Consider the following 61,330-nt stretch of genomic DNA (forward strand, 5'->3'; position numbering starts at 1 on the left):
CTCGACTCCTCTTGTGTTAGACTGTGCAGAGTTTGGTGTCGTGTCGCCTTGATAATTTGTTCTGGGGTCTGGGCACCTGCCGCTTAAGGTGAGCTCAGAAAGCTGCGGATCGCCGGAAATAAGGCTGCACGGTCGGTATGGGGCTGCTCTGCTCCATCTAATATTAACAACAATGATCAGCTGGAAGTGCCTCGCCCCACAACAAATGCCTTATCACGTTCTTTTATGTACAGAGCAATGCGTCAATGGAACAATCTGCCTCATGATCTCTTGTTCATTGAAAATACACAGGTATTTAAAAAGAAACCGAAATCTCATTTTAAATTATTAATGTGGACTTGGCTGTATGTCAAAATCAATTTCTTAGATTTATGGAAACTATTAAATGTTTATTTTAACATTATAATTGTATCTGTAAATGTGATATATTGTGCGATTGACTGTACTTTTGTTGTCTTTTCTTGGACCTCAGGAAGACTAGCTGGTAACTATGGTACCAGCTAATGGGGATCCTCAATAAATAAATAAATAAATAAATAAAAGTAATGTGAATACCTGAGGTAAATCTCTGGTACAAAATTTGCATCACACTGAGCTGAATGCTGAGTAGCAGCTTTTGTCAGTCAGGACTTTCTAGCAATTGTTTAAACAACAGTATTTTTTAATTACTTCTCACGGTCACAACAATCAATCAAAGGAAGAAATAACCGAATTAAATTGAACCTTGTAAGATCTATGACTCTTGCTCATGGAATTTCAGAGTATAAAGTGAGATCACTGACAATCACAGATCACACCCTTTAACTGCTGATGGAATGATACCGTCCGGCCTGGCTCAAACCATACCTCATATGCTTTGCTACTTTCTGGTTTGGGATGTTTATCTCACGGCTCTTGGCTTGCTGCCTTGTTTCTCTTCATGTCAACCGGCTCTGTGGTGTTCATTCTTCCTGTTGTCACAGTCACAAGGACCTCAGTGTCCTCAGCAAATGCCTGCAGCATGAGAGCATTCGCTGCCAGTCATGAATGCTGATCAACAGCCGAGGAAAACGGGGGACAAAGACGAGACACAAAACACTTCCGACGAAAGAGAGAGATTTACATTTCACCAGATGTCATGATCTTCGTGAAATGTTGATGTTGTGGCCAAAAAAATGTTTCCTAGAAAGATGGAGGTCGGACTGGACCACAACCACCACAACCAAAAGAAAAAAATATCAAATACATTTGAATAACATGTCCTAACTGGAGAAAATTAAATATTCTTTAGGGTTTCTTTATCTTTTGTTACCAGATCATTCCACTGTAAGTACACCAATCTGACATAACATTATGACCACCTTCCTAATATTGTGTAGGTCTCCCTTATGCCTCCAAAACAGTTGTGACCCACCAGATAATGGACATAGTCCCTCTGAGGGCGTCCTGTGGTGTCTGGTAACACAATGTTGTGAGTGAGTGTCTTTGGGTCCTATGGGTTGAGGGGAGGGGCCTCTGTGGATCAGGTTGGGATCTATTAAATTTGGAGGCCAGGTCAACACCTTGTGCTGTTTTTCATGTTTTTTTAGTTGTTCCTAAACCATTTTTTTTGTGTGTGTGTCTGTGTCAGGTTGCATCCTGCTGGGGGTGGCTGCTGCCATCAAGGAGTGTCATTGCTATGGGGTGGAGGTGTCTGGTCTGGTCTATGGTGGGACCTACATGTCTAAGTAACACAAATGAATGCCAGGCCCGAAAGTTTCACAGCAGAACTTTGAATTGTCACAAGATGGTCAAGGCGATTAACTTCTCCTGTCAGTGGTCATGACGTTCTAACCGATCGGTGTGTGCTGTTAAGTGGTTTAGATAGCTCACATTTGGCGTCATACACAAACGTGAAGCTGCAAAAAGAGAGATAGAGAGATAGCAAAACCAGAAAACAGAGACATATTTTAGACAAAAGTGGACGGAGTGAGAGTGGCAGATTTCTTTCACGGAATATGCTGGAAGGCAGAGCAGCTCATCCAGATTTGCTGGTCAGACAGGTAAAGCCAGAGGAGGTGTCGGCTGCCACTTTAAGCCCGAGAGGTGTGGTGCGAGACGAACAGAAAACAGCAACAGGAGCAGAGAAGAGAAGGAGGAGAAGCGTGAAATAACACAGGTGCTCCCACATCCTGACTGGTAATATCAGTGTGACTCCTCAGCTGTGAGAGCGTGTGAGCGACACAAGTTGACACTTCACAATTACAGCCTTGCCTTTTTTTTTTTTTTTTTTTTTTTGCATCACCCGTGACAGAAACAGCCTAGTTCTTGGATCCAGTTGAGATTGGTGGACATTACTAGAGGGAGAGAGAAAGAAAGATGGCCGAGGCCCCGAAGATTGAACTCTTCGTTAAGGTAAGAGCTAGAATAATTGTAAAAATCTTGATTAAAAACCTCTATTCAGGTCTGTATAAAAGCCCCATCTATGTGACATGTCAAAAAATCAGGGAGGAAAATAGATTAAAAAAAAACCCTGTGTCAAAGTCAGATTGATACAGTTTCTGTTGTCACCTATGAGGTTAAGCTTATGTTTCCTGCTAAACGTCTATAACTGTATTCCTGTAAAGTGTATTTTAAGGCGACACTGCTGCATATGTGCGGTCGAGAAATGAGACAGATATGACTTCTGCTTCATGCGGATGATTTTCACTTCATCCCTTGCTCTTTGGGCGCAGTTTCAGACCAAAAGCAAATGGTAGAAACTGCAAACAAACCAGTTTAAAAATCTGGGTCATGCCCTTTCAAAGTGTCTTTGCTTCCTTCCACACATGAATGTGAACAGTATTACCAGACTGCAGTGTAATAAGCGTATATATGTATTAAAGAGTATGAAATAGTCGAAACACCGGACACCGTTTATGCACTGGAATGCATTATCTCGGTGTCAACCACCCTTCAATTAAAATTCCTCAGCGGTTGTCCTCAACTGTCAGAGCAGAGCAGGCTTGACTGGAATTCCTGCGCAGGTATTCAAAGTTCGGACAGATGCATTACATTATTGATTATGCCGCCACCACCACCACCACCACCACCATGTTAAAAACAACAAAAAAAGCTGTTTTCATCTGCAGTGTCTTTCCTTTTCAGGCCAGTATAGATGCTGAAAGTGTGGGGAACTGCCCTTTCAGTCAGAGGCTCTTCATGATTCTTTGGTTAAAAGGTGTCAACTTTACCCTCACCACCGTAGACATGAAGAGGTGAGACTACACAATGAACACAACACAAGAGAACAACAACGTACTCCCTTTCTGATAACAATACACATTTAAAAAAAACTCATAACCTGCTTCACATTTCACAGGCGCTCGTTTTCCTGTTACGTGCTTCAAGGTTACAAAGACAGTTAACGTAGGCCACGAAACTCACATGACCTCACAAAACCTCTTCAGCTGAGAGGAAAGAAAATGCGGTTTAGGTATTAATAAGTTATCGCACCTTCAATATTACATTCGTCCGTGCAACATCCGACTACAGGCAAGGGTGACAACAAAAAGGTGCTCAGAAATAACTAGAAGTACACGCAAACCAATGCAACACAGATGCAAAATAAACACATCTTAGGTGCAAAACAACTGCAGAATCTAAAAGTGGCACAATCTAAAAGACTGAGCAGAAAGAGATCTACCTGACTCAAAAGTCACACGAAACAAACCCAAATAGGCTCAGGTGTGATTCAGGAAATACCAGAGACGCCAGTTTTGATTTCACGCTGCCCCCAAGTTGCACAAACTGGTTATTGCAGGCTTAAGAATACAAGCGAGTGGTTAAAAGATGAGTTAAGATGACAAATTGAAGACGTGCTTCAAATCAATGGAACGATATATTTAATATACTGAAGGAGGAGACGTCAGTGCCTCTTCACTGTTACTGTTTCATAATTACAATGCAAACCAAATACAGTAGCAACTACAAAGTTTTAAAGCTTTGTTTGCTTATGTTTGTTCAGCCTTTTATGTTCTCGGTCTTCCTATTCATTGTTCTTGGAACTATGTGTCAGTACTCTGAGAGCCATTAAAAACAGGATTAAAGTTCCTTCTGCGCATACAAAAAAAATATACAAGGACATTAAAGCTCGTTCCTTTTGTGGAGAGAATACCAAAGCACTTTGTTCTGATCTCAGCACAGATTGAGTTAATATATTCAGAGGAAATTTGAAGAATCGGTAATGGAAGGTTTAAGTGATCCACGTATTTCCACCGCATTTGTTTGTTGCGGAAGTTGATTTGGTAAAGGACGGCTAAATATAAACCTTGTTTGTTGATTGTTGTTCTGTCTCAGGGCACCAGATGTGCTAAAAGCTTTGGCTCCGGGCTCTCAGCCTCCTTTCCTCATCTTCAATGATGAAGTCAAAACTGACACAAACAAGATTGAGGAGTTCCTGGAGGAGAACCTAGCCCCACCGCAGTGAGTAGAGTGCGGTCATTCGAACACGCACACAGAACCATTGTTAAATATACTTTCTACGCATCAACACATACAGTGTTAACAATGTTGCTTTTATTTATTTATTTTTTTAATTTTACCATCGGAAGGTACCCAAAATTGTGCTGTCGATACAAAGAGTCCAACGGTGCTGGAGAAGACATCTTCCGAAAATTCTCGGCCTACATTAAGAATCCCAATCCTGGATTAAATGACAGTAAGGGAAAATTCTACATTTGCCAGTCACATTGTGGAAAATGCCATCTTAGATTTACAGGAGACCTGCTCTACCCTTTTTCATTTCAGTGCTTGAGAAAAAATTTCTTTCCACTCTGGTGAAGCTGAACATGTACCTAGAGACACCTCTTACCCACGAACTAGACCAGAAACCAGACATGACTGAGTCTTCCCGCCTCTACTTGGACGGAGACTCGCTCACCCTGGCAGACTGCAACCTGCTTCCCAAACTCAACATTGTTAAGGTGAGTTCAGTCCTCTGAATGCACAAGCTTTTCTGTTTGAGATCTTGTTGCCGTTCTTATAAGATCCCTCCTTCTTCAGGTGGTATGTAAGGAGTACCGTAACTTCAGCATCCCTACAGAGCTGAAAGGACTGACACGTTACTTGAAAAATGCCTACAAACAGGACGAGTTTCGCTACACCTGCCCGAATGACTCTGAGATTCTCCTCAGCTACCGGTCCGCAGCCAAGTACCTGAACAAATAGACCAAGAGGCAATGATGGGGCAGCATAAGTAAAAGCAAAGTGTGACTATGAAAAAGAAATGCAGGAAACATACAAAATGTCTGAAAGCTATAATACATTTACATATGAGCTATAATATAATACATTTGCATCAAAATGATATGACTCCGCTTCATTCAGATTTGAAGTTCTCAACGATCTGTCTTCTATAAAAATGAATTAGAAAGTGTTTTGTATATACTTGTATGTACTATTGTCTGTACTGATGTGGATTTCTTATACAGCCCCTGAAAGAGGAAAAAAAGCACTGTAAATCCCACAGACCGCCAATGCTGTGTTTCACTGTGTGTGTGTGTATGTATTGTATCATATTGTTAGTTAAACCTGAGGTGAATTCAGCTTTTAAACCAGATGTTATTTTCACATGTTCCAAAAAACACTACCTTCAAGACCACTCAAAACCAAAAAGTCACGGCTTTGTGAATCACATCATGTACCTCAGTAGTGACATAATTATTTTTAACTTAAGCATTTATTTAACAGAATAAAGATGGTTAAGGGAAACAAAGATATTTTGATGCATTATGGAAGATAAATAAAATAAAAACTGTCACTGGTATATGAGGATTGTGTGAGCGTGTAATGATGATGAAGTAAATGTCATTAAAAAAAATTATACTGTGCAGCTTTGAAGTTCATTTTGTAATTCTGCGCTTTTTCACTCAAGCTTATGTTGGTCATCGGTGAATATTACTATTTTTAATGATGATTACAGCCATAGACATACAACAGAACTGAACAGAACTGAGCATGACACCACATGACACATTAAGACCTAAGGCCGACCACTGCTATTAATGCTGATATTGTTTATTATTATTATTGTTCACTGGTTTTAACACAAAAATTAGATCATTAGTAACCAATTATTGAAGTTTTACCACATGTTGTGTTTTTGAAGGCATGTAAAAGTACCAGCTGTTAAATCACACGGGAGGGAAAATCTGAATAAAACATTAATTATGTGGAGCTGCCTGGAGTAAGCAGAGATAAATGGTTCATGCTCATGAAATGCTGGGACCACGTTAATCACGAATCAACCAAGAATCAAGAGGCTTTATGAGAACATAATGAAATTTTGCAGAGACTCCCAGCTTAAAAGGCACAGGTAATACACAGACATTTAAATAAAACACTTGTGAAAAATATGACCACCCTTAAAATATGTACACAGAAAATGTAATAATGTTATAAAGTACACGAAGTGCAGCTTAGTGCAAGTCTCAGTTGTGTTGTAAGTGTGTGATTGTCTTCCTCCAGAGGACTGATGATCTGCTTGGTTGTCAGCAGGGGACTGTATGTGTGTGAGAAGGCGAGTGTACTAGCTGGAGTTAGGTTTATGTTTTGGTTCAGGCTAAGGTGCGGGTAAACGCATATCCACAGGAAAACAGACTACAATTCATCAACGTTTCAAAGAATCTAACGTTTGATGTCATTGATGTAAACAGGAAGACCAGTTCCGGGTCCGTTTCTGATTGGTTAAGAGCCTTGAGCGTTACCAGGCAACAGCAGACCAGGGCGGGGTTAAGCAAGTGACAGCAAATAGAAAACTTTGTTAGCTACGAGCTAACTTTACCCCATTGTCGGTTCTACGATGTTACTAGTTTAAAATAACACCCAAGGAAGCCCTTAAAGGTAAGTTGTGTGTTTTCAAAAGAAATTCAGAACGCTTTAATATGAGGTTGCCCTCAGTTACCTCTTATCACTGGTGAGACGGCTAACCTCACTCAGACAGCTGTTAGCTGATGCTATATTAGCTAACGTACCAGTATAAGGCGATACCTCTGAGAAAGTACCGAGTTAACAACTTCAAATCAAGACTAACTACTAATTTCGTTGTTACTGGCCAGTTATACTAGCGTTGAGTTTAATCGTTATGTCATGAACGTGTATTTTAAAATGGAGACGAAGCAATACGACGAGAACGGCTCGCTATTTGCAGCTAACGCACAGTTCCTTTTTTGCATACATTCTCCTTTTTCTAGCAACTCGTGATCCCTTCAGGAAACTTGACCTCCTTTTAGATAACGCCGTTGTTTTCCACACAAACCACTCTTTTATGTTTCGGCTCCTAGAAGTGTCGTTTTATAGAGATTCTTGTTGTTTGTTACAGGATGGCGTGTCCGGACGATGGAACAGATGAAATGTGCAGATGGACTAGTTCAGTAAGCAGAACAGGTTCTTTTAAAACATACGTGAACCGATATTCACTAGCAAGTGGTGGTTTGTTCTGAACTGGGAGAATTTCACATGCACAGGTTTCAGTGTTATACTTGTATCGGTCGTATGTGTTTACGTCTGTGAACCTAACTTTTGTTTAGGTGCTGATGAACAGCAAAAATGAATTCAGCGCAAGAGTGCAAAAGTTCATGGAGGAGAGGATGCAGACCACTATGGTAAGAAATAAATAAGACAGTGATCTCAGTGCACTGTTATCAGATGTGGGCTTTTGACCAGGGAAGCTGTTTTTAATGTAATTTGGAGATTCTCAAAACTGCTGAGAATAAGGATTACTATTTAACCGGTAGATATTCTGTAATAAGTATGATGTTAATAAACCAGCAGCAGATCTGCCAACCTTAGCAAAATATTTTGAGAACTACTTGTGTCGTGCTGCTTGTCTTTTTTTTTCACTAGCTGGAAATCGGTTATATATATGTATAAAAAAACAATAAAATGACATTTTTGATTTAAATATCTTCATTAAACTAAATATGGACATTTTAACCATTTTTTTCATATAAAATGTTCTTCTAAGCCATGTACATTCTGTACTGTATCAGTGACGGCCTTTCAATGGAACACAAAAACACGTTCAAAACATATAAAAATCAAAGTATTTTATTTCAATACTTTTTAAAATTTTGTTGATGCTCTTTTTAACTTCTTTTAACGACAGCTTTTGCATCAGTCATCACTCCTTCTTGGAGTGGAACTTGCTCTCGACTGGGATAGGTTGCTGACTTGGCCTTCTTTAGGAGAGCATCACTGAAGCCCTCCATGTGACAGATAGTCCTCTTTGCATCCATGCTCACCTTTATTGTCACCAAAGCACTGATCATGTCAGCGCTCAGGCTAGCCCTGTACTGGGTCTTGTTTTTGGTGACGAGGCTGAAAATCCTCTCACAATCAGCATTGCTGTAGAAGATAACCAGTAACCCATGCATGACTGCTGAAAGGTTGGGGAAGATCTTCTGACCTCCTCTCTTCAAACGGCCAATATCAACCCAGGCTGTCCTCAAAGCTGCTGGTTTGATATGTTTGAAACTCGTCTTCCGCTTGATCCACAGTGACCTCTTTAGGCAGAATAGAAGGAAAGCGGTTGAAAAACAACCGGAGAGAAGAAAATTTCACTGACCTCCTCTTGGTAACCACAACAGCATGTATCAGCAGTTTGTCCCCAAATGAAAATTTGTAAACCATGTAGTCAGCTGCAGATGAAAAGAACTTCTTCACATCTCTGAAGATGTGTTCACTGGCTTAAGATCTAGGTTACCGTGGCTTTGGATAAAGCTCAGGGTGTCCTGGTCAACACAGAGTTCCTCATCAGGTAGCTAATTTCCCCTAGTGCTGTACAGTGTTGGTTTAATACCTCTACCAACTTCATCCATCATGGTGATCACATGCTGAGGCTTACAGGTGGAAAGCAATACCTTTTGCAGTTGTAGCTCCAAAGTTGGAAGCAGGATCTGTAAACTCCTCTTTTTGGAGTATTTGGTTGCTAATGTCAAAAAAAGGTATGGCTCTTTTCAAAAAGAGTGCATACACCTTGGACATTGGATTGGTGAGGAAAATACTATACTATACTTTCTTTCTTTTCTTTGGTTTTGTCATATCTGTTCCTTCTTCTTTCTTGTTCCTTTCTGTTTTTTTTTTTCATTATCAGCTCTCTTTCCAATTTCATTTTGTTTGAAGAGGAATCTGGTTAAATCAAATTCAGCAGCGAGGTGTGCTTGTGTGTGTTTTTGATGTACTGGTAAGTGTAGCTTCAGGCTTCTGTGTAGGAACAGGTAGAGGTGTGGGCAGCTTTGGTGGGATAGAGGAGGAGATCTCAGGCTGCACTGTAGACATGCTGGAGGTGGGTTTACCTACAGGCTTCTGTGTTGGTCCAGATGGACGTGTGGGCAGCTCTGGTGGTATAGAGGAGAACTTGGGCTGCATTGTAGGTCTGCTGGTGGAAGGGAGTGTTGCTTTAGATTCATGAGTAAGACCAGATTGAGCCTTGAGCAACTTGGAGGAGGGTTCTCTCTTCTTTTTCTTGAATGCCACCTCATTTTGAAAGAAAAGAGTGAGATTAGCTGCCACACCTTTCTCCAAGCCTTGCATGACTCTTCCACAGTTCAAATATTGCTTTCCCAGTAGACTCCCTTGACTCACAAATCTCGAGCAACATCACAGTGACCTTCCCAAGACTGGGATCAAAACTCTTTACCATTATGGGGTACATTTTTATGTCCTCCATATCTGTGCTCCCATCTGTAGCAAAGCTGTATGGGGACCACTTCAATATTTCTGTAATGCACTGAGCATCATTCTTGGCCAGTGTTTTTACAACGGCGCCTGTCTTTGTTCTGGCGCAGCCATATTGTTTGGCTATATCACTGTCCGGAAACATCTTCCTGAACAGTGGTCCGGCATGGGCTGCAGCAGATAATGGCAAGTTATGTTCCACAATGGATGTGGTGAACATAGTTTCAACATGAATAGGTCTTAGATCACTCGCTTGATGAAAAAAAGTTAGAATTTTTGGAACAGCATCTATACTGGCCACAATCTTTGAGTGTTTTTGCCTTCTGCATGGTGTCAACAGTCTGTAAAAACACACACACACACACACACACACACACACACACACACACACACACACACACACACACACACACACACACACACACACACACACACACACAAACTTGTTCACAGTTCTTATTTTGACCAGTTTAGAAAACTAATAATTTGATCTGATATCAAAATATAGCGTGCAATGCACTGTCTGGGCAACATGAACACTGAACAGTAAAATTCAAAAGTTTATAATGCTTAGATTATATGTGTGCTTATAAGAGCTCATAGCCACAAGTTAACAGCGTCAAATTATTTAATTAAAATCGTAATAATTTATTTTGTATAATGGAATAGATATTTTTTATTTTCAAGAATGTGATAATTAAATTGGCTTACAGCACAGACACACATCACAGGCCTAATTTACATGTTACCTGCAGCTTCCTGGTGGCTTATGTCCACATCATAATTGCACACTGTGCAAAATGCATGATGTTGGATTTTTGATGGTTGCAGACATGGCCACTGATCTTTATATTTTTCCAAATACTTCTGGGGGGCGTGGACCCTCTGCGTTTTGGAAGGCCTGCTGCCCTGTTCCTCCCTGTCATCCTTGTCTGCCATAGTGGCAGGATGGTGGCTGCAAGATTTGTTTTACATGTTCAAACTGTAGAAATAATCCCATCCCCCCTTATGTACAGGCCTACTCTATCTGATTCCTAACCTTAAATTAAGAGAAAAACAGTAAGGAAAGCAATTACCGTAAGTAAATAAGTACATTTACTCATAATCATACAGTACTTGACTACAATCTTGGTACTTTATTCACACACACACACAAACACGCCGCTCGCGCAATTTTTGCTAGAAGAAAAATAAAATAAAACTGCCTGTGCTTATTTCCCTATTGACCCTGATATGACATTGTATTTTCAATGTGAAAGTAACGTTATTAACGGTACACATTTGCCAAAAGACCCCCACACACACACTCTCCCCATCTCACACACACACACACACACACACACACACTAGTTTACCTTTTTAACCGCCAGCTGCTGCGAGTAGGGGCACGGGGAACGGGGAGGGAGGCGGACGGCAGGAGGGGAGCGGGGCTAATGCTATAGGCTCAGCAGACTTGTTATTCTCCACCCTCTACAGTGATTGGTCGAAACTGCTTCACCACCACACTGCTGCATCGTGCTGTCAGACATGAGTATTGCATGTGCACATTTCTAACAGCACTCACAGATGTCAGCAGCTTTTTGAGTAGTTTGAAGGGACGGACTGTACCACTGTATTTTGATGTCAAATTGAGTGACTGCTATGCAAAATGGGTACAGGTTGGCAGGTCTGCAGCAGCCTAAATGTCCTGTGCTGTGTGCAGCCTTTTCGTTTGACCATACCATTGGTGAATTGCTCTTGTTTGTCCTCCAGCTCACAGGTGTCCTGATTGGAGCTGCAGTTGCTGTCTCACTGATTGGGATTGTGGTGCTCTTCGTGTACAGGAGATTCAAACTTGCTCGTGAGTCCTCCAATCCTTTCCCGAGCCCTCATCATATTTATACAGCAATACACATTTTTCTGTGGGATTGTGTACCAAAAATTACCTTCCACTCAGGGGAAACTATATTTTCCTTTAGATTCTCTTCGCAATATCATATTAACGTAAATGTATCTGCATGTAATTTTTTTCATTCTCTGACCAGGTGAACAACAGCCTGGTGTGCCTCATTATCGCTTCAGAAAACGAGATAAAGTGCTCTTCTATGGAAGGAAGATAATGCGAAAGGTTTTCTTTGTTTCTTTTTCTTGTATGCAAACATTTAGTCAGTTGGTCAGATTTATAGCAGTATTATAAATTAAGTGAAGGGTTTTGCTGAAATATTTCATTTTGTTCAAAATGTCATTCTTTTCCCCAAATACATGTTTGAATATATTTTTTCTTCTTCATGAAACATATTGTACTTTACTCGCAACATAAGGCTTCTATCATAACAAAGCACCTTACAACAGGACTAAAAACTACTGATGTAACCTATCTTATGGATGAATACATTATGATACAAAAGCTCGCTGTTCTTTGACCATGACCTTCATGAAGCTAACATTTAGAGTAGGACTGTGATATTAGAGTGTGTTTATACGCAGTAATGTACCTAATGAACTGGCGAGTGGATTCTGCATTGAACATAATCTTAAATATGTTTCTTCTTTCCTAAGGTCCAGACGCTGTCTGCAGTTCCTCCTTCCACATCGACAAACCAGACATCAAAGCAGCCGCAGCGCATTCGCAAAAGAACCAAAGTTTTGAGCATAGCTCGCAAGTATGCACCGCTAACAGCTTCTTAATGATTTTAAAGTTTGCTTGGCGTCTTGCTGTTTATTAATTCAAAATGTGTGACGACAGAATTCTGAGGATCCGTAAAGACCCTCCCACCCTGCAGCCAAAGGAACCCCCTCCGTCCTTGCTGGAGGCCGACCTAACAGAGTTTGACGTGCAGAGCTCAAACCTGCCCTCTGAGGTCCTCTACATGCTGAAAAATGTCAGGTAGACAAATATACAGTTCTTCATTCAGATTTGTCTTCTGCTGTTTTCTTTTATAAGGTTTGTGATCTGCAACTTTTTGTAGGGTCTTGGGTCATTTTGAGAAGCCCCTGTTTCTGGAGCTGTGTCGCCACATGGTGTTTATTGAGCTGCAGGAAGGTGAAAACCTGTTCAGACCAGGAGATGATGATGACAGCATCTATGTGGTGCAGGACGGGCGACTTGAGCTCTGCATTCAAGAGAACGTATGTGAATGCTGTATTTTTGTCATGTTGTACTTTTCATAGTAGGTGGGATCACATTACATGTCAACTGTTGTTTATGTACAAGGGTTTCAATGGTGACACAGGTCATTAATACACTGAAATGCAGTTTTAATGTGTGACAGAAGGGCAGATGCACAGTTTCAGGGCCCTCTATCTTCCAATGTCCATGCAAATAGTAAATGTAATAGTATGAACAGTAGAGGGCAGTCATGCAGCTTATGTTTTTAGAGTGAGTGGAGAATTTTATAGTACACTTACTTAACCTCCCCTTTTTGTTTCCTTTCAAGTCCCCTCATTTGACAGGTCTTCACTAGTTTGCTTCAAATAGTAAGGTTTAGATATCGACTGGTCAAAAATGTAGTTTTCTTGTTTTTTTTTGTTTTTTTTATAGGACGGCACAGAGCCAGTGGTGAAGGACGTGCTGCCAGGAGACAGCGTCCACAGTCTGCTCAGTATTCTGGACATTATCACTGTGAGGTCCTATTTATTCCCCCTCATTTTCCCTGTCACTTCAACATGTTTATTCATTATCGTTTGTCCCTGTGTGGCAATTGGTACATTTGCTTATTTAGTTCCATTTCATTCTGTTTTTTTGTTTTTTTTCCCCATTTCCAGTGTCTAGTCAGGTCAACGTCATTTAATTACAGCTGCATATTTTTATCAGACACTGAGATTCATAACAAATGCATTAATTAAAACAAACAGAAGCCAGGAAATGTAACACTGGAAAGATGTGAGAAATTGAATTTTAAGCCTGTATCACACTTAATTATACACTGTGTTTGTGTTAGGAGTTTATGCAGTTGTTATAATTAAATAGATTTTAGTCCATTTTATTATTTTTGGACCAGTTTGAATTATATGTCTCTCCACACTGAAAACAAAGCTGTAGATGAGTTTTCTGTGACTAAGTCCTCAGTTTTTAACTTGTTTTTTTCCTGCTGTTTTGTCAGGGTTATCCAGCTCCATATAAGACTGTATCAGCACGGGCTGCAACTCGCGCCACTATCTTGCGTTTACCTGCGTCGGCTTTTGAGTCTGTGTTCAGGAAGTACCCAGAGACACTTGTGCGCGTCATTCAGGTAACAGATTGTCCAATGACAAATGCAGCATGTAGCGTTTGTGTTTCCTCCTCCTGGAATTACGTAAAACACAACATTATTCATCTAATTTGGATGTAACTACCACCTAATTTACTCTCCGTTTCCACTCTGTTTACTTCAGTGTTTGATTTTGCGTTGCAGATAATCATGGTGCGCCTTCAAAGAGTCACCTTTTTGGCATTACATAACTATCTGGGCCTAACGACTGAGCTCTTCAATCCGGTAGGAGGGGAATTAATTAGCGTGTTTGTGTGCATACACGATATCACACACAGAGGCTCACACTGAAAACCCAAACACAACTTTTGAGCAAGTTGTACACAAACAAGCGCAGAAAGGCGCACACACACAAACACTCAGCCATGCACGCGCAAGCTAATTTCACACAACATTAAGCACAGCATCATAACTTGGTCCTTCATGAAGCTCAGTGATAATGAATAAAAAATGACTATTGCTTCCACAGAAACAGGGAAGGCAGTAACCTTTAAACCTGGCTGGAATCTGCTTTTGTCATTATCAAAAATGCCTTCATTTTAGCAAAAAGATTTTTTTTTTAGTTTAGTAATTATACAATTATCCAAATAGCATCAAATATAACACTTAATGAGTCTGTATATTGTGTACTTCCTGAAGACAATTGCTACTTCCATCAGGATAATGGACCATGTCACAAAGCAAAACACTTTTGGGATGTAATTTTTTCAACATGAATGTGCAGCTGACACAAATAATAATTATACACTATTAGGAGGGGGCATTCATCAGTGAATGCCAGCAGCCTGTAATGCGTTTCTTCTAACCGCTGAACCAAGGATGAAGAGAAACTATTTCCTCATCAAAAATGAGCCACTGAGATATTAGAAAATATTGTATTTATCTATCAATGTAACTGTCTAGTAGTTTTCATTTTTTTCTCAGAATGTGTATCTTGTACATGTTTACATTTTAATCCAAGTGTGCCTTATACAAAATTAAATGTACTAAATCATATCTTTGCCTTTTTCTTGATTGACAGGAAAGTCAGGCAATACCCTTGACCAATATAAACAGTGTGATGGGAGAGGCCATTTCTGGAAAGATGACTCGTCGTCTCCACTTCCAGGACGAGTTACCCGTCGAGGTCCCTCCAGAGACAGGTCAAACCCTCACACCCACGTGCGCAGATAATCCCAAACGGTTCAGATTTTGCTTTGTGTTGCTTTGAAACTGATCCAGTGCTGGCACCTCACTTTACATTAAACAGATGGCGTAAAGGACAGCCCTTCAAACAGCTACAGGAGGCTGCGATCCATCTCGATGCCCACCGACAGCACAGGTGGGTCACCGTCTTGGACATAAGCGATCACCAAATGGCATGTGCCTGTATTAATTTCCTGCATGGACATATCGCGGTCACTGATCTGAAAACAAGGGCGTGCACAGAGATGCTTAAACTCATAATCCTCATCCTTCTGTCCTGCCTCACAGGTAACGACTTGAACATGGTTTGTGAACGAGCTCGAGTTACTATAGAGGAGGCTCCACCCAGTCCAGTCACTCACAAAGTACGGTTCCATCTGGAAATGTAACACCAAACACCATAATATACAGCATCTTACGTTGCCGCTTATCTGGTCACTCCTCATCAATCGTTCTCTTGTGCTTGTCTCTTCAGTCTAATTTGAAGAAGAGTGTGACAATGCAGCACACACCATCTGAAGTATTTCACTACACGGACAGTGGAGGGCAGTGTGATGCCATCCACCTCAGTAAGAGCAGCACCATCTTCCAGGCTGCTAAGAAGGACCTGCAGGGAATCATCCAGCTGCAGGTGAGAGTTTGATCAGACAAAACAGCCGGTGTGAAAATGTCAGAGGGTCACGTCATTGAGAAATAGATCGATCAGTTTTTAATGCATGTTGTACACTGTGATGATCTAAACAGGAGATGTTATGTTAAGCAGATATCACAGCTTTTTCTTTTCTTGTTTCAGGACCCTAATCTCCTTGAGGGCAGGGTGACCCTTCACCATGTCAAAGCTGGTTCTGTGGTAGCTCGTCAAGGAGACCAGGCTAGTACAACATGTTACATCTTCCTTTCTCCATTTCTTTAAACTTATGTCATCTTTATTTCTGTATTCGACATGCTTTAGTCTCAAAATAATTAGCACGGCTATTGGAGAGTCTAGAGGTGCTGCAAGGGTCTGCACACAACCAAACCAAAAAGTTAAATAAAATGAGGAATATGACTTTATAAATAGACTATTCTGATTCATGACCAAGAGAAGAATAGGTAATCATCAAGGTATTCAACTTGCCTCTTGGTGACTTCTCTCAATAAGAAAACTAATTGGACTAATTTTGTACTATTCTCCCATTTCTCCTCTTTTGGCGTTTCAGGAGGTGAGCGTCCAGTTTGTGATTTCCGGGCTTCTCCATGTTTACCAGCGGATGATTGACCGCGAAGACGAGTCGCGTCTGTTTGTCACGCATCCCGGAGAGCTCGTTGGGCAACTCGCCGTCCTGACCGGAGAACCCCTCATATTCACCGTTCGAGCCCAGAGAGACTGCAGCTTCCTCTCCATCTCCAAAACGCACTTCTACGAGTCAGTCGCACGGACGCATCCACGCGCTCACACATGTGACCTCAACGTCAAAGTATTTTCACTGAACAACAAGAACAGTCTGTAATGTTTTTGTAATGTTTTTTGATTGCGCAGGATAATGCGAGTGGAGCCAAAAGTTGTGCTGAATGTCGCTCACACGGTGGTGAGGAGGATGTCATCTTTTGTCAGGCAAATAGACTTTGCTCTCGACTGGATGGCTGTGGAAGCTGGCAGGGCAGTTTACAGGTATTATTCTCGTTTATATGCTTCAGAAAACAGTGAGAACTCTATAGGTCACAGTGTGTTCAAGAGGGAGAAGTTAAAGTATCAGGTGCAACTAAACTTCTTAAAGGTTTTGGTGCGGAGACATATTTGCAGTAAACTAAGGTTGTCTGTATACTTTCCAGGCAAGGAGAGAAATCAGACAGTACTTTCATAGTGCTCAGTGGTCGACTGCGGTCTGTAATCATGAAAGAAGATGGCAAGAAGGAGCTGATTGGAGAGTACGGGCGAGGTGACCTAATTGGAGTGGTAAGGACAATGGCAGCAAGGGGGGAGGCAGAGAGAGTAGCGGGTGGAAAAAAATATGAATATATACTATGGTTGCAAGATTCTTTTTACTCGTATTCGTAAATAATAATAACTGACGAAAAACTCAAAACGGTTTATCCTGATTTAGAAAGTCCATCAAAACATACGGATTTATATATGCATGAGGAAAAGTATTTATTACTAGTAGTTAATCCTCGCATTCACAGCACATTCAGTGTCCGTGCGAATGGTTGATGAAGAGGCTGCCACTAAATAAAAAGTTACTAAACTCTAGCTGTGAACCAGCAGAAATTGAAATGAAAATACAATTACTTACTGTCCAGACTGTAAATCTGTTAACATGTAGTACTGCAAGAAATATTATCAGTAAATTGCACAAAAAGCTCAGTAAATTGAAAATAAATAAATATACATAAGGACTCTTCCCCACGTGGTATTGTGTAATGGATAATAATCTAAAATACTTAAAGTGCACATAATCTGTTTTTCTTCCTTCAAAATCTAAAATGAATATTTAAAAAAAAAAAAAAAAAAATTCTCACCAACTATGGAAATCAAAGTGACTCGGCTTCACTCACCTACTTTCCCATTGGCTGGTCCCTGCCTCAGTGCTTCTAATAATACCTGGGCTGATGGATGCTATGGTTACTGTTACCTGGAGGAGGAAAGCTGTCACTGCAGCTTCTGTGATAGTGGAAGTAAGATTATTATAGAGGTGGCTAACATTCTGAGACACATTTAGCACCTCTGTGTTGACGTCATCCCTACGTGATGAGATGAGGGACCTTATTTATAGCTTCTTCTTTTTTAACTTGTTAACTCTGAAAATCTAGAAACAAAACAATCCTCAACAGACTTTTAAACTAGATAAACTTAAACGCTTACATACTTTACACATCTGTGTAAGTGAGGTATCTGTTCAAGGATTTTAAATGGGAAGCTTTATTTTACAGTATTTGTAATTGTATAGTTTATATATGTTCAGGAATGATTTGTGTTTCTTAATACTAAATAATAACCTTACTTGATATTTGTCATACAAAATAAACCACGTAATGTGTTACTCATCCCTCTGCAGGTGGAAGCCCTGACTCACCAGAACAGAGCCACCACAGTTCACGCTGTACGAGACTCTGAGCTGGCCAAACTACCAGAAGGAGCCCTCAGCTCTATCAAGAGGAAGTTCCCACAGGTAACGTAAAGTATCAAAGTCATCAATAAATAAACCGCACATATATGAAATAGAACATTTTGTAAGAAGCATTGCTGTGTACATGCTGAGGACACACCGGCTCTGAGTAATGGACCGATTATTAAAAATGTGTGCGCCTCAGGTTGTCACCAGGTTGATCCACTTACTTGGACAGAAGATCCTCCAGCAGGTCAATGGTCCTCTGACAGGTGTGTGTATCTGCATGTTTGGTGTCGTCAATAATGTTTGGTATCGGCTTATCCTGTCACAACACACTGCGTCTGGGATGTTCCACTGGTTTGTTGTTTAACTCCACTGTCACCGTTGTTTACCAACCTGTAACACGTCCACAGCTCGCAGTTTGGCCCTCCACACTCCAGGAAGTAAATGGGATGCGGGAAACCAAGCCTCCAACCTCTCCACTGTGACAGTCCTGCCTGTTTCAGAAGAGACACCTCTGACTGCCTTCACCCTGGAGCTGCAGCATGCACTCCTTGCTATAGGTATGAAGAAAACAAAAAAAAAACTGTAAATGTCTTACAAGAATGTGAAAACATTTGGCTACCACATCGCCGCTGGCTGAGACACAGTCATATCACAGGCATAGAGACACGCTTAGATATGACATGTTTGTCTGGTGATATTATTTCTCCCTGCTGTAATATACTTCTTAATGTGGACTGGTACTGAGCCCTCAGGACAAGTCTGTGCCTGTGACTACAAAGCTGTGAATGTGGTGTTGGCCAAATAAGACACTATCAACTATAAACACCAGTTAATTAAGGAATTGGATTTTTAGTACAAGGTCTGAGGGAAGAGAAAGGCGTTACTTGGTATCATAGTGTTTCAGGTAATATACAAATAGCTAAAAAATTTAACACTTCAATTTGACACCATTTCTATTTTAACATTTATATTTATTTATTTTTTTCCCATTTCTAAACAGTGTTTGGTGCGTATTTGATTTAAAATGGTCTGAAATGCTCCTGAACAGTCAGATTGCTTTGTGATTATTTTGAAGCAACTATCTCAGCTGTCTATGTCACATGGATGTAGCAAACACTCTGAGCGTGCACCAACTATGAGTGTGATCTGGTCACACACAGGTCCCACCCTTCTGCTGACCAGTGACATAATCAAACAGCGCCTTGGAGCTGCAGCTCTAGATAGGTACGTTTTGTCATTAACGTTTTCTGCCAGTAGTTGGTTGCATTTTTGTTCTCATCATCATACTCCAAACACAATGAACTATATCCTATTTGGTGATTGTTTCTAACTTTCTAACGCCCTCATTAAATTTCCTTGAAGCATGTGTTATTGTCACAACAGGACGATGCCTCTACTGTGTGCTGCCAGTTGTATAATGCTGCCTGTCATTAGCAGACTTCTTTCTCTTTAAGTGTCCATGAGTACCGCCTGTCCAGCTGGCTGGGCCAACAAGAAGACATCCATCGCATAGTTCTTTACCAGACTGACTACACACTAACCCCGTGGACACAGCGGTGTATTCGTCAGGCTGACTGCATCATTATTGTGGGACTGGGAGAACAGGAAGCTGTCGTTGGGGAGGTGAGACTATATTTTGAAGTCTAGCATTGGTTAGGATTTGTTTGTGCTGCAACTTATTGTCATTTTCATTAATCAACTATGAGTCAGTTTATTAACTATAATTACAGTTGCAACTGGGTAAACATGGACAACCCCAAAACCTCCAGAACCTTTCTAGCAACGCCTGCTTATTTATGCAATTATCCAGTTTGCCAACGTTGGGAGATAAATGTCAAGAGCTTTAGGTAATGTTCACATCAAACATCACAATAGGGTAAAATGCCATTTCAGTGAGTATTAGGGCTGAGTTAAAGAAAGAATAAATAGATTTTTCAATTCAAGCCGTTCTATATTTTGAAAGGTCTGATTCATGGAATCTTTGGATTGATTTTTTTTTTGTTTAAAATGTATTCCCCTTTGGGCATCCTTTCAGTTTAAATCTTGCCTCGGTCTCGCAAGACTGGCTTTGCATGACTAGTCTCCCGAAGACGTGCAGTGAGATTAGTCTGTATGCGAGGGAGATCCAAAACATGACAGAAGCTACAACTCAGTCAAGGATGTAGGCTGATGGTAGGCAAGATTTTGGATTTAAAAAGTATGACGACAGAGTAGCTGGACAAAAGGGAAGCCAAGTGCATGATGTGCTAACTAGAAATGAAATACTTTGAGGGTTTAAACCTCTGAAACCATTAGTTTAGTAGCGATAGCCCTACAGTCCATAGCATGACCGCTGGTTTTGGGTATTTCTTAGAACTGCATCCAGAAATCTGAGTTTAAGCTACAGTGGGCACAACTCACCAAACCTGGACTGATGAAAACTGTTCTGATGACTCGGTTTCTGCTGAGACATGCAGATGTTGGTCTGAGAATTTAGTGTCAACGGGCTGGTGAGTGGTGCCTTGGGCTCCTTCATATATAATCAATCACGGTGTGAATGGTCTGGAGTATTGTTTCTGACTCTGTGCGTCCCTTTATGAAGACACTTTAGTCAATTGCTGCTTCCATCAGGATAATGAACCATGTCACAAAGCAAAACACTCTCGGGATGTAATTTCTGCAACATGAATGTGCAGCTGACAAATTTTATTATGTGTAGTCATGTCAACAAAGAGCAGAATCTCAAAAGAAAGTCGTGAGCATTTTACTGCCTTGTGGGATGAGTGCTGCAAAGAGCTGAGGTTGTTTTTGAGAACAAAGAGAAGTACCCAGTTCTTATCTTGACGCATGACTGGACACAGAGACTACCTCAGGTCACTGCTGGTGACCTGGAAACCTATCCACGAACAGTCACAACTCCTCAGTTTTTGGACATTTTTAACACCACAGGGGCAACAAAGTAGTTATTGTTCACTAGTGATACTTTTGTCTAGATGACTTTTATTGCATTTTAACGGCATAGCTAACTGGCTGCTGATTGTAGCATCATTTAACCTAGTGACATCAAAGTGGTATTCCTCTTCTCATCTACCTTCAGGGAAGAAAGCAAATACGCAGGTATGATGAGATGCTATATCTTAACATACTTTTTCCGAGCTTTGGTTTAGATTTTTCTCCCTAGAGGAATCAACACCTCTGGTCTGTGTGTATTAGTGTGTCATCAGGTAACGAGCTCTGCAGAGCGGGTCTGTGTCTGATGTGACATTAAGGTCAGTTCTGATCTTTATCTTCTTGAACCATTGTTATACCCTGAGGTTCGGCCAACTTAATGGTCAGATAGGCTGTGAATGATATGTGACCCTCGGCCACACGGGAGAAATGAGCAAAGGGTGGATGGATGTTACGAAAGGGAGCGTGTCCAGCTGAAGAAGGAGAGGCAATTGCAAAGAAAAAAAAAATGTATCCCTGTTTAACAAGAAATGGTGGGAGCAATGGTAAGATGGATCAATATTTGCTCAGGCTCAGAATGAGTCATAGGTTTGATTTTATCTTTCATGGCGTGCACGCGCACACACACACACACACACACACACTAAACCTTTCAACAGAGAGTGCCTGTCTACTATGTTGAGATCTGACCTTCCTCTCTGACTTTTTTCCAATTAGACTACTCATTTACTCAAAAATGCCTCAATTAGGAAGCTCCAAAAGTTTAAAGTAAATACAACTAACCTATGATAAAAAAAAAAAAATCACAGATGAAACAATAATTATATTGTAGTTGTTCAGATGCAGTGATTGATTTCAAAATAAGAGTCATTCTGGAATTGATCATTGACTTCCCCTTGAAAGCAGCTGTTATTATTACCAAACATAAACCTATATAAGTAATAATGTTGTGCTCGTTTCAGCCTAATGGTGTTTCACGAGTGCAAGCACAACACAGGAGCCACTCAGAAGAACGTGAGGTTTATGAAATGTTCTGAAACATCTGTGCTCGCTGCCTTCCCTCTAGCTGGAGCGCATGTTGGAAGGAAGCGCGGTGCGTGCCCAGAAGCAGCTGGTGTTGTTGCACAGAGAAGATGGCCCCCCACCCAAAGGAACCGTGGAGTGGCTGAACATGCGTAGCTGGATCTCCAGACACCTCCACCTCTCCTGTCCCAGAAGGGTCTTCTCTAAGAGGAGCCTGCCCAAACTGGTAGGACTAGAAAATACCACCAGACTGCTGCTGCATTTTCTCTGATGTGACATCTGCAGATCAAAGTGCTCTGTCTGTTCTACTCTCAAACCCTTTCTCTCACATGTCTTTGAAGTTTTCCTACCATCACATGTATTGTATATGTGCACTGAATATTTCTCCCCAATGCTACATGTGTGAAAGGCCACCTTGATGCAACGTCTGGCTCTGACTTGTGTGAAAACACTTGTTTTCTCATATTCTTTTCTGTCTTTTAAGATCTACGTTATCGTTCTCACCATCTCACTATTTCTTACTACTGATATTACAGTTATTGCCCCTTTTTTTTTTTTTTTTTTTTTTTTTGCAGTTGGAGCTGTATGAACGAGTGTTTGAGAAGCCAGCAGACCGCCACTCTGACTTCTCCCGCCTGGCTCGTGTTCTCACAGGCAATGCTATAGCTCTTGTTCTCGGAGGAGGAGGAGCCAGGTAACGTCACCTCAGCTGTTTGTTCTCCAATCTATATTTCTATCCACGGTCATATAATATATTGTAATTCAAGACACGAATGAGTTTTATTGCCTCAGTGATGTCCACATCGTAGTCTTACTGCTTGCTGGGTATGTCTCTATCTTTTCAGTAAAATCTCCATGTTTATTTCCCCACCCTCCTAATCAGGGGTTGTTCACAGGTGGGCATATTGCGGGCGCTCTCTGAGGCTGGCATCCCCGTGGACCTCATTGGTGGGACTTCAATCGGCTCCCTGATGGGGGCACTGTACGCTGAGGACCGCAGCCACAGCCGCATGAGGATAAGAGCCAGGGAATGGGCAATGGTGAGGGTGGTGACAGTAGCAATGACAGTCATCTGGGAGGCTTCAGTTGGTACTCGATCCAAAACGTGTAGAATGATGTAATATTCAAATGTGCTCCGCTTTGTTAAGCTGAAAATGTATCACAAATTGTCTCCCACTCCTCGTCAAAGGCTGTGACAAGAACTACAAGTCTTAATCGTTCCCCGTCCTTTAATTTGACAGGAGACACTATCGAGATGATGAATTTATAAAGAACGTGGGTCATATTCATAAAAGCTCTGTGGATGGTGTTGAACATGAGAGTTTTTGCATGTTTTTTATTTGCTTAACTAGTGATTTCCCACCTAGTGAACTAGTGTTTTCCCACCTTTAATTACCATACAGTAAGTATAAACAACTAACCAGTAATTTAAATGGTTTATTAAGATGAAAATATAAATACTTTTGGTGGAAGAGGAGCTGGGTTACGCAATTGCTACTTTAAGCACTTTTTACTCGTTTTATATTTTCCTAAACAGATTCTTACATAAATAAGGCAAATAATTTAATTCTAATCCAGTTTACACCTCAGTTCTGCTTTTAATATAATAAACCATGCTGTGCAGATTAATCATCAGATGTAATTGGTTGTTGTTGCTGTTCTTACATCTAGCTCTTGAACAGAGAGCTTTTATTTGTGATATGAAATTCATCCTCAGATCTTTAAGGCTGCAACTATTAATGACAGCTAATTTAAGACGCCTGCTGTGTCTTCGGATCTGCAGGCAGAGCATGTGGTAGGATTTGTCTTCATACAATGTATACGGCCCCTCCCTCCTCCTTTGGCTCTGTCCTTGGTCCTGAACCTTCCCTGTAGAAGCAGCTGGCCGGGTTGTTGCTCCTTCGTAACAAATTAAAGGTTTTACTGTGCCATAAGAAGAGTTTGTCCTCAGCAAAGCTAGATGAACAAAGTGAAACATTTATAGGGAATGGATGTACCCATCTAATGGATGGACGCTAACAGTCGAAAGTTTGGACACACCTTCTCATTCAGTTCAATGAGAAGATGTGTCCAAACCTTTGACTGGCAGTGTAACAAGAAACAAACAAAAAAAGGAACTCGCTGTTTTGTGGTTGGTGCAGATTCCACTTGAGAACTATTGTCTTTAACAATTAACACATTGACTTTTCTCTGGCTTTCCTTGTAGGAAATGACTTCGGTGTTTAAGAAGGTCCTGGATTTGACATATCCAGTCACCTCCATGTTTTCCGGGGCAGCCTTCAACTATGGCATCAGCACGGTCTTCAAAAGCAAACAGATCGAGGTGAGCTAAATTAACTGGGGTTAACGGGACCTTAATTAATAGAATCAGGTGTGGAGACTAAAGAAAGAATGACGATTAGCTTTAGAAGATTAACATCCCAAAATATATGTCAGTCCTCTGTAGGACAAAACAAATGTATCACATGGACTTGCATCTGTTTCAGTGTAATCTTTTTAATCTTATGCAGGACCTCTGGATCCCATATTTCAACATCACTACTGACATCACTGCCTCAGCCATGAGAGTTCACACTGATGGTAGGTACAGTTTCTGTATTTATTATCCGGTCTTGTGTAAAGCATCACTTCACAAAAAGAAAAGTTTTCTTTGGGATTCTTGCAGACTTCTTTGCACAGGTTTACTTTTATGCCACCACTGACCTCATTGATGAACTGACCCTTTAATTAGTCCCACTGATGAGTTTAATTTTTGGGCCTGTTCAGGTTGGTCGCTTTGAATTAAACATGTAGAGTGTGAAAGGAATGACGCCCACAGATTTTTCCCGTTTGCCGTTTCAGGGTCTCTGTGGCGCTACGTTCGCGCCAGCATGTCTCTGTCCGGATATCTGCCTCCTCTCTGCGACCCCAAAGATGGACACCTGCTGATGGACGGAGGCTACATCAATAACCTGCCTGGTTTGTTACACTCAATATGTTCAGTTTCAGCTTCTCTTTTCTCTCCGTTGCTCAATGTATTCAGCTCTGTTTATTTATACCCCTTGAACTGTTTTACGCTGTCTGCATTTTAAATGTTTCACAATGCACTTTTTTTTTCTTCCTGTCCCATGGTTTTGGTTCCTTCTAATTCTCTCAGCTGATGTTGCACGCTCCATGGGGGCCAAAGTGGTGATAGCTATTGACGTGGGCAGCCGAGATGAAACCAACCTCACTAATTATGGCGACTCGCTCTCAGGCTGGTGGCTGCTATGGAAACGCCTCAACCCCCTAGCTGAGAAAGTAAAGGTGATGGATCGATTAAGAAGTAAAGACACAACATACTGTGCGAGGACGCTTTAAAAATAAATGAGTCCTGTGAATATCACGGAGGATATTTTTGGAGGTGTTTCTCAGTGATCCATAAGTTCATTTCTGTAGGTGCTGAACATGGCGGAGATTCAGACTCGGCTGGCATACGTGTGCTGTGTGAGGCAGCTGGAGTCCGTGAAGAACAGCGACTACTGCGAGTATATCAGGCCTCCGATCGACAGATACCGCACTCTGGAGTTCGGAAAGTTTGACGAGATTGCTGTAAGTTTGAGACGGAAATACCACCATCTGTTCAATCGGGTTAAAGATGTTTTGTTCATATAAACATAGCCACTGTGTGCTCCCTCGATACGGCTGTTGATGCTTCTGAACTATACTATATACAATAATAGTAAATGTGTATGTTTGCGTGACGTAGGAGGTGGGATACCAGCACGGCAAGACTGTGTTTGATGTGTGGAGTCGCAGTGGCGTGGTGGACAAGATGCTGAAAGACAGACACCAAGAGGAGTTCCACAACACACAAAGCAAGAACAATGTAAGAATGGGGGGAGTGAGCGTGTGTCCTATAGAATATATGATAACAAAAGCCAATAGAGGATATGACTCCAAATCAGTCCATGACTAATTGTAATGCATTAATTTAAATATTTTGTTTTGAGTTAGAATTTAATCGTTAAAGTTGTTTACAGCTGGAGGATTATAATGAATGTGTACAATATTATTTTGATCATATCAGTTCATAGTTACAGTTAAAGACACTTCTTAACCATTCTGTCCTCAGGACCATTGGCCACAACAAATATTATGTGCTGTATTTTTGTCCTAAATCAGAATATGAATAATCACTCTCACAGTGTAAATTTGATTCCATATTAATACGTCTACAGTTAAATGATTGAAATATCAAAACACAGCTTTAGTCTCATCAACAACTGTATTACTTAATCCAGTCTGAAGACACATAATCAACAGGTTATCAGTCGATTCACAAATGTCAACATGACAACAGAATGTATCAGGAAAATGTGTCTGAGGTTGGACACATTGGATTTGTCTTCTCACGGTTTTAAGTACTTAACACAATTTGTGTTATAGTTTTCCATAAACGCCAGACACCTGTTAAATATAACTCCATTTGAAATGTTTTGCCTCACATTCGTGTTTAATTGACCATATTGGGTGTTATACCGGTTATACTTAATCTCGTGGTTTTTTCAATACATCCTTTTCTTCTTCTTCTTATTTTAGGCCTGTAGACTGCTGTTTAAGTAATGAAGTTAAAACAGCAAAATAAATAGTTTTCCCCTGCAGTACAGTGAATAAGCTTTACCGTACACTGGATTAGTTGTCCGGAAACGTCAAAAAAGACAAAGCACCTACTAAACAAAAGACAAGAGAGAGAGATGAAGAAAGATGAGATATTTACCCTCGATCTGAGCAACAACGCGAGGAGGGTGAAGGGAGGAACAGCAGGATTGATACGGAATGGTATCATGACAGGAAGCCCACAGCAAGAAACTAACACGTGCACCTGAACAGCAGGAGGACGGGTGCTGTTGCGGCTGCAGATTGGAAACAGCAACGCTAAAGACTGTCTCATAAATAAACCCTATTCTTTAAAACAATAGCCATCCCACACAGGCGCTTAATGAGTGTCTTTCTATTTTCAGACGCTACTGTGGGGTGCAACTCCCAGGGGAAATAATGCCTCCCTTCCTGTGATAGATTTGACACTATATTTTCAGTAGTGTTGCACAAATTGGGGAACACAAATGGATGCTATAAATTTAACAATGTTTCAAAGACACGAAAGAAAAATAATCTTATCACAGCAGGACCCATAGATTATGTGGTTCCTAAATAATATTTATATCTTCACCTTCATCACAGCAGTTTAAAGAAAGTCCTGGTGCATTGGCTCAGTGTTGCTTGGATGAAGACACAAAGATTACACTGCTGGTTGCCATTTTTGTCTCCGCCAGCGTGCGTGTGGAAGGACACATTTCTAACAGACGAGAGGTGTTGACACCTGGCAGCTGGCTTATTTAGAACGCAGCTGTTTAGTCAGCTTATACCAACGTGAAACCGGATTCAGTCGAATGTGTATGTTTTTTAGGTGGTGACATGTCCCAATGCTTCCTTCACCGACCTGGCAGAAATCGTGTCCCGCATCGAGCCCGTCAAACCTCCTCTGGTGGAAGGTAAGACTGCACACACGCTGCAACACTGTCGCCTCATCAATCACGGTTCTTTTCGCACCGATTCTCCTCCACTTTTGTATTTCTTGTGCCTGTTTTCACATGTTGACTTTTCACTCCGTATGCAGCGTACAGAAAATAGAACCCGTGCAATCTGATGTGTAAGTGAGTGAAACCCAATACAGCTGTTGGGTTTTTCTCATACATGACCTTCCATCTATTTAAAAAACCCATCCGTCCGTTTCTGACTCACTCACCTGCACACCCACTTGGATTTGTCACCTCTTCTACGCTATACATACTCGAACCTGTTCACCCACTACGTGCCTCCTTCCCTCCGCTCTTTCCCCTCACCAGATGAGTCCGACTACCAAACTGACTACGAGGAGGATGCGCTGGAGAGTGCTTTGTCTGACATGGAGATGTACAATCGCTACGGAGAGCACACTGAAGAGGAGGAGACTGCTGACACGGTACAGATCTGCGGTGATACGACTGGACATTTTGGGGTCTCTTCTAAAAATGTTATGCTTTGCACGTGTTTAGTTAGAGCATACTTTCATTTACTTTAGCAAAGTCAAAATGTTTTTTTTTTTTTAATCATTGTACTAAAACACATGGTTGTTCACACGGGCGTCAGGCCAATATATAGTGTAAAATTTAGCAGTTAATACCATAAATGTATATTCTAAAATTAGATCTAGGCCCTGAGAGCATTGAATATATGGATGCTTTTCATATGGTGCATAATATCTATACTAACCATTGGCTATAAAAGCAGATTCCTTGCAGTCCATCAGTTTCTAGTTCAGTTCTCAAATTTGTAAGAGGCTTAAATAGGAACTCAGAGCCTCGAACGTCTTTGAGCAAAGAAAATACTATGAATGCTGCTCGGCGCTCCAAGCCTGTTATCAGCAGGATACATTTGGAGATGGGGACCAAAGTATGGCAGTGGCTTGGGGACATCAATCAATCAAATAGTATCACTCCCATCAGTCACTGATGTTGAAGTTGAGATTAGTGCAACTTGATTACCACCTACTTTGCTTCACCGCTTTGCTTTCTCCCCCTTCTTTTATCACTATAACTTTCATTCCAATTCCACGGTGTCATGTTGCCACAATCCAGCTCGTGTTACATCTGAAAATAAAGAAGGGTAAAACCCTCACTAATGAAAGGGGGAACTTATCTGGACCACTGTGGTCAAAACAAATTAGAAAAGTCCTGTGGGTGACTTCATACAGTGTGATATTGTAATTGGTTTAAAAAAAAAATGATGAGATGAAATGTTAAAGTTAAGAACATGTGTCTACTCCATTTAATCAGCTGATTGGATGTGTCCGCCCTGACACTAATGGAGTAAAGAGATAATTAGAATTGACTAGAAGTGTCCAGTAGTGGCCATTAAGGAAGGCTTAGCGGAGTGAGTCTGTGGTCAATGAACGGGTTTCCATGAAGACCAAATGATTATCTTAATATCAACACAATTAATAATTCACTGTTAAGTGGTCAAACGTTTGCAAACTAAACGTAAGTAATTCTGAGATCTAAGTCTTTTTTTACTTCACATTTATACGTCATTCCTCTACACTTATTGTTGCTAAATGAAAGCATCTACAGTCATAAGGTCACATTTCAGGTAGAGACATTTTTTTCAGCTTCATCACTGTCTACCTCTGGTTCTCAGGACGAGGAGCTGGACGGGAGGCCAGGACGCACCATTACCTCGCTCACCAGCTGCCAGCCTTCATTTTCTGCCGTCCCTGACAGCGCGCTGGACGAGTCATCAAACCAGCAGGTCCATTAAGTGAAGACCGGTCTTATGTACTCTACCTGAACAGGTCATCGCGATGCAACCTGCCAGTCTGTCCCACTAGTGACTACAATTACCACATTGACCTCTGTTATCTGGCATTATTAGGTGTGTGGCTGACTCAACACACACATCCAGCACATATGGTCTGACAGTTTATAGAGCGCCTGCAAGTCTAATCATTTCTCATATTGAGATTATTTCCTGTAGCTTTACATAATCACACCAGTCCAGTGGAAGATAAACAACAGGGCTGGCGAGGAGATGGTATTTCCATGAAATATTCTCACTTGGACCGGGACAAGACTACGAATCTTTGTTGACTGCTTGACTGGTAGTGGAAAAGTCTGTTCATCTAAATTACACAATAATTAATCGATCACCAAGAAACACAGATAGACGATTTTCACGTTTTGACATCTGCCACACACAGGGTTAAGTCATTACTTCAAGGATTAGCACACAAATTTATAATTATGTTTCATGACTTGTCACTAAGGTTGTAGATTGGAAGCCAGCCCGTCTTCCCCACCTACGTCAGAAGAGGTAGTTTTTCTCTGCATTGGTTGGAACAGGCCCCATGATGACTTCCCAGCAGCACTTTACTCATAATTAGACCAAATTTAATAAAAAACACATTTATGTGTATAAGTTGAGTCTATACCATTAGCCAGTTTAATGCAGATTGCTGACCGTGGCATTATTCAGTCCTACACTTTGTCTTCTGGGCTCGAGGGATGGAAGCCTCCAATGTTTGCATCCTTGCCCTCTCGCAAAAGGTTTAGAAGCACAACTTGTGTACACTCCCGTGTATGTTACGATCCAAATAACACTTGTTTAAAAAAAGAAAAAAAAAAGAAAAAAAAAATATGAAAGAGAGCATAAGAAGCAGCTTGCTCTGTGGCCGTGGCTGTCAGCAGTGCTTTGTCGTACCCACTGAGTCTGGGACATAGAGTGAATTAATGATTTCAGTCCACTTCAAAGCACTAGTTTCACTCTCAGCTGGTGAGAGAGTCTCCCCCACCCCCCCCCAACCCCCCCCCCCCCCCCCATCTGTTTTCTGGCTTGAATTTATAAGACAGACTGAGCAGCAGACTGAGCGGATCTGTTGGGTGAACTGTCTCCGTACACTTTAAGCACAGCGGCTCACACAGGAACGTGTTGTAACGCAAATTATTTGGCTCGTCGAGATGTTTGAGGTTTCTGTTTCCCCGTGATTTGGATCGAATATGTTTATTAAATGATCGCATGCCATTGAAATCATCAGATATTTGTTACATACACGCATAGTTAAAAAAAAAAAAAAAAAAGAAGAAGAAGAAAGAAAGAAATATATTTTATATTTAAGAACAATGAATGTGTAGGACTTAGATGATTATATATCTACGAGTTACGAGAGCTGGAAAAAAACATTCCAGGAATGCAATTCAATGCAATATTTAACTAACTGTTATATAGCTTTGATTAACAAGCCTTCCTTCATTACTCAATACCAGTTGATTTAAGCTTAACCATAACTGGAACTGACAGTTACTTTCAATTTTGTTTCATCTATTATATAAATGTTTTGGATTATTAAATAACAGGAAGCATGGATGTCACACAATCCTACAGTCCAATTTACACATGCTGCGTTGACGATGAAACGTTATGTTGGACAAACAGTTCAATGCCAAAAGAGAGCCAGATTTATATGATGCACAGATATGTATAGTCTGTATAAAAACTGGCTGCAACTCAGCACCATCAATAACATTTAATAATACGCCGCAGCGTGTTGTGAGATGGGATTGTGTAGTTGAAGGAAAAAAAAAACAGAAGTATTTCTCTGAAGTCTTTACTGTGTAGTGCAGCTAAAGGTCTAATTAATATATTTGACAATTAAATTCACAAGCAAACTGTTGATCTCTGTTACCGCGTTTGATGAGTACTTTTGTTGCATTCAGAACTGACTGACATATTCTGCAGGTCTCGGTTTCATCTTTAGCGAAGTATTTCCACAAACTTGATGAACCGCTGCAGTGACCCACGGGGCTCCTCCCCCGTCTCCTTGGAAACGTCCATGCTGTCATGATCACGTGATCAGTGACTGTCTCGCGTCTAATACGCTAAAATCATCAGATGCAAACTGTATTAATTGCTTATAAAACAGTTATAATTAATTCTAAAATTGTCTCTCATTAGTTTTGTGTTTGTCTAATTACTAATTTCCTTAGCATCACCACGGTCTGATCTAGTCTGCTTCTAGATGTTAGAAGCAGATACAACATATGTAAAGAATTATTACCAATATGTACTCGAACATGGACCTTTTTCCAGTTGGCTAATGATATTGTCGGCATTCTCTGATGGTGATACTGTTACTATCTCTGACATTTTTATTTCTGTTACTTACTGGCCAAATACTCTTACAGTAAACTAATATCAGCCGCCCGTTTAGGCTCTGATCAGTGCTTCACCAATGCATTTTTTTCCCCTGTTGTTGTTACTTGATATAACACCCTGTGAGCCTCACTGTATGTGTCTTCGTAAACAGCGGCGCTACGGTGCCGGCAGCCTTACGTACATGTGTGGACGGTATGTGAAAACCTGTGATAAACACTATGTGGCTCACATATGGTGTTGGTTCCACATGGAGTCTGGACCGAGAACGTGTGAGCAAAATGGAGACGGGAAAACTGTTTCCCAATGAGGCGACGGTGTTTGCACTGGTGTTTTGTCCGAGTCAATGTTGTCTGCCACAATGAACGTTCCACAGCTTTATCAAACTGGACATGGTGATGGATGATATGCTGATGTAATGTGTGGATCTGTGCCATGACTTTAATGTATCGAAGCCTTAGATGACCCGTGTGGGGAAAACAACCACTCATTTTGATGATTGCAGTGTGCAAGTTTACTAATAAGCCCGTAACGTTTGACACTGAATGTGGACATGTTTTTTGATAATCGATCACTTGTAATAAATTACTATTTGTTGTTGTAGTAGTGTTGTTTTTTTTTTTCCCTAATCATTTTGCAGTCTGCCTGTGGCTAACAATTATTAAACTTAAGTTAATTACTTTTTTGGTTAATCTTTAAAATGATGGAAAACTGAGAAAAGTCCCACAAGTTTCCAAGGCCCAAAAACGATGTCTTCAAACTGCTTGTTTTGACATGATACACAGCCCAAAACCGCATCAGCTAGAGGAAATAAAATATGGATCCCTGACAGAGCACTCTGAAAAATTGGACAGTGAAGACCCTAACTCACTCATATTTAATTTACATACCACCAAATCATAGCAAATCACACAGTCATAGCCTTACAGCTATACCGAGAATCTCCTCTAAAACTACAGGCTAGCGCTTCACACTGAGGGACAACTTTGTTTTAAAGGACCGATGTATGGGATTTAGTGACACCTAGTGGTAAAGTTGAACACTGCGACCAGCCTTTACTTTCCAAAGAACTTGAGCTTCGTTTATCCTCCTGCCAGCCACAGCACTAAAACCACTGACAGGAGACCATCTCTTCACAATTCAGTGTTCTACTGGGAAACTTTTGAACCTGGCATTCATGTGGATGATAGACATGTCCCACCCACCAAGACCAGACCAGCCGCCCTCACCCTATGGCAATGACACTCCTTGAAGGCAGCAGCCATCCCCAGCAGGATGCAGCCTGACACAGACACACACACAAAAGAAACAGTCCAGAGCCAGTTTGTTCCTTCTGGGCTTCATGTCAAAACACTCAGAGAAGCTTAGAGAAGTGAGCAAACGCGTGTAAAAACACAAATTATCATAAATAATAAACTATTTCACTCCCGTGGGACTGTTTACTGCAAATACACACCGGAACGCGGCTCACACATACCAATGTATGATTAATCCCATTTATTGATGTGTCCTATAATGAGCTTTTTCAGTTCCCTCCCCTCCCTGGGGACGACAGGCTGACATCAGCTAATTAATGAGCACACAAGGGGGAATTTAGGTCACCAGAAGGGCTGAGAGAAGAGAGCGAGAGGGGACCAAGCAGCGCTCGCTCCGATCAATACGTCACAGGGAAGAAAGCGGAGAGCCAAAAATCGGGGTGAATGAGTACAGGCTTCCTGGAAATTAGTGTCTTTTGACAGAAGAGACAAGGTTGACGGTCACCAAGAGGAGCCACGGAGCATATGGTGACAGGCTGCAGGAGATTCAGGACCAGTTATGGGGAGAAAAAAAAATGAGACAAGCGGAAGTTTCTGACCTTAAACGGACGGACAATTTGATTCATAGGAGGTCAATAAACCACACACTGTAGATTTATCCCGCCGCACAGCTCCTTTCCCCTCCCTCTCGTTTCACCGCCTCTCATTCTTCTTTCACTTGCCTGAAGGCTTCAGGGGAAAAAACGAGGACAAAAGGGACTTAAACAGGTAAGTGGGTCACACGTTTTGTTGCCGTAGTGAAATCACCTCTGTGACGTGTGAATTCAAAACGAGAGTGTAGTCGCACAGAAAGGTCCCCTGCATACGCAGAAGTGTATCGGCAAAAAACATAATCAACAATCTATAAATGAATTGGTGGCACATTTTATCAGCAGCGTCCAGTAGAACTGTAGCAGCTAACACGTATTACCTGCAAAATTCCTGTCAGTCTCTCTTTTTTTTTTATTATTTCACTTTGCGTTTATTGAAATATTTAGCAATAACCTGCTTAACATCAGCATGTTAGCGGCGCCCTGGTAGGCACATTAGCTCAGCATTTAGTTCAAAGCACCACTGTGCCTCAGAGCCACAATGATGGCTGGTCTCATTAGCATTTTGCAGATGAAAAAAAAAAAGTTATTTGAAAGAAAAATGTACGAATTAATTAACTGTCCAACAACGATTACTCTACGCACAAAAGAGGACATGTATTTATCAGTGATCTCTGTCTTTCTGTTTGATTTTTCTGAATTGGTACCTCGCAGGTAAAACCCTCCTGCTGCAGTCACCTCTCTTCACCACCCTCCACTTCACAGCTCGGTCAGCCCGGCAGCTACCGCTTGTGTACAGCTTTCCGGCTCACGGTGCCTCTATAACTCGAGATCCGTGTTTTGTTCCAGGAGAGAAGCTGCAGGAAATTGCGACACGCTCATTTTTTTTTTTTTTTGGGTAAAAAGCTCTTAATAGCTGTCATCCTCCCACTGCAGCCCCGAGACTTATTTGAGGTAAAATTGTGTCTGTGGCAGCAGAGTATTTTCTCAGGGTGTGACATAATCTGGAGTGTTTGATGTTGCAGTCTGAATTTTAGCACAAATCCACCTGAATGTTTCCAATAATACTTCACATTTGGATGCCATTTATGGAGTTGTGAAACAGTGACACAGAGCTTAGACAGAAACACTTATTTGTCAGTAGTTACGTATATTTCAGAGTTATTAATATAAAGTAATGTGCACAGGTTTTAGATACTCTGATTACATGAAGAGACAGAAGCCACCATATCCACAGAAGAACTGTGGCTGAGTTTCCAAGATGTTCGGGACAACCCGATACCTTGATAAACTGTGTACCTTGCCATTTAAAGGTTGGTCACGCCAGACATTCATTGTGTCGTACCATATTAAATATAACCCACCAAGTCATTTTAGCGCAGAAGAAATTTTAACATTTCCAAACACATCCATTCCCTGGAATAAAGTCGTTTTTAGTTTTGAAAGTCGATGTTCTCTGAATTCTAAACCCCGTTTTACAGGAATTATTCCTACAACCCTCATGGTAACGCCGCCGACATATAATATTTACACAAACACAATTTGTCGTGCTTGAAGCTCGCATGAGGCTATTGAATCCAGGCTGTAAACATGTTTATTTCTGCGGAAAAGTTGGACATTTTGGCCTGAGGCAACCGAGCGGCAATCAAGCCGTTTGGGTACGTGCATGAAAACAAAAAACAACAAAACTGTAAGCCTTCATAATATGCATCCACACAGTGGACGGCAACATCAAGTTCACTGGCGAGAACATTAACAGAAATAGTCGTCTTTGACTCTGGGGTGTCCATTAAGGTAGACAGAGGCGTCAACATTAAAATCTACAGAAACACCCCCGCACAAAGATGAGTGTTTACGACTACATTCTCACTACCCTCGGGACTCGGAGCTCACACAACTACAGGGGGGAATGAAAAGGCGTACATGCATGTCAGATAAATACTTCTGGTTTCCCAAACTGGTCTTTGTCAAAACAACAAAAAAGACAGAAAACAAAGAGAGGAAAAGAACAATCAATGCTGCTGCAGCATTGATTGTTCTTCACATGGCAGGAGAATGTGGAAAATTTAGGAGGCTCTTCAACACTTCAAGCCCAGTAACAGAGTCTACCTGGTGTATCTGTATATCTGAGGACAAAGCACAACCTTTTGAGGACCATAGTGTACCATAGAAGGCTGAAGGTTTAAGAGAGGAATGAAAGAAGCCATCTAAGGCAACCAACACTAAACAGAGGGTTTAGACTGAGACATCACCCATCAACATGTCTGTGGAGGTTCTCAGTCACCCAGGTCATGGTATATCTAGCATCTGGCCGTTATTGGAAATTAGTTGCACTGGTTTCTGGTCAAGCTAGTTTCTGATGGGTTATAACCCACAGAGTTCCCTATTTAAAACTCAAACTTCCTACCAGTCCCTTAGAACTGAAGAAGCTACTTGAATCCTCTCAAAACTGAACAAGTCCAGTTGCTTTTTTTAAAGCACCCATCAACAGATACAGTCCACTAGTATCAAAGAACCTCTTGACTACTACGGCATCAGATTGGGGACTCCAAAAGAAATAGGACTAACTAGGAAGTTGATAGGAGCTGCAAATCGTTGTACAGGACTGGCTTCTCATGATTGATTCTGATCAGTTGGGTCTAGTTTCGTCATTTTGCTTGACACCCATTTACACCTCGACTTTGGTGAAACTAAAGACTCTAGTGAACTGTGCAACTGACAATCCAGAGGGCAACTGATGTTATTCCTGTAGTCAACAATATGTTGAATGACCTCACAACAGTCCCACAAGAAGTCGAAAAACCTGAGAAAACCTCCCACCAGTCTGATTAAAACCGAAGAAGCTACTTGGATGAGTGGCGAATGTTTTCAGGAAACTCTACAAGTCCATTTGTTTCATCTTGTATTTTTTGGCTAGTCCATGACCTAGAACTGAAGAAGCATTTTGAATATGAGGTAAAACGTTTTCAATTAAATGATATTTAAATAGGTGCAGTACACCTAAACCTGCACAAGTCATTCTTCACCGATATGCCCTAAGTGGCATAGTTCCTACACACCTTTTTAAAAAAGTCCACAAATATTCTTCTATCTACTGATATAATATATATACGTTTGTATTATCTAGATGAAGAAATTAAATGCCAAGTAGGTTAGTTTTGTGCAGGAAATACGAGAATCAGCATGAAGGATGAAGTCATTTATTACTAAGACCTTGCACCTAAAAGGTTGCCTCGTCAGCTCCAGGCTCAGTAGGGTCCAGTGATTTAGGGTCATCTGTTATCACTAGATTTTCCCCCTTTTTTTGCCTGGGCTCTGTCTCAGTATGAATCATGTGATCACTGCTGTGGGCTTGTACAGAATGCAGCGATAAGAAGAAAATGAGATCGTTTGTTGTTCAACCACAGACTCCATGCTGCTGTTGCCTCCAGCAGGGTTTAGTTGTTTGGGACCTCTGAGCCATAAATAAGGTACTTAAACAATTACAGTAAATGTGATGTCAACACCCCTCTGCATACTCCACTCAAGCACTCGTGTACATAACAGAACTCGTCTGCACTTCAACGCCTTCGCATCACAGAAAAAAAAAAAAAAAGACACCACATTAGTGAGTGACTCAAACATTGTCAGTTACCACCAACCTGATATCCAATGTCAAAATGCAGAGATATGTGTGGAAAGTGTAGTTCACCTGTGTACATTTCATTGTTCTGTGGGAATAATTCTAATAGTTTTAATGTCTCAGAGGAAATGAGATAATTTGCAACCAGGCAAACAGAACGTGTGAATGAGGGAATAATAAGAAATCATCTGTTCACCTCACAGATTCTGCACTGGCTTTGGTCACATGCAAAGAAAAGTGTTTGAGGGAACACATACACCAATAACATTATAGCTACCATCATGATATTGTGTACGTATCCCTTGTGGATCCCAATGGACATGGTCCTTCTGAGGGTGTCCTGTGGTGTCTTAGCTTCATTCCACAGATACTTGATAAGTTTGGGATGTAGTGAATTTGGATGCATGCTGTTTTTCATGTTTTTTTTTTTTTTTTTTTGTAAACCATATGGGTGCTACCATCAGGGAGTGTCATTGCTATGGGGTGGGGGTGCTGGGTCTGGTCTAGGTAGCTGGTACATGTCCAAGTAACATCCACACAGATGCCAGGTCCAAATGTTTCTCAGCAGAAAATCTCATTGTCACAAGATGTTCAATGTTATTTGCTTCTTTTATTAGTGGTCATAATGTTGTGGCAGATTAGTGTATACTGTCTTTAGAATGTTTTGAATAAACTGATCAAATAATAAAAGCTAATGGTAACAATAATAATCAACTAACCAAAGTCAAAAACTGCAGAATGTCATAAACTGACAGCATAAATAAATGCTGGTTAAACACGCCAAGCCAAGCCAAGCCAAGCCACCGAGCTTGCAGTGAAACATTATTTTTTCTGTCACAGCCTGAAGTTTAATATGAAGAACTTAATTGGTATTTTCTTCCTCTGGTATTCTCATATCACACAATCATGAAAAGTCCAAGGTTGGTACTAATATCACCTCTTATTTCCACAGAAAGGCGTTACGAATTTGAATGTTTGCAATTCATAAAGACATTTCACTTCAGTCATGGCATCAATCAGCAACCACCTGGCCAAAACAATCAGGACAAACAAAGATCCAATTAATTTTTTTTCTGGTGGTCACCAGAATAATTTTTATCAATAATTTCCAAAATGTTCAACTACTGCAAAAAAGTTCTTTAAAGGACAAGTGTGTATGATTTAGTTCCATCTAGTGGTGAAGTTGCAGATTGCAACCATCTGCATGCCGTTTGATGACCTCATCCTTTCCAAGGATATGGCAGAATTTTAGCAGCTTACCACATATGCAGAAAAGCAAAAGGCCCTCTCTGGAGTCAGTGTTTGGTTTGTCTACTCTAGGCTACTGTAGAAACACAGCAGCACAAAATGGTAGAATCACTTCTATGTAGATTAAGACTATATTAAGAGCTAGTTATTTATGTACTAATGAAAACATAATTCTATATTGCTTTTCTTCTAACAGATGCCTCTACACCCAAAACACTAGACCTTTAAATATGGCTTATATCTTTGTCACATATCAAACTAGGGCTGCATGATTCTGGAAAAAAATGTGAATCACAATTTTTTTTTTTGCTTAGAATTGAGATCACGATTCTTCGGCACGATTTTTTTTTGTTTATTGCACTGATAAACTTTAATAAAACAAAACAAAAACAACATTCAAATGGTCATTCAAGTAGAGTATCAAACATTGAGATTTTCTTAGAATGTAGAGTATATGTTTGAACAATAGGCTTGTTAGCTTGTTAGCCATCCATTTAACTCTCTTTACCGCTGACTTCTCTCTGCTTCTCTCCCTCACTGTTTCCACACACTCAACTGCGGGCGGTTTTCCTACACTAACAGAATCACGTGTTGTAAAGATGCTTTGCCATTGGTTGTCGGTGGCAGTGCTTTAGGGGCGTTTGAAAAAATCTGTGAAGAAATGGGAGCATTTTTTTTGTAATGCCGCTCGTGAAATAAAATGCTTAAGAATCGTTGTGTTTCGAAACGAGATCACGTGTATGTGTGAATAGAGATCACAATTTTTTAACAATGTATTGTGCAGCCCTAATTAATATGTCAGCCTGTTAAGTGTTTAAGAGGGGACAACAACATGGAATTTGTGTAGCCACAGAGGCGGATCTGTTACTAGAGTTGGTGGAATAACTTCCATCAATCGTGGTGGGTGTCGTAGCGCAGAGGAAGTGCTCAGCAGCACGGTGCAGCCCGACTGTCGGAAGCAAAAGTGATTCAAAAGCCAGATGGTTTGGAGATGGCCTTTGCCAGAGGCAAGATGAATTTCAGTCAACAAATGTTGGTGCGACACACACAACTGTCTCAACTCCTGTCTGCTGATCCTGTTATCTACAGTAACACAAATTCAAGTGAGTAAAGCAGCTAATCCTCTGTTCTCTAGACACACCACGTCGTCTTTCTGTTGACATGTAGTAATGATCCTTGGACATATGATCTATTATTATTGTTGTCTCAGGTAATTGTTTTCCAGACACTTTTGATCTCATGGTTTAGACAAACACATTCTACACAGGTGTTTATACACTCCCTTTTTCCTAATAGTTCCATCAAACTGCTCCAAGCTCCCATGGTGCTTCCAACAGCTGATTAATTAACATCGAACAACAGCTACCGCTCACCTTTATAACGCTAATCTTTGCGTCAGTTTCCCTGCACTTTAACGATTGACCAAAACTTTTTTCATTTTAGCATTTCGTAGAGTAATATTTAAAGGTGGCGTCACTAATTGAGAAAGACTGAAGCTCACTTCACATAAGCCCATCGTCAAGGCAATGACAACATGGCGTGTAATGTGACTAATGATGCCTTAAGGTCAAACTTTGTGGTTTTGACATGTGAAGTCGTGTTCACAAAATACGAGGCGTTCAAGATGACATGAACCGTGCGTCTTGAGTTTTTTGCTAGGCAGTTGCTTGCATTATTAAAATGCTACAAGAGTGCACCGATAATAAGAAACTGATGTGCAAACATCAACCGCTGGAGCTGGAACTCAGCCTGGACCAAGACACAAGACACACTGAAGAAGACCAAGAAGAGTCTACCAAAAGTGATGTCTCAGACACTTTGGAAGAGAAACCTGCTCCAGTATCTCTGACAAGCAAAATTAAGAGCTTCTTCAAAAAGCCACTTCACAAAGCATCACCTCCTGCACCAACAGAGATGCCCGACGCTACAGAGGTCACCCCTGTGGACGTCTTTGTGCCTCTAGACACAACACCAGAAGAAGTATTTGTGAGCAGCATTGCAGAGGACCTGATTTCCTGGTCCCTTAAAAAGTCCAAGAGGATCTGCGCTGCAGAAACCCCAGACACCATCCACCAGCAGCTGTTCAACAAACTCTGGGCTGAAGTCAAGAGCCAAGGTTTTAACATTAACCTGGACAAGCTGAAGGACGTGCACAAGGCAATTTTGAAAGATATCTGCAAAAGGCTGCACTGTCCCAAATCAGTTTTGTGGACTCCTATGATCTATCGAGGTTCACAAATGGAAGACATCATCATGACATCTTTTAAAAAGCAGTTGAAGAGACAATCGGAGGAACGTGACATCGTCACAGAGTTGTTCGCATCAATAGGGAGAACGTTCAACAACCCTACAGTCGGCCCCACAGTACCGGTGTTTTGAAACTGAACATCATCATTGGTAACTATTTTTTTTCCTTTTTTCCTTCTTTTTTTTCTTAAATATTTTTGCTCTGTTGTTCCCTGTCACTGTAACATCCTCAATTCCACACAGACCAAACTTAAGTCTTTTCTTAAATTATCTTCCTAAACGATTCCAACAGAGAGCTCAAGCAGGACGTTACCTACTAGTGAGGATACCGTCCCCTCCGATGATTGCTGAAAGATCAGTGGAGGAGGGGGTTTACCTAAATGTGGGGACACTTCCTGTTCTTGCCTGTTTTTTGGATTACCTTTTCCTCTTTTCCTCTGCCGCTGTCATCTCGATGTACGGTCATCTCGGTACCTCCTGACAGCTAGAGGGCGAGGGATCGATTTCCCGACTTCCTTGTGTCATCTGTGCTGCTGCTGCTGCTCACTTCTCTTCATCTGCTACTTGTTACTGCAATAAAAAAAAAATCTGTTTGTATTTCTCTTTATGTCAACAACTTAATAATAATGTAACAAACATTTCAAACAATGATAAATATGTACAGTACACAAACTGACATTTGAACTGGGCTTGATACTGAAACGTATCAAGCCCATACTAGCCTCCCTTGGCAAGTGATGTGGGCACACATGAGTCTGCAAGAAGCGAGTAAGGCTCCCAGTATGCGATGTATCGTGTAATATGCTAACAGACAAGCAGCACTGGAGGTCAGAAAGAAAACAAAGATGGAGTCACAGCTGCTGGCAGATCTAGCATAAGGTCTGGGGTAGGGCTGCTGCTGCCGCTTCTCTCAGCTCTACACCAGGCTAATAATAACCTGCTAAAGCTGCTGATTGGGAACACGAGGTGAGAGTACCTCACTGTCCAAGCACGTCACCAAAGTTCACAGCTTCTAAAAGAAGAATAACTTTTACCCCAGACAGAAACATAGCCACAGGGTTTTGAGCATTCTCAGCACAACAGAAGTACTCCCACGTACTTGACAGAGCCTAAAAACTGCAAATACATAATGCAGTGACGTGAATAATGTATTTTTACACCAGCCTTCTGAAGGTTGTATTTCAGGGTTGGTTTAAAATTAAATGAAAAATACAGTTTAAGCAAACCTGATGACCTTTCGTGTAGTTGCTCACAGCAGCAGAGGTGGAAATTGCAACGGTGTGCTTTTGTTTCCTGTACAATGCTTGTACGGAAGCTAAAAGAAACAGATTTCCATTTTATAACTTTACAAAGAAAGATTGCCTGTCTCCAATTTAGAGCTCTGCCATCGTTGCAAATCCTGGTATAATTTCTTTCCTTCATTTTGGAGGTTGAGGCTAGATGATATAATTTATTATCACATGACTGCATGTACCACTATTAAATCATTAAAATATTTTTAGTAGTTTTCCCACAGAATATATATATACATATATATATATATATATATATACATATATATATCTATATATACATATATATATATATACATAATATATATATATATATATATATAATATATATATATATATATATATATATATTATATATATATATATATATATATATATATATACATATATATATATATATATAATATATATGTAAGAGATGTTTCTGACATAAAGTTAGAGAGATCAGGTTGATATGGTTTGGACATGGATGCTGATGTTACAGCTGCCAGACAGGAGGTCTAGAAGAAGACCACGAAGAGGTTTATGGATCTGATGAAATAGGACATGGAGGCAATTGGTGTGAGAGAAGAGGATACAGAGGGTAGATACAGGATGGAAGTAGATTATATGCTGTGGCGAACCCTGAAGGTAACAAGCGCAAGGAAAAGAAATAGAAGAAGTCATCTAGTTGTGACTTGAACTGTACACTGAATCATGGTAAAAGTACCATCAAAGGACCTTCAAGGAAAGGTAGTTAAACGTTTTAAAACAGGAAAGGGAAATAAAAAGGTCTGTTCTGTTGATACCAAGAAGCAGTCGGTTAAAACAATGAAGATTTTGGCCATAGCCATCAGGAAAGTTGGACAGGGTATAAAAAAAAATAAAACAAACCACAATGGACTTGATCTGAAAAAGCCTCGTCTGCAAAAGAGTGGTGCATCTGTTGTAAGGAAGTAAAACCCAAAAATGGACTGCATGGCTGAGTTGCCTTGACAGAAAGTACCCAATCATTAGTGGGAGGACAAAGATGAATTTTTAAGGGTTTAAGGGTGAGGAAGCTACAGCAATACAGTGAATTTAGTCAATGCAGATGGGACACACATGGACTTTCCAACATGACAATTTACCAAAACGCAAAGCCAAGTCCCATTCAGTGACTAAAGTAGAAAAAGTGATGGTTCTGGAGTGGCCATCACAGTCCACTGAGCTCGAAATTGTTGAGTGATATTGAGAAGATCTCAAATGTGCAGGTTACACCCACGGATTTACAGGATCTGGACAGATTTGCCAAGAAGAATAAGCAGCTTTATGAACCGATGCAAATAAAGGCACCTGTCCATAACTAATACAAAAGTCTGCGGGCCTTCATTGACAAATGTGATTTTCCTGATCGCTCATGACACCCATCCTACTAATTCTGCCAGGCTTTGTAAACCTAAAAGCAGAACTGTGCATTTAAACACTGAAAACATCATTGTCCACTCCGTTATTTTTGTAATGCAACCGGGGCGCAGTAAACTAGCTGAGAGCCGTGATATCAACAAATAAATCCTCACCCACAGCGGAGAATGACTGGACGAGGAAGGACTAGGTTAATAAATAGAAAGGAGTATGTCTGAAAAGGAGCCGGAACTGACTAACACAAGAACACCTTCATATCCAGATGACTCGTCGGGTTCTGAAAACAAAAAACGATCAATACCATTAGATAGAAGGTAGAGCAGAAGACAGAAATACCGTCTCACCAGGGTTGCAACCATGTGTTCTTACAGACTCTGCTTCACACGTTTCATTATTAATGAAAGTGGCGACCAGAGCCCTGGTAACGTAGCGTTGTCCTTCTCCCGAAAACTGGCATGTCTATCAGTGTCAGTGTCTAAGACAGTCTGTCAACACCAGGGCCTCCCATAGCTCTAGGACCTAGCTTTTCGATGTTATCATTTATCACTCTCGTCTTTCTCTCTTTGTCCACTTAACCGTTTGACTCTGTCTCCTTCTCGTCTTTCATTCCTGCACATACGTGGCCTTTTAATGGCACTGGGTGTTTAGACACTTTGTTTTAAACATTTAAAACACTTGTGCCTTACACATTGTTATTGGAGCCATTTTGAAATGAAATTGTGCAGCTGTGATGTGCATTTTGAATGACAATAAAATATCTGTCCATTTAGCTGCTCTCCTTCTCCCTAGTGTCCCCTCTTTGCATCAGTGATAACCACCATTCTGTATTTGGCGAAAGTCCAATCTCGTTATTAATTTACTAATCCAGGTTTTGGATTTTGCATTGGTCCACTATGTGAATTACCGTCCCTTCTTTTCATCAGGTCTTCCAGTTCTTATCTGTACCTGTGTGCCTCTCTCCACTTCCAGCTATCTCAAGCCTGCCTCTGTCTTATGTTTTTATTTCAGGAAACCCCTTCTTCCTACAGTAAATTGTCTCTATTCTCGTTGTTTGCCAACTCGCAGAGGTCTGAGGCGTTTTGGCAGGCCGGTCCTCAGAGGTATTAGGGCACAGTGAGCGAGAAACCCGGTCAGAAAAATATGACCTTTTCTCAGCCGAGCACCGGGAAAGCTGTGAAGCAAAAGGGCTTAATCAGACCAATGTGCCCTTTGTCATGTCACTGTCTGCCCTGGCAGCCTGTGTACCTGTCAGCCTGTTTGTTGTTTGTTGGCTTCTGGGTGTATCTATTTTTTTTTTGTGTGTGTGTGTGTGTCCATATGTCAGCTCTCTTTTTGCCTTTGAAATAAGTCTTATCCATCACAAAAAGTCGTCAGGAAGCCAGTGTTCTCGAATAAATTATGCAGCATGGCAATTCCACACAGCCAAGGTCCTTCAACAGATGGTTTGGCACCAATAGAGTCCTGATCTTAATGTAATAGCGTCAACTTGATATATCTAATGCAACAACCCGAATTCACAGAAGAAATAATGGCAGGTTCTCCAAGCCTGCCTGCAGAGTTCCTGGGAAATAAAAGAAGCCTTGTATCAAAGGCAAGTGTGGTCAGAGCAAATATCTGATTTAGATGATCTTGCTCACTGAATGAATCCTTTTAAGATTGTTGTGAAAGTTGAAAGTGGTGGATCGACCAACAGCAGTTTTAAAAACGTGAGCGTAGGAGGAACATTTAACATTTATCAGTGCGAGCTGTTGGTAAAAGACGTTCTCTGAGCACTTTTTCATTTCAACAAATGAAAGGGTCCAACTCGAAGTTAAAACAGTTAAACACTAAGATTAGCTTGAAATAATTACAGTGGTTATCATGTCCTTACACTCTGAGAGCCAAAGGTTGTATTTTATCCACTGGATATGAAGCCAAGAGAAATGAGCTTGTGCTGCACAAAGTTCACACAGCGCATGCTACAAGCCCGTCTTTACGTTTTTCCATATTTTCTTCATGTCTGTCAGCTTTTCTGCGTCACTTCAAAACCCTATGTGCGTGCTCATCTCTCCCTCTGCGTTAGTGGCCGTGAAGAACGAAATCTGCAGCACAGGACGGGCAGACGTTGTCTGGCACTTTGGCTTCACATTCAACTTCATCATGATGTCCCCAAGCAGCAGTAAATCACCAGCCTCTCTGCAAAGGACACCTTGTTCCTGATGGTATGAACCGGGTTCACAGAGTAAGGGGCTTATGTATGAGAGAAGGGAAATCTGCTGTCAGCTGATGTCTGGTGATATCACTGAGCATTAAGTTTCCTCTCTCCTACACGCTGGATATGAATGAACTGAGCAAGGGCACATTTGTCCGGGCAAACAGAGACAAACTGGCCTCCATAATTCATCTTTCAGCCTCTGGGAGGACAGCCAACCCCGGCCTGGTCTCTCATTCATCTGCAGCGTAGAGCCAACGTAGTGGAGCCCCATTCACCCCAGGCAAGGCTGAAATATGCCCAGTGGAGGCTTCCCGAGGAACCACTCAAATTTATTTGCATTACAATGCCTGCTAACAACACAGGAGTTACAGAAGGAGAGATTCCGATAAGGCCAACGCCGGTAAACAGCAAATTACACATTCATGCCGTTGCAGTCATAAATATGGTCTAAATAATGAGGCGGTTTACGGTGTCTTGGATTGTTCTCCTGTTTTATATAACACCCCACAGTGCTGGCAGAGGTGAATCATTTCTTTTCTTCACAGTTTTGAGCGATGTGAAGACCCTCTAGGGGTATACCTTAACTGTTTTGTTAAGATGTAGCATTCTGTATAGTACATAAATCGCACGCTACGTCAGCATGAACTACAAGGCAATGTTGTCCAGACTGTGGAAACAATTAACAGGTCTAAAAATTGATCAGGACCCATGGTTACAGCTTCTCAAATGTCAGGATTTGCTGCTTTTCTTCATCGCAAATGATGGATAAAAATCCATGATCGCAGAAATCTTAATTGGTGGAAGCTTTATTCAAAACATGTGGTTTTCAAAAAGGTTAGCAGCATTGCGGATATGGGTTTTAGCCAAGCTAGCATGACTAAAGGGAGTTGTACCTTGCCACCGTCGCCTCAGTGCCTTCTCCAAGCATTTCAGGCTCTGGGTTCTGTAAAGCATCTTGAGACAGTCTGTATTATTATTAATGCTACATGAGTAATAAATAAATTAAATACAACTTGGCAATCTGGCAATCCACCACTTTGGTCCAGACAAAAATGTCTGTGCAAAAAAAAAAATGGATAGGTTAAACATGTAGTTCAGACAGTCATTAATCTATCAATTATTTTCTTGATTAATCTATGAGTAGTCAATATCACTAACTTAAATTTTTGCCCAGTCACGATCCGGCTCAGATGAAGCCTTCTTTTCAGCATGCCCTGCAGACCGAGCCGCCATACTTTGAGATAAACATTACGACGAGCCAATATATTCCGCGCAAATCCACGTATTTAAACGTCAATAGCGTCCCCAAGCAGTTCCAGACTCAAGCATGCACAGCATGTTTGGAGCCTTATTCAGGAGTAAAGACTTTTCTGCCCGTTGTAAATTATTGACAAAGCTCTGGGGATTGCGGTTCCTGTTGGTTAAGACTTAACTGTCCACTTCTAAATAAAGATCATATGTTGGACTGACTGCTGTGGGAGCTTATGCAGAAATGTTTGGACCTGAGAGAAGTCTACAGATCATCCACCTTTCCGTCTTCTGCCAACACGAGGTACATTTTCAGGATATCTTACGGATCCCCTCCTTTTAATGACTTCTGCTTTCCCTGTAGCAAGATTATCAGTTCAAAATTAATCAAAGACTGCCTTTGAGTGGCAAACAGCAGATTCTGCAAAGTGGAAAAACACCAGTCTTTTTTCTTTTTTCTTTTTCCCACTTTTATCTTGGCTCCTTCCACTTCCCTATCTCCGCGCTTCCTCATTTCACATCATCTGCCCCTTCTGTCAGCTCTCCCACCTTTTGCAGCCTCTCCTTTACCTCTTAGAGGATCAAACCGCCGTTCCTCAGCCAACCAGAGAGCACCAGAATCTATTAAGCACCAAAGTGGAAATATGTCACCAGGGAGCTGATGTTAGGAGCGATTTAGTAGGGAGGGAAGGATGGAAAGGAGGAGGAACTGAAGGGGAGAGGTGTGCTGCAATATCAAGGTGAGACAAGGTGGGGATAGGCATGGGTGTCACGTAGTTAGAAGGCCTTCCCATTTCTTTCCCTCTGTTATTCACACACACACACACACACACACACACACACACACACACACACACACACACACACACACACACACACACACACACACACACACACACACACACACACACACACACACACACACACACGCGTGCTGTGGTTGAATCTTAAGAGCTCACACAGATGCCATTAGGTGTGTGAGGTGATTCTGGACCAGTAATGAGATTGGAAGACTGCCGTGTTTACAGCACTGTAAATCTAGCTGCTTACACCGCAGTGGGCAAACATTCATGACAATTCATCTCCTGACAAGTCTGTAAACAATTCCTTAGACCTGATTTTTTTTTTTTTTTTTTTTGCACTGCATGAAAATCTACATACGTCTGCACACTGCTCTGTGCAGATGTTTGGAAATAACTGAAATGCTACAAAGATATATTATTGGTGTTATTTATCTGTTATTAGTTTTTGTCGTCTCTGGAAAAGGTCCCAAGTTGGAAAATGTTGGCCTGCTCCTTGTTTTTTTATTTTTTATTTAAAGCCAGCAGAAACGATACAGCGAGACAAGCTGTGAGCGGCGCGCTTAGTGTCACTTACGTTGCTGTTTATTTATGTGCTATTTTGTCTAAATCGCATCCAATCTGAACAAACCGTCACCGTACTGCTGGAGTTTTGGAGAACACCTGGTGTCGCACGAATGGGTTGGTCGCGACAAACATGCATTTCTCTGTTTAGAAAGATCTGAATCCAAAGGAGGAGCGAATTTGCGGAGCTGCTGGTTGGTTTCAAAGATGAGGCAGGTTAGCTGAGGAAACATGTTCATCTTATTTAAAGATGAATCGAGTTCACACAGTCACTTTATTTCTGTTGCTCTTACCTCCTACATGCAGTTTTTACCAGCTTCATCAATTTCTGTGACGATTTGTATGGAAGACCAAGACTGCCATAATTATCATAATCAAAAATACACAAAAGATTAAATACATTTTGGGTGGTAAAGTATAATTCAACCATCAACCAACAGGTGCAAATTTGTTGGTTGATGGTTGAATTATACTTTGTTCGCATAAGAAACTGGAGGAATAAATGGGAAGGAAAATAGTAAAAGAGATACAACTGAAATAGAGACATTGATAAATACATGAACAACATACTTTTGTTTCTTTTGTGTTTTATATTTATTACGGTATATTTATCCCTTCATATCTGCAGCTCCCCTTCTTCTAATTACATATCACCACATAGTTATGGCATCACGCGTCAATGTCATGTTAGATGATCTGTGGAATCTGCCATGTGAAACCCTTTGAGGTGTTACTGCACTGTGTAATAATAGTGTTACATCCTCTGATGTCAATGTGGACTGTGTGAAGTGAGAAACTGAGCCTCTCAAATACTGTACGCGTTCAGAAGAACCAGGCTGAGACTGAGGGTTACCTCAACAGTTCAACAGTCAATTTACAGCACAAAACCCAAATATACGATGGTGCAGTTTTATTTTTTTGTCCCTACTTTGTCCCATTTACTCGATTTAAAAAACTTTCCTAACGAGCTGTGGGCGCTATCGCTCTAACTCGAGTGCTACCGCCCATGCTCGTGAACTCACATGTACATTCTCACACGAAACCTTTCACATTTGCAGTGTGACGCGTGACATTTAACGGGCTGCGCTGCCAGAGAGCTCTGCAGAGAAGGATGTGACTGTTTGACCCGAGAGCCGTCTGAAAGAGAGCCTGCATTTGTTCTGGAGCGCACAGATGACAGAGCTGACAGTAATAGCTGCCTTTGCAGAGCAGAGAGTCACCTCATCCCTGTCAGCGCCATCCGGTGCAATTCACTGTACACACCGGGGAGGAGACGTTTGTGTCCGGCAAGTGTCGAGTCGGTGACATCCACAACTTCTAACGTTTTAAATGATAGATTAAAACGGGGGAAAAATGCTTGTGAAGAAAAATGGGTAAATGCAGTAGTATAACTATTAAATACATCCAAATGTTAGGGGATGAGCAGTAAAAAAAAGTGAAGAAGTAACATAATAGATGTGCTGACAAATGCATAAGATGTTGTCTGCATTTTTGTCATTCCCTGCGTCGAGCTCCACTCGTCACGCTGATAAATTAAGACGCTTAATCCTCCGCATCATCTTCGGGATTCCACAGCTCATTTGCTGCAGCTGCCTGAATGTCACAGGGGCGTGGGTGGGAGACGTGACCACGGGATTCCCGCTAACCAGGGAGAATGACAATTACCGCCACACCGCCTCTGCCCAGCAGAGAAGAGGACGAACGCTGAGCGGCGGCAGATGAGTCACTGGGAGGGAGACCTGAGTTTGGGCACCTAATGAAGCCTGTGTCCACCGGTGATAAATAACGAGGGCTGCCCCGAGTCTCGGGGGAGATAAGTAGGAAGTGGAGGAGGGCACCGCGCGTGACGCAGGTTTCGCTTTCGTGTGCCCATGTATGTGCCGAACGCAGATTTCCCTCTTTGTCAAGGACAATTATATTTCCTATCTCTCTTTGTCTAACATCTCATTTCATTAGTAGGTTTCATTTCCTCCGGCTCTCTCTAACTCTGTCTATTAAATTCTTGTCTCCCATATGCCCACTTACGGTCCTCTATTCTGAAGTCTCCGTTCTCTCCTTTCAGTTTTTCTCCTTGGATCCGTTTAGGGTCAGCCATCTCTTTCCAAGTCTCTGCCAAATTCTTTGTCTAGGTCACTTCTAACATCAGTATTCACAACAGTTATTTGCCTCAGTGGTTCTCCTTCTAGCCCTAGAAAGTGTCTGGTTTCAGCACCACGGACAGCTGCAAGACTTGATCTCTGCCTTCAGGAACGTGGACAGAGAAAACGCAGTTTGGACGTTCACTTGAGTTTTCATAATATTACAATTACAGGCTTATTTGCTGGGATCTGCAGAGACCACATTATTGATGAAGATGCCAGAAGCAAGTGGTGTGTACAGTTCTACTTAGATATTAAGCCCTTAAACAGTAATATTAAGCCAGTAATATTTGTTTAGTCTTTATTAGACTTTACTGCTAGTGTCTCTATTCAGACTGTTCTAACAGATTAGGGTTGAAAATCAAGAAGTAAGAGGACAAATCCTTGTCAACAAAGATGAACAGATGTCCTAAAAAATAAGTGCAGCCAAACCCTGACACCTTCAGGGCCCACAGGACACCCTCAGAAGGCCCATGTTCACTTTTAATGGGCTATTATGAGTCACAACTGTTTTGGAGGCACAAGAGAGACCTACACAATATTAGGAAGGTTGCCACGTTCTTTTTTTTATAATTGAACAAGGGCCCTGTTTATTCTTTGGGTCAATCCAATGTACCCGTTCCTGCTGACATAAAAACTCAAGAGCACCACATTCAGGTTAACGCACGGTTGCCTACCATGTATACACGCATGAGTTTGTATGCATGCAGCTGTTAAAAAAATAAAAAAAACACACTGCAATATTCTCAGTTGTCTTTTCTCAAACACCATCCATACATCTTATTTTCAGTCACTTTCAGGTGCCCGGCGTAAATCCTCACCACATGCTCGAACAGCATCGACTTGGTCCCTTAATGAATAGAAGCAGTGTCTCTATTCCCTGCGGAGGATTTTTGGTCTGCCCGTGGGTCTCCTCCCAGATGGCTCTGCACGGTAAACTTCCAAGGGGGGAGGCACCCAGGAGGCATCCTCACCAGATGCCCAAACTAAATAAACTGGCCCCTTCTGATGGGAAGGAGCAGTGGCTCTACTCCAAGCTCCCTCCGGATATTTATGCTCCTTATCCTATTTCTACAGCTGCAGCCAACCAGTCTAGTGAGGAAAGAGTTATGTAAACACTTTTATTTGAACAGTACTTTCCTATCTCATTATATTTACAGGTATGGCCTTTTCCCACCTTCTTGTACTTTACTTCAGTGCTGTGATTCCCTGGATTGTACAGTGTAACACGCTCTGCAAGGATATAACTTTTTTCTGCCTATCCAAAGTTTGGTTATGTTGGCAATATGTTAAGAAAGGTATTCCTTTCCCTAGTAATGTTTTTATGTACATCAAGAGAGCAGTCCTGAGGTATTTCCTGGTCAAATGAGATAAGTTAAAACTTCCAGCAGATTTTTGGTCCAACCAGTTGTCTCTCAGCTGACCTGGAACAATAAACCCCCAAGGTGAGACACCCAAACTATTTCAACTGGGCCGTTCTTGATGCAAAGGAGCAGCTTTTCTAATCCAAACCTTCTGTCTCGGATGTCGGCGCTTTGAAGAATCTATTCTTAAATTAAAAGATATGTAGATAATTTATGTGACACTGAAACCTTAAGCTTTGATGATACTTAGAAATAACATCTGGGGTCAATGTAATGTTATCTCATCTCATCTCATCTCATCTCATATTTATTAAAATAAGACATCACTTTCTATGAAGGTTGTATTTATAATGCTCTATCAATGTGCTCATAATATTTTATAAGGTGTCTATAAAGCATTATAATGGTCATTATTACCATCTATACATATTCACAAGTCGTCATAACCAACTTCATGATGCATTATGACAACTGGTTATGAATGATTATAATTTTAATCTGAATAGTGAATTATAAATATGTCAATATCTGCCTAGTCACTTGTTCATTTTATGATGCATCATAACTACTTTGTTTGCTAAATGTGTATAATGATGCATAATGAATTTTTTTTATATCTGTAGCTATAAGTTTATGTCATAAAGTTATAATAATGTATACATCTCCCTACAGCACATAGTTATAAACAGCTATGCAATATCATAAGAGCTGTTTGTCAGCTCTAAGTAAAGTGACAAAAATATGACACTATTATTAACAGATATATAGATAACAGATAAGTTACTATGAGTAATTGAAAGGTGCAATGAACTAAGTACTGAGTCTGGCATCTTTACCCCATATACACAATATTATAAATGACTATGTTAATATCATAGGTGTTATTTGTCAGCGTTAGGTAAAGAAGTGCAAATGAGGTGATGTTATAAATAGATATAAGATTATTATAAACAAATATGAGGCACAATGAAATGAGAGCCTGAACAGTAAAGCCAAAAGGAATGCATTTAGTTCACTTTATTTTCATTTAGAATGATTATCAATGCTCTGAGCACATCACACAAACATAAGAAATACTTCAAACAGGCCACAAAAGTGGCACAGCGTGGTCCTATACTATGTTGTGGTGGTTATCATTGGAACAAAATTCACAATGCCACTGAAATCTATCTTGGGTCATTATGAAAATTTTTATATGCATGCCAGTCTTGCAAATGATGTGATGCAGGCATAAAACCTGTGTGAAATCACTTAACAGTAAATGGGCCAATGGGCCAACAGCCCAACAGTAGCCACCAAGCGACCTAATTATTTAAATTTGTAAAACACCCAACCAGAAACACCTGCTAGAAATCACGGGTCACACATGCTTGATATAAGATAGCTACAGATATAAAGGACTATAGTAGAAGTCAAAACTCATTATGTATCACTATACACATTTAGCAAAGCACAGTAGTTATGATGCAACATTAACAAGTGACTAGGCAGATATTGACATATTTATAATTCACTATTCAGATTAAAATTATAATCATTCATAAGCAGTTGTCATAATGCATCATGAAGTTGGTTATGATGACTTGTAAATACGTATAGATGGTAATAATGACCATTATAATGCTTTATAGACAACTTATAAAATATTATGAGTGCATTCATAGGGCATAATAAATACAACCTTCATAGAAAGTGTTACTGAAATCTTTTGTAGCCTTTTTTTTTACCGAGTTTGCCTTCTTTTCCCTGACCTTGAAGTTTGGTGTCTTGGTGTCCGGATGTCAAAGCGCCAGCCCTGAGACAGGCGCACATCCCGCCCCCCGAGCCGCTAACTCAGAATTTGCATTGAAGTATTTCCATTATTTCACCAATCCAAAGACAGCATCTGTCTGATGACTGATATAAAATAACATTCAACTGTCTTTGTCAATTTAAACTGAACAATTTGTCAAGAGCCACGTCAACATAATTCTCAATTAGTTATTTAGACAGCCCAAAGGCTCGTTTTACTCGCTGCTGGCAGATTGCCTGTCCTGTTTAGCGTACAGGCAGAGAAACAGGCATAAAGTACAGATCTGAGTGCACACTAGTCGCACGCTTGATAGGTCTGCTTGGGCGACAGCTTATACCGTGCGAACGCCTGACTGCCGCTGAGAGCGTGCGTGGTTTGTTTTTGTGCCATTGTAATGTATTCACACGGGCTTTTTGGGGTGAGACTGATGCGGCGGCTTCTCCACACACGCAAAGAGGATTAATGTCTCTTAGCCGACCTTGTTTGCTGGTTTATTTGTCAGTAGCCGTGTGTGCTCTGGCACGCTGCGGGGAGGGCAGAGGAGCAGCGGCGACGGCTGAAAAGAGATCCTACCTGGCCGAGAAATATGTCAGCGTTAGTTCAAGAATTATGATCGCTGCATTTCCGTACTCTAGGTCTTCACAAGGACAAGTCCTGGCAAGAACACTGTTTTAACTTTGGCTAGCAGTGGAGGGGACAGCCAAATGAATTTTTCATTCTCGTTTAGCAGGAATTATCTAAAAGGTTTTTTTGGAGTCGAGATAATGAGATGTGATTTAATTTCTTGATATAATCCGGAAGTGGAAGTCAATCTGAAATGAGACTTGAGACTTCTCTTGCCTCCCTGGTTACCGCCCAAGTTAAACACACACACACAGTAACACAGAGACACACACACTAACACGCTTTCCCACTCCCTGCCAACGGATTGCACTATCCATCATCTTCCCATGAAAATCACTCCTCCTCCACCAGCGCACTTCATTCCTGTCCCTCGCTTTCTGTCACTTTACTACCGCCATCCATCTCTCCTCGGCCCTGCCCGCTGCGGCAGGTGAGCGCCGTCCACACTTCCACACAGACGAGCAGGCAGCTTTTCACTGTCTCTCCTTGAACTGAGACACAAAACCTTCCTGGCAAATGATCCGGTTTTTAAACATCCTTCTTCTTCTGCGTTTTAATATCTGTTCAAAGTAACGCAAGCAAGGAAGCATCATTTCTCTCCTTTATTTACTCTCTAGTGGATTCTGTTTCACTTTCATCCAATCCCCATTTTTATTTCCAGTCATCTCCAGACTGCCTGCGTGCCTCGAGAGACGAGGTTTGCTTGATGTTTTATGGAGTCACATGTAAAGTTTGTTTAACACAAATGGCACGCTGCACCGTCGGCGAGATTTACGCACAAATCAGTAGCTTATTTGTTTAAAGGGCTTGAAAGGTATCAGTTTATTTTTTGATGCACCCCGGAGTCGCAAGACAGATAAAACTACACTTATCTGAGTGGTGGTGGCGGTAATGGTAGCATTAGCAGTGTCATCATTCACACACTTGTCCAGGAGCTAAATGCCAAAACCAGCATGCTGTAACGCGCTCATAATGACAAAGTTAACACCCTGCTGCTTAGTAGGTGTAAAGGACGCAGTGTCCGACATCAAGCGGTATTTCAACATCAAGATGCAGAATGTAAATCCATCTCCACAGGGTACATCAGCTATCCGGTATTACTGAGCTGCTATTTGGAAAAAATGGAAGAGTTCAACGGGCTGATGACACTAGATGAAAAGTCAAAGGATCACCAATGTACTTAGGATTCATCTCATCATCTTCTACTACCTCACTAGGGTCGCAGGGGTCACCAACCAGCCTAACAAGCATTTCTTTGGAGGTGGCAGGAAACCGGAGTACATGGAGAAAACCCATGTAGACACAGTGAGAACATGCAAACTCCACCCAGAAAGGCTCGAGCTGGACCCGATCCCGGACCTTCTCCCTGGGAGGCACCGAGCCGCTGAGCACATTAGGATTCACCAAACGGCGAAAGTGAATATCTGCTATTAAAGGAAAGATTTCTTATATAGCGTTTCTTATTCACTATTCATCTTGTTAAAATCATGCTGCTGGTTTCCCATGACCAGTCTCCTGAGATTAGATTAGTCCTTGTGTGAGGAAAACATGACAGAAGCTACAACTCTGCGAGCGCCGTCTGACCTGGCAGCTGATGTGTGGTAGCTTGGATTTAAAAAGTGAGGACAGGGAAGAGCTGGACCGAAGCAAAGCCAAATGCAAGACGTGTCAACTGGAGGTAAAATATTCTGGAAATACCACAAATCTCTGGCACCAAACACAGTATTAGAGATTTTTTGTGAAAGCCTCTTTCAAATCAAAGCAAAAGTGTTTTGCAACTGAAATGTCTACGTTTAACCCGAGGCAAATCAAAACCGTTTGAATCCAGATCAATTCAGGAAATCAGTCGTTATGGACGGGTTTCATGACACTTCATTCACTTTCACTCATGTTGGAAACATGAAGAGAATCAAAGGCCACGTCCACACGTACCAAAACCATCTTTTTTTTTTCTCCTGTTCGGCGTCGTTTCGAAAATTTCTCCGTAAAGGTCGATCCATTGCAAAACCGCATCTAGTTGTAAATGCTGTATTACATATCCCAAACCTATGCGTGGCGCTGTGTCTGCTGCGGAACTCAACCAAAAGAATAAGAGGAGGCGGATACAATCACACAGTCGAAGAAGAAGAAACAACAAAAGGACGAAAATGGCGATTGAAAATTCCAGCTCCAAACTCCAACTTTTTTATGGACAGATTGTGAGTGAGAATGTGACTAAACATTCATGAGACGTCAGGGGCTAGAGGGTTTGAAGGGTGGGGCAATGACATTGTGTATGTATCAGGTGTCCACGCGAATGAAAAAAATAATTTGTCTTTTTCACCCTGGGACGTGGATTCAAAAAGTTGTGTTCCCAGTCACTGAAAACTCCAGATCTGTCATGAAAGTCAGCCTAAACGTGCACGGCATGTACCGAAAAAACATACTTGTATGGGGAAAATTCATTTCTGTTCAAATCCCAGTAGCGATCCACTCAGTATACTCATTCATTTACTCATTATCTGTAACCGTTTGTCCTCTGGAGGGTTGTGAGGTGGCTAGTGTCTATCCCAGCTGTCATTAGGCGAGAGGCAGGGACACCCTGGACAAGCTGCAGACTATCAGTATGTTCTTTATTTACAATTAGATAGATCAGTCTGGACCAAAGCACCAGAACATCTGCCACAGACAACCCTGCAGCCCCAACCATCATTTACAAACAGTTCCCATTAGAAGTTATTGGAATCATGTATAGTGATGGTGATCTACCTCGTCTTTGGAGAACTATTTCAGTCTAGGTCAAACTAGGAATAAGCACATGTTAAAGAAAATATACTAACGGATAACTACAAAATCATACTAAATGTATTACTAGATAAATATCCAAGAGCGATAAAAGCATGATGACTCAGTGCTCACTCCTTCCCTGACCCGCTAATAAAGTCTCACTGCAGGAAACAAGCTGTGACAAAACGGACAAGAAACCATGCTCGGTTCAAATTAACAAAGCATCCACAAAGGAACAGTTGAAATATGAGCTTAAGTGATAAGAACAAAGTCTGAATATTCACATTTACATCAGTGTTTCTGTGCCAGCAGAGCAACGGTTAAAATCTGACAAGTGTTCCTCCCCAATGCCACACTCTCAGACGCCTCTAAACACTTAACGCTTGAAGGTTTTCATCCTGCGTAACATTACGGGCAATATTAATAAACAAGGTTGTGAACTACTTGACAGGGCTTTGTGCAACTAATGGTCATGAGCTTACGACTTAATTAAGCAGTCAAATATAGCTAATGAGATTATAACGCAGCAACAAAGTTCATTACCACTGGGAAGTATCACTCTTTAATATGGGTTAGATCTTCTACGTCCTCAACCTTAAATTAAACCATAGATTTAAAAGTTCAGTGTTATTAATGTTTGTTCCGCTGGGTCCACATTTTAAAAGAATCTTAGTTAAAGGCTCTCCAGCTAGTCTAACTCCACTCCCCACTTTATACACATGGATTCATGAGCCCCACACCCTGTTTAAAACTATCATTAGTATCTCCAGGAACGGGTCATTTCAAAGGTGAATTTACAGCCCTACTTCTTGCTTTGAAGGTATTTTTTTTTTCAGCTGCTTTGTTCCCATTTTCTCACTGCCGCATGGACTGATTAAGTTCCAGCTACAGGGACTGACAGTAGGTGACAGCTAAATGTGTTTGGATTGTGCAAATTTTACGAAGTTGAAATAAAGCTGAATTGAGCTGTACTGCTTTTGAGGGCTTCCACCGCGCCATTTCCCACGACGTCCCATTAACCCCCTTATTGAAGTGTCACGGTGGTGATTTAGGCTGAAGTCTAAAATTTGTTGAAGTTTAAAAATGAGTCCAGATTACCGCTACTTAGCAAAGGGGAAATGATGCTGATTGAAATGCCATTATTAGACCTAAACCAAATAATAAAGATTTTGGCACTGCACTGACAAAAAAGTTGGCGCACGTCATCCTAAGGCAACCCTTAGGTACAGCTATAGGAGGATGTCAATAAGAGATTTCCAGATTGATCAGTCACTGTTTTCTTTTCAGTGTATACCAGTATCTCGATTACTTCCCAGAGATCCCCTCCAGGGGGAACAACGCTTGTCTGGTGGTGTTTCTCACAGTTTTTTTTTTTTTTTTTTTGTGTAAACCTGATCCATCACCATTTTCTTCTTCCATTTCTGCTATCTGCTTGCTTATCTTGTCTGGCCTATGCTTATTAAGGACACTTATTTAGCATTTGTTGACTATGCTTTTCACTTTATTGAATGTCGTCTGTATCGATATCTAGGTCTCAGAGAGAGCCATAAGACAGCGCTGATTTTACACCATACTTCCTCAAACTTTATCCCCTCACATATTCAGGATTTTCATCTTTCCCTCATGAATGTTTAAATCCTGTCTGTGAGAAGATATCAGTATGTTTTTCAGTCTTGGTCTTCCAATAGGTCCTGAGATATTTCAGTCTGGACTAGTGGCAGTTCTTTACTTCCAGCCATGCCGCTAGCATGGTTTTCATTTCGATAAGGAGGCAACAAAACAGTGACCGAGCCCACGACCCATCGATGAAATTATGTGAAAGTCCAGTTGGAGCTTGGTGTCAGTGGTGACGTTGCAGCACAAAATCAAAAGCCGTACACAAGTTATTGGCAGTCGTTCCATCAACTAGCAGTTATCTTAGCGCTGGAGACAGAGGCAACATTAACCTGACTGATCACGCAACAGCGTTTCGATTTCTGTAAAGTGAGGACCAAAGGCGCACCTGGGATTACCAATTATGGCCAAAGGGGCCGCCAAAGAAAATACAGCTGATACATGGGACAAAAGGGAAGAAAGTTTTCATGTTAGTCTTTAGGATAATGAACAAAATTTTCATAAACTGAGAAATCTCACCTGAGACCCGAGTGTTCATTCAGCCCTCCTATAGTCGACTATCGGACCACTTTGCTAGCCATTGCTCCGAGCGTTGCCAACTCAAATATCGATCTGCTTTGCAATCAATCAAACGGTGAGTGCTTGCCAGGGTCAGAGGAGAAACTAATATCTTGGGCAGATGTGGATTTATGGCTCTACGTGTCCTTCCTTCTTCTTCTCCTCCCATTCTCAATGCCTTTCATCTGTTTTGTCACTCCTCTCCTCCCCCCTTTTCGGTGGTGTCCCACCGTGTTTGCCGATAGCAGACACGCTGCTGCACATGTTTCCCTGCTGTCCATACATGCTGCCATTTACCGTCCTCTTCCCATCATCTTTGACTTAATTTTTTTATTTTTTTTTTGGTCTCTCCACTCATTCATCCTTCCTTCCCTCTCATCTACAGTCAGTCCACACACACTCTCTCCCAGTCTCAGCAGAGCTGCCTGGAATTATTTACTGCTTAATGGCCAACAGCAGCTCACACCAGCCCAGCGGTGCTTTGCTTTATTTATCGATTTTCATTCCCTTTGTCTTAGTGTGTGCGCTGGCGGGAGTGTGTGTGCGCGCGTGTGCAGGACACGCACACAGTAAAAGATAAAATGCCCAAGGACGTCCTGGACATTGGAGCTGCTTGTGAAATGACCTGCAAACTGAGGGATTGATTGACTCGACGCTTGAAGGCTAATCGGCCGTTACTGGGTGATTCGTCTGCTGCCTGCGCGTCTGTTTTTTATGATGCATGCCATGTGTTCATACGTGCAGCATGTGCGTGTGTGGATACACACTATCTCCCATTATTGACTACAATGATTACATGTCTCCAAACAGTGCGAGTTTACAAATTCTCTTTACTCTGGGGGGGTTTTAGTCAACATTGACTTTTTTTTTCAAATATGGGGGAAATCCAATTGTAGCATAGCATTAGGACAATAATTAGAAAGTTTGCATACAGTACAGATCTATACTATTAATTACATTTATAAGGGGCAATGCTCTCAGTTTTAGTTTTTCCTGGCTGGTGCATTTTGTCAATAAAGCAACGATTCTCTTCCTTAACACGCTTTAAATATGTTCATTAAAATCTGTGATCATTTTTGCATGGATTCCCAGATGCTTGATGACCAAGCTGGGAAGCCATAACCGTAATCTGATGACTTAGCCTCAGGGGGGCAACAGACAGTGCTTTGGGGCTTCCGCTCTAGCCAGTGGATATCTGGATAACTGGGGGTGGGAGCCTTGGCCAAGTCAGCCTGGACTCTGCACCGGTGACATGAGAACCGATGCTTAGGACAGTTCAGTGCCGCTACAAGAGCTGTGCTGGAGGCGTGGAGGGAGCCGTGGAGTAGCAGATAGAGAAGCACCTTTCAGGCCCTAAGGTCACAGGTTTTAATCCTCCTATGGGAGAGGGGGCTGAGATGCCTCGAGGAAGCGACTAAAGCACAAAATGCTACCTGGGAAGCGCGCTGCTGTCAGCCGTGTCACTGTGTAGACACTGCTCTGAGAACAAATGCATTGGCTGAATGCTGAGAAAGAATTTCCTCATTCCACAATAAAGGAAAAATGATTCAATTAAATGATTTGCATGATAAACAGGCTGAAAAGGAACAGCCCCCCCACATGCTTCTAATATTTTCTTGACAAATGAATTGTACGATTCAAGTGTAATTATTTCATTTAATATCCAGTCGGAAGAAATAACTTACTTCACAAGAAAACATGAAAGAAATAGGAGGACTGTGAAAACCGGTGGCAGCTGAGACCGCCTTCTAAAGGTGGATGACCACGCTGGCTGCACACACTGCTCCTGAACACGCTCCGAGGCGTTTGCCACTACTGTTTCTGCAACTCTGCTAAATTTTAAAACGGATGAACTGTGTTGGATCTGTGACTGAATAAACGTCTCAAAGGAGCTAATCAGCGGCTCCACTGTAACGCTGCTCTCCAGATAGCCCCAGAAGAAACCGGCCCTTATGATCTTTGAGTCTCCTGCACTCCTCTGAATACTGATAACGCCTGAATGCCCTACCACGGCAACCTGACGAGAAGAGGGAAAAAAACAACGGCTCTAAATCTGAATCTCCTGCTATCGTTTGATTGAAGAAATGCTCATGGAGCACCGCGGCGTCTCAACCTTAACGCTCCTTCTGTCCTTGGTTGTAGAGTCCTTTCCGATGTGTGTGTGTGTGAGAGAGAGAGAGTGAGGATGCA

At 41.4% G+C, this 61,330-nt stretch overlaps 2 protein-coding genes and 1 long non-coding RNA gene across 4 annotated transcripts; 2 read left to right on the forward strand and 1 right to left on the reverse strand.

Annotated features, from left to right (window-relative positions):
- The first annotated feature begins 1,990 nt into the window (after window positions 1–1,990).
- clic3 (chloride intracellular channel 3) lies at window positions 1,991–5,828 on the forward strand. Of its 2 annotated transcripts, none has more exons than XM_047570317.1 (7): window positions 1,991–2,157; window positions 2,273–2,373; window positions 3,106–3,215; window positions 4,297–4,422; window positions 4,551–4,657; window positions 4,747–4,922; window positions 5,002–5,828. In XM_047570317.1, exons 2-7 carry the CDS (start codon window positions 2,338–2,340, stop codon window positions 5,164–5,166), a joined length of 720 nt encoding a protein of 239 aa, XP_047426273.1. In that variant the 5' UTR covers window positions 1,991–2,157; window positions 2,273–2,337; the 3' UTR covers window positions 5,167–5,828. The 2 variants fall into 2 exon arrangements, with proteins under 2 accessions (XP_047426273.1, XP_047426274.1); XM_047570318.1 differs by having other exon boundaries at window positions 2,092–2,137.
- Window positions 5,829–6,701: 873 nt separating this feature from the next.
- pnpla7a (patatin-like phospholipase domain containing 7a) lies at window positions 6,702–32,443 on the forward strand. The gene is made up of 36 exons (XM_047569928.1): window positions 6,702–6,840; window positions 7,319–7,370; window positions 7,527–7,601; window positions 11,428–11,515; window positions 11,700–11,782; window positions 12,214–12,317; window positions 12,401–12,541; window positions 12,624–12,783; window positions 13,196–13,276; window positions 13,758–13,886; window positions 14,049–14,129; window positions 14,926–15,046; window positions 15,154–15,225; window positions 15,378–15,454; window positions 15,565–15,720; window positions 15,883–15,960; window positions 16,289–16,494; window positions 16,609–16,740; window positions 16,902–17,025; window positions 18,125–18,238; window positions 18,381–18,447; window positions 18,592–18,741; window positions 19,345–19,408; window positions 19,639–19,807; window positions 22,179–22,361; window positions 22,711–22,829; window positions 23,019–23,175; window positions 24,342–24,458; window positions 24,646–24,715; window positions 24,977–25,093; window positions 25,272–25,420; window positions 25,553–25,705; window positions 25,863–25,982; window positions 27,564–27,648; window positions 28,003–28,118; window positions 29,333–32,443. The coding sequence occupies exons 2-36, from the start codon at window positions 7,320–7,322 to the stop codon at window positions 29,450–29,452; spliced, it is 4,029 nt and encodes a 1,342-aa protein (XP_047425884.1). The 5' UTR covers window positions 6,702–6,840; window position 7,319; the 3' UTR covers window positions 29,453–32,443.
- On the reverse strand, window positions 18,574–41,356 carry LOC124996679. The gene is made up of 2 exons (XR_007110881.1): window positions 41,225–41,356; window positions 18,574–18,735 (listed from the first exon to the last, which is right to left on the reverse strand). It is a non-coding gene; the product is annotated as an uncharacterized LOC124996679 (long non-coding RNA).
- Window positions 41,357–61,330: the final 19,974 nt, after the last annotated feature.

Source organism: Mugil cephalus, chromosome 19, assembly GCF_022458985.1.
Source record: "Mugil cephalus isolate CIBA_MC_2020 chromosome 19, CIBA_Mcephalus_1.1, whole genome shotgun sequence".
NCBI lineage: Eukaryota > Metazoa > Chordata > Actinopteri > Mugiliformes > Mugilidae > Mugil > Mugil cephalus.

Bases quoted from the DNA above. Each gene is read 5' to 3' on its own strand.
- clic3 (XM_047570317.1), top strand. From the start codon at position 2,338: ATGGCCGAGGCCCCGAAGATTGAACTCTTCGTTAAG. The intron at 3,216-4,296 runs GTGAGACTACAC...GTTCTGTCTCAG, and splicing joins ACCACCGTAGACATGAAGAG to GGCACCAGATGTGCTAAAAG. The intron at 4,423-4,550 runs GTGAGTAGAGTG...TACCATCGGAAG, and splicing joins GAGAACCTAGCCCCACCGCA to GTACCCAAAATTGTGCTGTC.
- pnpla7a (XM_047569928.1), top strand. From the start codon at position 7,320: ATGGCGTGTCCGGACGATGGAACAGATGAAATGTGCAGATGGACTAGT. The intron at 17,026-18,124 runs GTAAGGACAATG...ATCCCTCTGCAG, and splicing joins GAGGTGACCTAATTGGAGTG to GTGGAAGCCCTGACTCACCA. The intron at 22,362-22,710 runs GTAGGACTAGAA...TTTTTTTTGCAG, and splicing joins AGAGGAGCCTGCCCAAACTG to TTGGAGCTGTATGAACGAGT.